This window comes from Crocodylus siamensis, chromosome 2, assembly GCF_052110815.1.
Source record: "Crocodylus siamensis isolate JL-2025a chromosome 2, ASM5211081v1, whole genome shotgun sequence".
Lineage (NCBI taxonomy): Eukaryota > Metazoa > Chordata > Crocodylia > Crocodylidae > Crocodylus > Crocodylus siamensis.
The window spans coordinates 9883914-9955536 of NC_143396.1; the positions used below are offsets into that span (position 1 = coordinate 9883914).

Below are 71623 nucleotides of genomic sequence, written 5' to 3' on the forward strand. Positions count from 1 at the left end.
CCAGTGCTTCATCACCCTCCTTCTAACAGAGTTTTTCCTAATATCCAACCTCAATTTTCCTTGCTGCAGCCTGAGCCCATTGCTCCTTCTGCCACCTGCCCCCACTGAGACCAGCCCAGCTCCATCCTCTTTGCAGCCCCCCTGCAGGGAGGTGAAGGCTGCTATTCAATCCCCCTCAGTCTTCTCTTCTGCAGACTCAATCAGCCCATTTCCCTCAGCCTCTCCTTACCAGTCCTGTCCCCCAGCCTACCCTCCACTGGACTCTCTCCAATGTGTCCACATCCCTTCTGTAGTGGGGACCGCAGCTGGACACAGGATGCCAGATGTGGCCTCACCTGTGCTGAATAGAAGGGAAGAATCACTGCCCTCCATCTGCTGGCAGCGCTCCAGCCATTTTTCTATCCACCTTCCAGTCCATTCATTCAGCCCATCCAGCCCCATGGACTTGTACACGTCCAGCTTTTCTAAGTAGTCCCTTGTGACAGGCCAGTAGGGGGCGCTTCTGTGTTGAGCCACCTTCCAGGCTCCGAGTGCCTCCTTGGGGCACCTCGCGTCCAGCTGACCCCCTTCCTGGAGCACGCTCACTAGCCTGGGGGTAACGGAGCTGCCACCACCCTGAGAAGGGACTCTTTCGGCCCTGTGTCCTCAGGGAAACACAGGCCTAATAATCCTACGGGTACTCGACCCAGTACAGGCACTTGGGGCACTTCCCCAAGACGGGGCCAAAAAGGAAAGTCTCCCTTAGTCCACAGACCTAAGGGGTCTCTTGGCATAATTTAGACCCACCCCTCAAGAAGTCTCCCACACTGATCACAAAGGAGAACTTTATTGATTACGGGGGTAGGGTGAAAATAGGGTACAAGATGGAGCAATATCCTAGAAATCCAGTTGAGCAAAACAGTCTGGCTGAGGTAGCCTTTTGATCCCGCATCTGAGTTACTGCCAGCTAGATATCTACCCAGATCTCGAGTAGCTTACTCACAAGCATCATCCCGAGGCTGTCAGAGATCCCTCTGGAGGCAGGCCATTCCTCGCTCCTGAGTTATGGGGGAGAGAGCCAGTTTCAGATGGTTGAGCTCCTCTCTAAGTCTGAGTCCCTGCATGGCTGCTGCCCCCTCCTCCTGGGCAGTCTTAACTTATATAGCCCCTGTAACCTCATTCACCTGGTCCAGTGGAGGCCAGCTCCGGCTGGCTGTCAGCCAACCAATTTGAAATACATCACTAGTTGCCGGGCAGACGCTAGCCCACCAGGTAGAAGCCCCTCACCCAGGTAGGTGATGCCAGTCCCATAGGCAGAGGGAGCAGGTTCCCCCCTCCCTCAGGACTGGAGCCAGCTCAGGTGACCTAAAGAGAGAGGGTAAAGGTGTGTCTCCTCTGCTGGGCCCATCCTCATCACATTGTCACAGTGCAGAGATTTTGGGGAGAAACAAAGGTGGCTTCCTGCCACATCCCTAACCTGTTCTTTCTCCACTGAGTGTGCCAGGTGCAGTAGCCTGGGAGCTGACCTTGCCTGTGAAGAGTTGGGGAAAAAGGCATTGAGCACTTCAGCCTTTTCTGCATCCTCTGTCACAAGGTTGCCTCCCCGATCCAGCCAGGGACCTACACTTTCCCTGATCCTCGTTCTGCTACCAACATAGTTGTAGAAACCCTTCTTGTTCCCTTTCACATCCCTTGCTAGCTGCAATTCCAGTTGTGCTTTGGCCTTCCTGACTTCATTTCTGCATGCCCGAGCACTGCTCTTTATACTCCTCCCTAGTTGTTTGTCCAAGCTTCCACTTCTTAGAAGCTTTCTTTTTGTGATTTAGTTTACTGAAGAGTTCCCTGCTAAGCCAAGCTGATCTTCTGCCATACTTGCTAGTCTTCCTGCACATTGGGATGATTTGTTCCTGCACTCTCAGTAAGGGAATGTTTTTTGGAAAGGACTTGATATGGTGCAAAGCTCACAGCACCAACCCAACCCAATCCAACCCACTTAGCTTCCCCATCACCACCTACATTTCCCCTCCTGGTTGATCACAGCTATTTCTGGAGAGCCCGCTACCTCCTGGCACCATGTTGGGGCACTGTGTTTGTCTCCATGTCAGCTGGAAAGGCATCCCCTATGGCTTTGCATGAATCAGCCCCTGCAGAAGAATCCCACCTGATACCAGGCTGCCCAGGGGTGTATGTAAGGTTGGGTGAGGAGGGCACCCACCCTGGAACCACATTTACAGCTGTGGTTCCTGGGAAACCCATGCCATGTGGGGGAGGGGGGGAGTTCTGCACTGAAGCAACAGCTGGAGCATCTGGAGCTCACTACAGCCCCTTCCCGGAAAACAAGATTGATGAGGAAAGGCTGAAAGAAGTAGGGTGATTCTGGGAGGCTTTTAAGATCCAGCTCTGGCTGCGATGATGTAGCTGGGGCTGCTCTGGCTTGGAGTAGGGGTTTGCACTAGATGCGACCTCCTGAGGGCACTTCCAGCCCTCGTTGTCTGTGATTCTGTGATTCTCTGATTCAGTCTGGAGAAGAGAAGACGGAGGGGGGATTTATCAGTCTGCAAATGCCTGAGGGGCAATAACAGAGAGCATGGAGATGGGCTTTTCGCTGTGGCTGTAGGAGACAGGACTAGCAGCAGTGCATGCAAGCAGCAGAAGGGGGAATTTACCTTATTTTCAGCAAAGCACATGCACCATTCCTCCTCAAATCAGCCCTCCAAACCTTGCAGGAGGGGGGTGGGGGGGTGGAGGGGATATATGAAGTGATTAAATGAGGAAGTTAATTTTTTGCTTTGCTTTGATCCCTGCTCCATGACTCCTTAAGCACCTGAGAGACCCATTGTTCTTCACTTTGGAGGTCTTAAAGAACATCTCTCCTTTTTAATGGTCTTGATGCTCCACTAATGAAGCTAACCTTTCAAAGCAGAGGGTGGGGGGATTTTCTAGGGCTTCTGGTCTCTTCTCTTGCTTCATGACTCATTAGCTCTTGTCAAGCTCAGATGTCTTTTCAAAAGCAGGTTAGAGAGACACTTGACTGGGATGGTGTAATTGGGGATGGTCTTGCAAGGAACTGGGCTAGATGACTTTGTGAGGTCCCTTCCAGCCCGACTTTCATAGTTTCATAGTTGGTCAGGTCGGAAGGGACCTGAGCAGATCATCGAGTCCAACCCCCTGCCACAGCAGGAAGGAGTACTGGGGTCAAACGACCCCAGCAAGGTGTACATCCAGCCTCCTCTTAAAGCCCCCCAGGGTAGGAGCCTGCACCACTTCGCTTGGAAGTTGGTCCCAGATCCTAGCCGCCCTGACTGTGAAGTCGCGCCTCCTGATGTCTAGCCTGAATCTCCCCTCTGCCAGCTTGTGACCGTTATTCCTGGTCACTCCTGGTAGTGCTCGGGGGAGCAGGGACTCCCCCAATGCCTGCTGGTCCCCTCTGACCAGTTTGTAACAGGCCACTAGATCCCCCTCAGCCTTCTCTTGTGGAGGCTGAACAGGTTCAGGTCCCGCAGTCTCTCCCCGTAGGGCCTGCCCTGCTGCCCCAGATCATGCGGGTGGCCTCCTCTGGACCCTCTCCATGCTGTCCACATCCCTCCTGAAGTGCGGCGCCCAGACCTGGACGCAGTCCTCCAGCTGCGGCCTGACCCGTGCCACATCGAGGGGGAAGATCGCCTCCCTGGACCTGCTCGAGATGCATCTGTGGATGCAAGACAAGGTGCGGTTGGCCTTCCTGACCGTGTCCCCACACTGCCGGCCCGTGTTCATCTTGGCATCAATGATGACTCCAAGATCCTTTTCTGCCTCTGCCCTGACGAGAAGGGAGTTCCCCAGCCTGTAGGTATGGTGCTGGCTCTTCCTCCCTGGGTGCAGCACCTTGCACATGTCGGTGTTGAATCCCATCCTGTTCTCGTCCGCCCACCCCTGTAACCTGTCTAGTCCGATTGCAGCCTGTTGCATCCTTCCAGTGTGCCCACGTCCCCCCACATCTTAGTGTCATCAGCAAATTTGAACAAGTGCTTTTTACCCCCTCGTCCAAGTCGCTGATGAAGATGTTGAACAGTGTGGGCCCGAGGACCGAGCCCTGGGGGACCCTCCTGCCCACGTCCTTCCAGGTCGAAAATGACCCATCCACCACCGCTCTCTGGGTGCGGCCCTCCTGCCAGTTGGTGACCCATCTGACCATGTGGGTGTCTACACCACAGCCCCCAGTTTCTTAATTAGAACGGGTTGAGAGACAGTGTCGAAGGCCTCTGAAAGTCCAGGAAGACGATGTCCACTGCTACCCTTGCGGCTAAGGATTTTGTGACCTGGTCGTAGAAGGCCACCAGGTTGGTCTGACAGGACCTGCTACTAATGAACCCGTGTTGGTTGCCCCTAAGCATAATCCCCCCCACTGGCCCCTCACAGATGTGCTCCTGGATAATTTCCTCAAAGAGCTTCTCCAGGATTGAGGTAAAGACTAACTGGCCTATAGTCCCCGGGTCCTCCTTCCTCCCCTTTTTGAAGATGGGAACCACGCTGGGCCTCTTCCAGTCCTCCGGCACCACACCAGAGCCCCACGAGCGCTCGTACAGCCGTGCTGGGGTCCCACAATGACCAGAGCTAATTCCCTCAGCACTCGGGGGTGGAGATCATCAGGACCGGCTGACTTGAACATGTCCAGTTCCTGGGCCTGGGTCTGCCTCCCCTGGGGCCTCAGGCAGACCCGGTGGGGGGGGGGGGTGCTGATCTGGTCCCCACTCAGGAAAATGGAGGCAAAGAAATCGTTAAATAGGTCAGCTTTCTCATCTGGTGTGATGATCAAATTTCCTAGCATGTCTTGGAGGGGCCCTATGTCACCCAGAACCTTCTTTTTGCCCCCTGTGTATTTAAAAAAGGACTTCTTGTTGTCCTTGATCCGGGTCGCTAGTCCCAGTCCCATCTCCTGACCCCCCCCTGCATCCCCTAGCAACCGCAGTGTAGTCCTTCCTGGGGACGGCCCCTCCCTGCCATTGGGTGTGCGCCCCCCTTTTAGCTGGGAGACATTCTCGGATGCTTTTGGTGAGCCGTGGGGGCTTTTGCGCCCTCCTGCTCCCTTTGATCCTCGTTGGGATTACCTCCCTTTGGGCTTGGAGGATCGTCTCCTTAAGGAGCGACCACTCTCCTTGGACACCCGGCTCCCCTCCCCTCCGGGACCTCAGCGCTTCTCCAGCTATCCTCTGTAGCTCATTGAAGTCCGCACTCCTGAAATCTAGGACCGCTGCCTTACTGCCGGCCTTTGCCACCTTGCGCTGGATGGTGAATCCCAGCAGGCGATGGTTGCTGTCGCCCAGGGGGTCGAGCACCCGCAGCCCCCGCACCAGGTCATCACCCGTGGCCAGCACCAGGTCCAACAAGGCGTCCCCCCTGGTGGGGCTGTGCACCCTCTGGGTTAGATGGAGGTCCTGCATTTGGGCTAGGGACCTACGTGAGCGGTCAGACCTGGCTGACTCCTCTTCCCAGCAGACGTCTGGAAAGTTCAGGTCACCATGATGACCGCATCCTTTGACCTAACGACCTCCGTGAGCTGACCTAAGAATTCCTGGTCGAGCTCTTCCTCGTGGTCGGGGGGTCTGTAGTCGACCCCACTGTTAAGCCTCTTTCCCCTCGACTGCCTTGTATCCTAACCCAAAGCACTTCCGTGTGCCCTCCTCTGACCCTGTGCTACCTGATGAGGATGGGTATTCCTCCTTGATGTAGAGCGCCACACCCCCGCCTCTCCTCCCTGTCCTGTACAGCCGATAGCCCTTGATATTCACCGCCCAGTTGTGTGTTGGGTCCCACCACGTTTCAGCGAGCCCCACTGTGTCTGGGATGGTGTCAGCTGGCAGGACTTTCCTACGATCTTATGATCATGGGAGCACTGAGGGGAAGGATGGCTTAGCAAAGAGTAATCCCTGGTGCAGCACAGCACTTCTTAGCACCAAGCTGAAGCCTGGGTTGAGTCACACTCTTCTCAGATGGAGCATTGCCAACTCTGCCATCCTGGGGTTTGCCCATACACTGTCAATGGCAGTTCCTCTAGGTGTGCTGACACATTTTTTTCCCCTCCTCCTCCCCAGGCCTTTCTTAGAGCTTATAATGAAATCTCCAAGAATCTGAATTTTCCACATTGAGGCGGAATGCGTTGGAAAGACGCCCAGTGCCAGAAATAACGCAGATTTCTTTCCTGAAGGCAAGAAAATAACATGTTTCTCACTTTTGTATTAATAATAATAACAATAATCATAATAATGAAGATAAAAATAAAATGGACCTCTCTCTTGCTCTCTTTCCCCCGCGCCCTCACTCACACACACACACACACAAGTCCTGGTGCCTTACTGTCTCATGAGCAAAACCCAGATTGGAAATCACAACCAGAACACTGTGCCACCTTGATATTTTGCACGCAAATACACACACACATACACACATGCACACTTTCTCAGCCTTCGCACTGTAAAACATCAGGGTCTTCCTTATGTCCACAAGCTTGAACGGAGACACAGAGCTATAAGAGTGAACGGTCATTTCCATTCACTGCCAATCTCTGTCTGTGTCCCCGGCCACCCTGGGCAAATGGTATTTATATTTAAAGAGCATCAGCCTGGCTCCGAAAAGATTTTCCATCTGGAAAGCAGGAGCTTTCCCACCTGTGGGCCTGGGTATTTTTGGCTGGGAAAATAGCAGAACCTCGATACACCTCTCACCGTATATTTTCCACTCCCTCGCTGCATCGAATCGATGGGTTCCTTGTCGATGCCCGTCCTGGTCCTTCTTGCAGGGAGACAGGAGTGCATGCACTTGTTAAGAGGGCAATCACTGACTTCTGAAGAGGGCAACCGGCATACCTGCAGGCCAGAGATGCTATGGAAGTAGGGAAGTATCTCCGGAGGTAGCAAGGTCATTGTGGAGTGCTTAGCACAATGGGGTCCCAATCCTGGGTTGGGCCAGGGCCTCTTATGATCCTGACTGCACCATGGGAGCAGCAGTCAGGGACTTTCTTTAAGTCCCTGAAGCAGGTAGAAGTTCACACCCTCCACACCCCCATGCTCAGAGGTACGTCTCCTCCTCTCCCCTTCTCCCTCCATCTGCCGCGGCTGATGTCCCCGCTGTCCCAGGGGCCAGGGGTCTCCTCTCCCGCTCCAGCTGGATGCTTGGCTCAGCCCAGGGTGGCAGGACTGGTAGCACACAGGTGGGTTCCCCCATCCTGCGTCTGCTCCCAACCTGCCCACTCCCATTGCTGCTGTCCTGGGCTGAGTGCAGACCCCGTGCAACCCAACTGGAGTGGGATAGGAGCTGCCCTCACCCTTGGGACAGCGGGCAACGGCAGCAGTAGGGGGGAGAGGGAATGGGAGGGGAGAGGACAGGAAGAAATGTGGGGAGGATGTGTCTCTGGGCATGGAGGGCAGGAGAGAGGATGGAGGAAATTCTTACCTTCTTCAGGGACTTGAAAAAGTTTCTGGCAGCTGCTTCTACCGTGTGGTCAGAAAGGGGAGGTATGGGCTCACCGCTATAGCCGATCTGAATCTGCTTCTCCTATTTAGAGTTGACACCTTATTGAGAGGTGTGGTGTGGTTAACCTGCCCTCACTGCTTTCGGCTCAAATCCAACTGTCCTTTAGGTGGGCAAGTGGCATCTACACAGCTAACATTAGCCACACAAGAGTCATTTAGCACTACCTGCACAGATTTCTGGGATCCCCACCGTGCTTCTCTCCTTGTCCTTGTGAACATGCTCAGGAGGGTCATGCTGTTATGCTCTGAAAGGATCCAGTCCAGCCTGGGAAGTTGTGGACAGGCCTGAAATGTTAATCATAAAATAGCCACAGCAATCTGGCTTTTGGGAGCAGAGGAGGACGGCACTGATGTTTTTCAGCCTGTCCCACTAAGGTGCAAGGGGTATCTCAGCAAAGTCCACAGAAAGTGGACTGGTGTGATCTGGGTGAGGGAAGCATGGAGGGGCTAGGTCTGAACGGCAGCTGGTGTATGCAGAGACCTTCTGAGGCCGTGCAGGACACAGGAGGCTCTGCTCAGCCTGAAGATATTTTAAGCTGGTGGGAAACTCGGCCAGGTTGCTCTGAGCCCACGTGGGGAACAGCTGGGGGCAGGGGGTGTGGGTTGGAGCAGGGGGTGTTTCCAGATATGAGAGTTAGAGGGAAAGATGCAGGTTGGGTTGGCAGGTTTGCCTGTGGGTGAGTGGACTCTGGAGTGTTTGGTGGTGGCTGTTTCACAGAGAAAGCTGCAGGAAGGAAAAACTCACATTATATAAGCAGGAGAAGTAGGGACACAAGAGCTGCACGGTAGTTTCCAAGGGTCCTAGTCCCAGTATTAGCAGGATGCTGCACAAATGCATAGCAAAGGTGGTAGCTCCCTGTCCCACCCCAGTAATAATAACCATCATCATTATCATTCCTATTATTATCATTATATCTGCCATCCTCCTGTTGATGGGCTGCCAACATGGCAATTATTATTATTAACATCATCATCACCGTTATCATTGTTAGCAGTATTTTCATACCATACTTTTGTTTCCAAATGGAATAGGGTTGGAGTGCTGCAGAGGTCCAGGGAGCATGCCAGAAGCAGGGGTGAACTGGTAATCTCTTTAACTGGACCACCCAGGCAGCTCGGAGAGGTACCTGTGCCCTTCCTGAGAGCTGGGCCTGCTTCTTTCCAAAGGCAGTCGGTATCATTGTCTCCATGTCACAGACGGGGAGACTGAGGCATGGGTGGATGAGGTGACCTACCCCAGGTCACCCAGCCATTCGGGGGCAGAGGCCAGAAAAGTTTCCCGGCATACAGAAAGCAACAGGGCGAGAGACCGTAGCCAGCCTGAGTTGCGGTGAGACGCCCAGTTGTAGTAACAATAAAGTGAACGGCATTTGATCAAAAGCAGAAGTCATCCGGGCTTTCATGCGCTGCTGGTCTCAGCAGCCTGCCAAGACTGTGCACGACTTCCTGTTGGAAAGGCCTGGGGGCGGGAGAGGGACTTGCCATTGGTGAGCTCACAGGATTGTCTTCCCCGTGCAACAGCCGGCCGGGGGGAAGCTAGAAACACGTCTGGGGGGATTCTCGGTTCCTATAGTGGTTGTTCCCAACTGGGCCAGTTATTTTGGTGCCTTGAAGTGTGCAAAGTCCCTATGGCAATAACTAAGCACCAGTAATTCGTGTGCAAAGTCCCTGCGGCAATCACTAAACACCAGCTATTTCAGTGCCTGGAAGTGTGCAAAGTCCCTGTGGCAATAACTAAGCACCAGTAATTCATGTGCAAAGTCCCTGCGGCAATCACTAAACACCAGCTATTTCAGTGCCTGCAAGCATGGTTGGTTCAATAATTCAAAATGGGGCTTGGACTAGATGTGACCTCCTGAGGTCCCTTCCAATGCTCATTTTTGGCAATTTTGTGATTTTAGTACCTCTGCCAAGATACTCCCATCCCTTACCTCTGCCCCAGGGGGAATTTACCCTCATGCTACCCTGTCCATTGGGATTTGGAGAGGTGAGCATTGCTAACCTGACTTAAGTTGGACTCTCAGGCCTGAGCATGTCACTCCCATCATCTTCCTCGATCCTTTTTGTTGTCGTTGTTCTTTTACTGCAATACATCCTCGCCTCTGCTCTGCTCATGTCTCCCCTGCGGCTACTTCACCCATCGTCCAAAGTGTCCCACCGCGCTCTGTTCCCCTCATCGTCCTTGAGACAGCAAAGCATTTGATCTGCCTCCTTTGGGAAGGCAGGGTGATAGCGCTTGGGCTCGCTGGCTCGTGTAGTGGAAAAGATCTCCCACCAGGTAATCCTATTGTTTCTCTTCCCCTCTACCTGACACGGCCACGTGGTGTTTTGCTTCGAGATCCCAGACGTTTTTCGGGGACAGGGGAAGTTCATTTTTGCACTGACGGCTCCAAACACATTAGCACTAAATTCTTAGACAATCAAACCCCCCCGGCAGGATAAAGCCAATGATCTACCTGGTTTTGACGTTCTTGGCACCAGGCATCAGGCTGCGACTCTCCAACAAAACCAGGTTGTTAGGATTTTCTTTTCTTTTCCTTCCTTCACTCTCTTTTTTTAAAGACTCACCCCTTTGCCCGCGTGCCAGATTTTGTTAGTAATACTGTGGCATCCGTCCAACTTGGGAGCACGTTCGGAGGTCATCGAAAATATTTCCAGTAAAACAAGATAGAGGTTCAGTATTTCCCTGGAAGGGTGGAAGGCTTCAAAAGGCCGGTTGTGAAACCAAAACCGGAGTCGTTTGCCCCACGATCCTCAAGCTAAACTTGCGTGAGTAAGGAAGGTGAGGCGATGGAGTAAAGGAGGCAGTGCTTGGACCCGTGATTATAGTGCCAGCAGGTATCCAGCCAAATGAACTGCTTTATCTGCTTCAACACCCACGCGTTCCTTTTAAACCACCGCTCCATAAAAATGGCAAGTTTTTCACAACTTGGTGACCCCGATAAGCTCTGTTTTTTCTATATATCCCAGGTCTCTAGATTCCACCTTATTGTTGACTCATTGCTCCTCTGGGGGATGGTTGAAATGACCTAAAATTTGATTTTGGGGGGTGATTTTCTGTCCTCCATGTTTCCAAGTGTTGACTGACAAGGGGACAGTATTTGCAGCAGATTTTCTCCATGCTATTTCTCTGTTCTCCACAACATCATTTAGAAACCTTTCAAGATTTAAAATGTCAAGGGTGCCTGTCCCAATGCCCTCCAAGTCAAAAAGTTCCCTTCACCTCCAGCATAAATTTCCTCCACTGCAGCTTGAAGCTATTGCTCCTAGTCCTGTCCTCTATGGCCTCAGAGACAAGCCCATCTCTATTCTCTTTATCATCGCCCTTCGGGTATTTGAAGACAGTTATTAAATCCCCCGCAGTCTTCTCTCCTCCTGTCTAAATGACCCCTACTTCTTTCAGCCTTTCCTCATCAATCTTGCTTCTAACCATTTCTTTTCTTGCTCTCCAATCTGCCCATAGCCTCCTAAATGCGCAAAGCCCAAAACTGGATGCGGGACTCAAGGTGAGGCCTTGCCAACACCAAAGAGAGGGGAAGAATCACTTCCCTTGATTTGCAAGAGACACGGGATAAACTTTTCATGAACTTTTCACATCCAGTTCTCAACCAGACTCTCGTTTTCTCTGTGTGTTGTCTCACAAGATCTGAAACCAGGCCCAGGGATGCCTGGTTGATAACATTATGTCCTTGCCATCAGTTTGTTGGCACTGGTGTGTCAGATTGGCCTGGGACTGGCTACTCACCAATTACCGAGTTGATGATGCAGAACGAGTAATTAACTCCAGATCCCTCTTCCATGGCTCTGTCAGCTGTGCAGTGTTGACAGGAGTCAAGAGTATTATTCATGCTGAACTGATGCAAAAACATATTGGATGTTTGTGCATCAACACGAGTATCAACCGGTCGCTCAGAGAGAGCAGTGCCCGTTTAAAGTGGGCAAATTTGTTTTGTTGTTGTTCTTTCTTTTCTTTTTCCCCCCTGTTTCTACAAATTTTTCTTAAGAAAAAAAATGGATTCCAGGTGTGCAGCCTGAACTAAGACAAAAAGTCAAAATCTTAAACCTTTTTATGTAAGAAATCTGGGGGGGGAAAGTATCTGAGGAAAAAAAATCCCAATTTTGGTCTATCCAAACATTGTCTTGTGAAGATTTCAGAATATTTCATTTTGATTGCAACCATGCTTATTTCCCTTTAACATTTTTTTAACTATTCTTAGCTTAAGATTTCAAAACGATGTCATGTCAACCCAGAAAAAAGGAATTTTACATTTTCAACTATCAAAATGAATTGTTTTGAAAATGTCACAATTGTTTTTGAATTAAAAAAAATTCACAAAAACTCTTTAGACAATTTGACATCCCTATGGGCTTTTTTTCCTTTTTTTTTACTTGGAAAAATTAATCAAGGCTGACCCTAGCCCACGAAAGTTTCAGTTTTGATGAATAGGTATTTTCAAATGAAAAAGGAAAAAATGTTTTGTCAGGCAATTCCCAGCAGCTCCAGAGCAGAGCTGATGAACGAGCAGGGGGTCTTTCTCCATAATCACTCTTCCAGGTGGAGAACTGTTGCCTTATTGAACTGCAGGATTTTTGCTTGGTAAACTCTCTGTGCGGCCGTCAGGCAAGTAGGCCTTTGCTCATCATTTATGTGACACAAGAACGTTAATTAAAAAAAAATCTTTTTATGTAGAAAGTCGTTAGTGAAGCCCCTCCATTTTCCTTGTAGCCTTGTAGATAGATAGTCTAGCGCAGTGATCAGTTATTAGACTTTAGTGCATGTACACATTCATTAATGCACTTTAAGTAATGCACATTAAATCATTGTGAGGAACGAGAAAAAAGACACTTGCGTTTGTTTTAAATGTGCATTAGCTAAACAGCACATTTTTGTCATACTTCATTGCACATTAAAATAGGCTAATGTGCATTAAGGCGCATGTGTAGATGCTCCCTAAGTTGGTAGTTCAAATCCACCTTAGATCATTGTTGCTCCCAGAAAGGCTTACATTGAATAAATCATCACATGGGCACTGGCAGACTTCTCCTTGTGATGCTACAGTAGTATCAAAGGCCCAAAATAAATTGGAAAGACTATGTTCTTCCCTCTCTCCATCAATGTGAAGACCATGACGTGGCCCTGTTGAGAGAGCTGGCTGTTGACAAATATCTGCATCATCCATCCGTCTTCATGGACTCACTGTGTTCGTGGTCACCGACTGGCTGGACAGGTAAGCTTAGTCATTCCCTCTGACCCAAAAGGTTCCCTCCAATCACAGTCTTTGTACATTGGCACAACTTTTGGGGGGGCTGGAGGGGAACTCACACTGCCATTTTCTGGACTGTGCTTCCTCTGTCTTGTGGCCAATAGAGATGGCTGATCTCCAAGCCTGGCAAACCAGCAATAAGGCATTTTTTAAGAATGAGTGCAAGTTGCAGGCCATGACGTTTTCACTCAAATGCCCTGTTATATCCTGCTCCCTTCCTTTGTCTTGTCCATTTGTCAGTTCTTTGGGGCAGAGTTTGCTCCACTCTCACTGCAGTTTCCATCATTCAGAGGCCTGGGAAGTCCTAATCTCGAGGTGGCACCAGGAATTATCATGTATGATCCCCACTGATGGCCCCACCCTGCATGCATTTGTCCCCTTTTGAACCCAGTTAATGCCAGGAAACATTATGGGCTAGAATCCAAACATCAGGTCCAAACAACTCAACGTTTCGAGGAAGTCCGTAGCTGGATTTGACTGACAAGGCTCGCTCTTAACTTTACAATGCACCAGCCATTAAAAATCAGGGCAGGTGCCTTATGAAGAAAGACGAGTTTCCATCAGAAATTCTCAGGCTTCAGACAAGAGTTCAGGGAAGAATTCAGATTTAGATCGTGGTCTTCAGATTATGGTCAGATCATGGTCTTCAAAGTCTTCAGATCGTGATCTTCAAGGACTCAAACTGTGTGAAAAACTCCAAATCAAACTAAGAAACCCTCTTAAACTTTGAAGGAGGTTGGATTTAGCTTGTGATATTTTGGTTCAGCCCTTGCCATAAGAAATACGCCCTATCGGGAATGATCCTGCAATGAACAGTAGAGACTTTCTAGGCTTGAAGAAGGGTGATTGCACCCAAAAGCTTGCAAAAAGCTTTTTTCCAACTACTCAGTTGGTCTAATAAAAGATATCACATCTACCCAAAGAACCTGGCCTGCCTATGTGGAGAGAAAGGCAGGAAACTCCAATATGCAAGTTCTCTCTCTCAAGTATGTTCTCCTATGGACTCAAAAATAGGAAGATCAAGTTTAAGGTTGTCCATTGAGCACCGGGGAAACCTGTGGTCTGAGGCTGAAGTTCAGACAAGTGACTGCCTTTAAACATTTATCGAAGCTCGGTTCACTTGTATTTAAACCTCCTGGATCAACAAATGGAGCAGGAAATAGTTGGCAGTATCCAAAACTTCCTGGATTTGAGCAGCCTAAAATTCCTTAAGACCGGTTGTTTCTCATAGGATTTTTGTTGCTTTCACTGGTCGCCCCAACTGGAACAGACATCAGGAGAGTCAAGCGGTGGAAAGAAAACAAGGGTTCAAAGTTTCCCCAGGCCTGTTTGACTCCTGTCCCTGTAATGTTTTCTGCCATGGCTGCTTGCCTATGTTTCAAGTAGCTGCAGCAGGTTCAGCAAACAGCTCTCTGTTCAAATAAAAATGCACCCCTGATTTTTTTTTCCCCACTGGAACAACAGCAGAAAATGGATCCAGTTTATCACAGGGAGACATCTCTCTTTTACCATTATGATTTGGTGTTACAATAATTTAACAAAAATAGCAGTGCAGCCTCATTGTAAGCCCTCTTCCAACCTGAGAGGCATTGTAGAGCTATTCTTCATGTTCTCCTTCTGTTTTGTTTCCTCTCTCTCTCCTTTTGCTTTCCTGTTCCTTTCTCTTGCATACCATCTAGACCTTAACTATATATCCATTGAGCTACATCTAGCCTACTTTGACAAATACCAACATAATCAAAAGCAGGTCATTCTCTTCTGCTTTCTTACCTCTCTATCAAGTCCAGTAACTCATGTACTGAGTTGACTGGTAGAGCCACATTGATTGCAGTGTTTGGCTGCCTTTAAGAGCTCCGTCTTTCTGCTGTGGCTTTTCTATAGCATTGGTCATCATGGTGTCCATACCCATGGGTGGGAGATGCTGAGGAGGGCTGGTCTTGTGATACTAGTGAGTCTTCAGACAATGGTGGGTACCACAGTGAGCCTGGGCCTTGAAACCAACAGCCAAATTGCCCTTGATTGCATTGGGCCAGGCCCGCTCTGTTTCAACTCCCTCTTTCTCAGAGGGGGATAACACTATTTCCTCTTCCTGATAGAAGTACTGTGCAGGTCAGTCAGCTGATGGCTATGAACAGATTAGGCTGATGAGCCCCTTAGAAAACTGGCTCCCCTTGTTCTGTGTTGTGGGGTCTCACTGTCATCGAGTCATAGAGAAGTGGGGCACCCTAGGGTGGCCATGAAACCCCTGGTACCTGCCTTAATCCTGGTCAGCTCTCGCTCCAGCCTCTCAGGGCCTCACCCTGATGATTCACCTGCCCTGCCTTGATGGTATTCATGAAGTGGGTAGGTTGCCCTTGGAGGCCGGTGAGCTCTTCTGGTGTTGACTCGGCCCACTTGACTTGGGGCTCTGAACCCATCAGACACAGTCTTTCTCTCTCTCAACCTGGGGCTCCTCTGACTCTAATTTCCATAAGGACCGAATTTATGCCCTGCTTCCACCCCTATAGACTTGCAGATGTCACTTTGTCCCCACTTACCTTCCTATATAGGCTTAGAACTTCTTAGTCTTAGCCTGCAGGTTACTCTGGCCATTGACTAGTAGCCTAGCCCTACTAGCTCAGGCCTGAACTTTTAGACTCAGCCTCAGGCCACCTTGGTCACCCACTTTGGGGTCAAGTTCCAGCCCTCTTGGCCTCAGGCCACCTTGGTCTTGTGCTCCTGTCCCTAGCAGGGCTCAAAGCCTGGTGTGCCCCTCAGGTACCTGGTGGTCTCCTTTGCACCTTCACAGCCACACACAGTCCTCCAGTATAAAATACAAATAAAAATGCTACTCCCTTGCAGAATAGCCCAGAATATGCTGTTGTCCCCCACCCCAGGTTATGATTTTCGAATCTTATGGGGGGGCTTTCATCTCTTATAGGGGGTGGGGGCTTAGCTCTCCTGTGTTCCCCCTTAATTCACACCCTGGTCCAAACCATCCTGTACAATCCATAACCTAAACTCATGGTAAAACCACCATCAATGCTGACACAACACAAGCAGGGCATCCCCCTGTCCAGATGGGCAGCTGAGACCCAGAGAGATTAAAGCCCACGTTCTCTAAGAAGTTTAGGCACCAAACTCCTGCCAGTCCTTTGAAGCCTGGGGTCTAAATGGCTGGCCTCTCAGGAAGACTATGGCAAACAATGAATTGAACAGGGTTTTTCCACAGCTCAGGCTAATATTCAACCCACTGGAGCATCCTTCCACTCCTTGCATCCAAGAGGAAGACACAGACAACAGCCCAGAATACATCATCCGAGGGGGCTTGGAGCTCCTCCTCCTCTCTTTCTCGGGTCAGGAAGAACTTTCCTGGGGCGCCTGTTTATACCATAACTGTCCATTGCAAGGTTTTCTCTGAAGTTAGAAGGGTTTCCCACTGTTAGAAATGGGATACTGGATGAAGCGACCCTTGTGCCTGAGCTGCATTGATGATTCCTGTTGATTGTATGAGTAGAAGTGTTGCCGGTAGACTGAGGGCAGTGATCTTTCCCCTCTATTCAGCACTGGGGAGGCCACATCTAGTGTCCTGTGTCCAGCTGTGGGCCCCCACTACAGAAAGGACGTGGACACATTGGAGAAATGTCAACAAAAATAGCTGTGGGGTTGGGAGACAAGAGTTGTGAGGAGAGGTTGATGGGAATGGGCTAATTTAGTTTGCAGAAGAGAAGACTGAGGGGGATTGAATAACAGCCTTCACTTCCCTGCAGGGGGGCTTCAAAGAGGATGGAGCTGGACTGTTCTCAGGACAAGGAGCAATGGGCTCAGGCTGCAGCAAGAAAAGTTGAGGTTGGATATTAGGAAAAACTTTTTCCCTAGGAGGGTGGTAAAGCGCTGGAACAGGATCCCCAGAGAGGTGGTGCAGTCTCCATCCTTGGAGGTGTTTAAGACCCAGGTAGACAAAGCCTTGGCTGGGATGATGTAGTTGGGGCAGGAGGTTGGATTAGATGCTACCTCCTGAGATCCCTTCACACCCTAATTTATTATGATTCTATGATTCTATAATTCCTAGGTTTTTGTAAATTATTTTGGGATTAATTTAATAGTAAAGGAAGGAAGAGACTAGGATCATTGATTGGAGCTGGGTCTGGGATATTTCAACACCGTGTGGATATCCTAATCTGCCCTGCAAATGGATTTCAATCCTGACAGCAGCACCCTGCTAGTATATGAGAGAGAGGGTCCCATTGCAACCCCGCTGGTGCCCTTCTCCCCTGCCTCTTATGCATCCTGTTCCTTTATTTTTAACCAAAGACCTTGGCCAAAACCTTGCCTTCTAACCTTGCCTTGGCCAAAACCTTGCCTTCTAACCAAAGAACTGGGCCTTTTCTGCAGTTTTGAACAGGAAGTGCCAACGTCACGCACCAGTCAGTCCCCAAAATACTGAGAGGCATGATCAGAAGTGGGAAAACCTGAAAAGTTCATGAGATAACCGGTAGCAGCTATCGAATCCTCCTAAAGTCGACAGATGGGCTCTGAACACACTTGAAGCTTCTCCCTTGCAACTGTAGCTGGAGTCTCCTGAGCAAACCTACTGCCCCATTAAGGAACTGGGAACCACTTTCAGAAGGCATGGGGCTGAGTACATCCTTGGACCCACTCCCCAACTCCTTATCCAGATTGCTGCTGGTTACCCCATGAACTCTTCAGGATCTCCCACTCCTGATCCTGCTTCTCAAGTATTTTCAGGATCGGCTGATCACACGACATTTTGGCACTTCCTGTGCAGAACTGCTGCAAAGGCCCAATTCCTTGTTGCTGGAAAAAAAGGAAAGGTGAAATCCTGGCTCCATGACTCAACTATCCACCCCTCCCTAGCTTTATTGCATTATTGGCTACACACGAACCACAGGAGAGAGAAGGAGTGGCTGGACTGATTCGCAGAACGAATCCCGTGCCTTAAGCAGAGCCCTACGAGGAATCAGTCTTCTAATGACTTGTTTCTCTTTCGGCAGCTGGCTCTAATTGCAAACAGCAGAGACATGCAGTGGGGTACCGAAAGAACAGAAGCCAGATGCAAGGCATTGTGGAAATGCTACTGGCCACCTGCTTAGGCTTGTAGTCTGCATTAAGCTGACTGCTTAACACACAGTGGGTGCTAGGAGCAGGGCCCTGACACCCAGGAGAGTTTCCAGGGCCGAGCTGAAAGGGGTGGATATAGAGAGTTTATAGTGAAATGGTTGATGGCTTTGGTCCAGACAGCAACTGTATAGCCACTCCTAAACAGCAGTGTACATAAATCCATTGGGCAAGTCTACACAAGACGCTTACTGCGCATTAGCCTAATAACACTGTGCAGTAGTGTGACATGGCAAAAAACTTGCTAATAGCCTACTGCACAGTGCTATTAGGCTAATGCACAGTAAGCATCACTAAATAACTGTGCACCAATACTACTGAGCAGTAACTCTAAGTACAGCGCATTTAGTTAGTACTTCATTAAGGAAGTACTAAATTAAATGTGCAGCATTTAGGGCACATTAAGGAACAGGTAGACCAGGAGTGGGCAAAATGTGGCCCACCAGGCCATTTTATCTGGCTTACAAGGCCCCTAAAAAATTTAGAAAATTTATATTTGGCTACCCCTGGCTGCCTGTCATATGGCCTTTTATGGCTTGCCAAAACTCAGTAAGCGGCCCTCCACCCAAAATAATTGCCTGCCCCTGATGTAGACACACCCATTGGGTCTTTTACTATTCATGTCATCAGGGCCAGCATATCACCCTGGATTTTTCTTATATCTCAAATGGTTTGGCCTACAAACTAGTCAGGGGGGACCAGCAGGCACTGGGGAAGTCCCTGTTCCCCCGAGCACCGCCAGGAGTGACCAGGAATAACGGTCACAAGCTGGCAGAGGGCAGGTTTAGGCTAGATATCAGGAGGCGCGATTTCACGGTCAGGGCGGCTAGGATCTGGAACCAACTTCCAAGAGAAGTGGTGCTGGCTCCTACCCTGGGGGACTTTAAGAGGAGGTTAGATGTACACCTTGCTGTGGTTGTTTGACCCCAGTACTCTTTTCTGCCATGGCAGGGGGTCGGACTAGATGATCTACTAAGATCCCTTCTGACCCTAGAAATTATGAAGCTATGAAACTATGACCTGTTTCCCTTCTTAGCTCTTCTCTTTTCACTTGGGTTTTATCTTTGGCAAAAGGTTTTCATATGAAATAAGGAGAGGCTGAAGGAACTGGGCTGATTTAGTCTGCAGAAGAGAAGACCAAGGGGGTTGAAGAGCAGCCTTCAATGAGGATGGAGCTGGGCTGGTCTCAGTGGGGGCAGGTGACAGGACAAGGAGCAATGGGCTCAAGCTGCGGCAACGGAAGCTGAGGTTGGATATTAGGAAAAACTTTCTCATGGGGAGGGTGGTGAAGCACTGGAACAGGCTGCCCAGAGAGGTGGTTGGATCTCCATCCTTGGAGGTGTTTAAGACTTGGTTAGACAGAGCCTTGGCTGGGATGATGTAGTTGGGGCTGGTCTTGCCTTGAGCAGGGGGCTGGACTAAATGTAGCCTCCTGAGGTCCTTTACAACTCTCATTTTCTATGATTTACTTTGATTCTATGAAGTGCTCTGGACCAGAGAGTTTTTCTAGTGCATTTCGACAAGAAAATTATCTGTGGTGCAGGGCAGGGCTGGACAAGTCAAGTTGGCTGGAAAAGATCTCAACCATTTTTGCGCCCTCCTTGTCTATTTCAAGTGAATCCATAGGCGCAGGGAATGCTCTGTCCAATCCTGACAACCTCCCTCTTCATAGAATTGATCTCCACTGCAAGAGGTCCTCTGTAGAGCTAAAGAACAGTGAGAGGATGTGATATCATGAGAGAAGGAGTCATACAGTGCATATATAGGAGTTACAGCTTCCATTTAGGCAGAAGCTGTTATCGCCTACGGGTGCCTATACACACCCCGGGTTTTAACCCTCATTAAATTAAAAAAGTTTATATTTAACTTGTTTATTTTGGAGCGTTGCATTTGTTTTTGCACGCACTAGGTTTTCCAACAAATTAAGTCCAGTGTCCAGCCAGCACCACAGGAAAGTGGGACGGTCCAGCGCTGCCTGCCCCCTCCCCTCCCCCGCTCAGGGCCCCCCACCACTTATCCTGTGCCCTGTGCCCCATGCCCATGCCTGTGCCCATTCCACAGGAAGCCAGCAAACAACACAAGAAAAAAAAAGTGGAAGCAATTCGAAGGGGTGAACTACCAAAAAGTCTTGGCCATCTGGTGGACAAAGAGGAACGCTTTAATTCCCAGAGAGCAAAACTAAACTATATCCAGGGAGTTCTACTTCAATGTGCCAGAAAGTACTTTTAAAGTGTCTGGAAATCCTGCTCATGCAGACAGATACAGATGCAGAGCAAGAAAAGGCAAAAAATGTGGTGTGTACCAAAGCCCTAGTAGTCTTCACTGGAGAGGGAAAGTATGTTTTTGACTTGTATTCATTATCCTGTTGCAAAACCCTGATGAATACAAGGCAGTTGTCAATGTAGTTGGGGTTGGTAGGTCAAGGGGCAACTATATACAATGGGCAGGGGTTTTATATGGGAGATGACAGGAGGAATTTGACATCAGTGTAACCAAACCCAAGAACTGGTGCTTCAAGTCGACCTCTCTACCATCCCTGCCCATTATGAAGGGGATGAACAGGGGCATGGCAAAGCTAAGACACCACTCCGCGAAAGCATTGAGGGAGCTAACTCCTACAGGTTTTACTTGGGCTAGGGAGAGAAAATAATGGCTGGCACCTGCCCAAGCACTGAGTGAGAGCATGACACATGTAACGTATTCACCAAGCCAAGTTCACTGGTGAAGTCAAGGGAGCCTTCTCTGATGGCAGTGGGAGGTGTTGCCTAGGGAAGTTAGGCACTCACATCTTTTGAGGAGCTGGTCCTGAGGGTTGTGTACCTGGTAGTTGTGTGTGAGGGCTTGAAGCATTGATCTGGGGGGAATCTTTGGGGCTAGGGTTGCTGGTGAATGAGTCAGGAGGTTTCTTCCAGTCCTGAGTGACTTGTCTGAAGTCACACTGGGACAGAAGACTTAGTTGATCCCTGGTCTCCACACTGACTTTCACCACTGGCCCATCCCATACCTGTTCCAATGCTTCTCTGATGAACCTCGTTTCCATGATTAGCAGGGCCCAGCAAATGGTTTTCTAAAAAAAAATAAAAAACACAAAAAACAAAATGTTACCTCTTTTCCTCATTGCAAAGCCTCAGTAAAGGGTTTCAGATTGGCTTGAATTTGTTCTTTGAAATGAATCCCAGAAGAGCCGTAACTTGTATTGGAGTTCATTTCCGAACAGTCATGTGTAAGAATTGAAAACTGCAGCTGTGTTGATTGGTTCTGCCCGGATGCAACAGCAACCTTGTTTCTCCCCAGTTAGATAAGTATGGTTCTTCAAATGAAGTTTTGGAGTTGGCAGGGGAAATGACTTAGGGTTGGGAATTCAGAGTCGCCCATTTCCATGAATACTCTTTGAAATTCTCTTAGCACCGGCAGTTTCCATGAATTTTCCTGCCAGGAAACCCATTTGTTAGAACAGTTGTCGGAATCTACTGTAAAAAGGATTGCGAGCCCATTGAGACAGAATTTATTTTTAAAAACCACACAGTGCATGTAGATCCCCTACACGTGCAGCCATAAAAATGCATGCCACTGCCAAAAAGCACGCACCACGTGCCATCACGCACAACATATGTGTAACCCCTTTTACCCCCAGAAAGGGTCTCACAGAGCATGTGAGTTCAACATGACTTGAGCTTGCCAACCTTGGTTCAAACTGTAGAAATACTTGCATTTTAAGTCTTGAGGTGTCTTATTCAATTCCTGGTGTGCTAGCTGAGATGTGGTTGCCTCATAAAGGCATTCACAAAGGTCTGTGTACCTATGATATATGCCTCTTTCTCTATGCCTGCACATGGATTCACATATGCCTAGAATGATAGGATCATACAAATTGAGGATTTGAAGGGACCTCAGGAGATCACATCTAGTCCAACTCCCTGCTCCAAGCAGGACCAGCCCCAACGACATCATCCCAGGCAAGGCTTTGTCTACCCGGGTCTTCAAAATCTGCAAGGATGGAGACTGCACCACCTCTCTGGGGACCCTGTTCCTGTGCTTCACCACCCTCCCCATGAGACGCTTCTTCCTAATATCCAACCTCAACTTCCCTTGCTGCAGCCTGAGCCCACTGCTCCTTGTCCTGTCATCTGCCCCCACTGAGACCAGCCCAGCTCCACCTTCTGTGCAGCCCCCCTGCAGGGAGGTGAAGGCTGCTATTCAATCCCCCCTCGGTCTTCTCTTCTCCAGACTAAATCAACCCAGGTCCTTCAGCCTCCCCTCACCAGTCATTCTTACCTATACATATACATGCTCTCCTATCACCATGGCTGAAGAGTTGCATATATTCAGGACATGCACTTATGACATATCAACTGCCAACACAGGGGCTTTGAAGGAAAGCCTAGGGCTTCAGGAAGTGTCTGAGGAGACAATATCCCCCCCCCGCCACTTTGACAGTCTTGAAGTAATGACCCAACACGTCATGAGACAGCCCTATGCTACTGTAGGTGCTGGCTAGGGAATGAGGTATAAAACCAGACTGGTACCTTGATTCTTTCTAACAGATAAGTCTGAAGAGCTGGATCACACTCAAGTGACAATAGAAGAAATTATAGAAGAAATCATTAAATTGAATGGATTTAAGTCATCAGGACTGGATGGCATTCGCCCATGAGATTTGAAGGTACTCAAAGGTGACGATGAAGAGCTGCTGGCAGTAGTAAGTCCCCTATCATTACAAACAGCATCTATGCCAGAAGGCCAGGGGGTGGGCCCTGATCACCCAGGCTCAAATAAACATCTTTGCGGCATTTCTCTAAAAGATGTCTGCATGTTCCCAGGCCTAGTTTCTTGATGAGCTAACGTTCTTTCTGGAGATGCTTTCTTTCTAGTCCCCCACCCCTGTGGCCTAATTCCTGTGAAAGACTAGTGATGCAAAATGGTAGGGGAGCAAACCCTGCTCTGTGCACAAGGGCAGACTCTATTTGTGCTGAAGTCAGCTTTTTCGAGGAAAGAGAAGAGAAGCCCTTTCAGTCTATAAAGGGCATTGGGAATCTTTGAGATGGAAAGGACAGGTGCTGCCCTCCCCATCTCATTCAGGAGTCACTGTACATTTAGGAGTCACTGAAGCCACGTTCGCTTGGGCAGAGATTTGAGGGTCTACAATAAGTCTTTGCCCTGCACCCCAATGCCCATTCGAAGCCAAGAAACTCCCCTGTCCCACACGACCAGTCTGCCCCACATGTTAAAGAAAGAATTCAGGACTCAGTGGGAGCATCTACACACATGCATTTGCTGCACAGTAACCAAAATTATTGTGCAGTTTGGGTGTATACCTACACATGCACACCCGTACTGCACAATAAATATGGCAACTTATACCTGATTAGTAACTGCACAGTAATGAACATGTAGATGCCATACTGCACAATAGCATTTAGTCCCAATTTAGTCCCCACACAGCGTTAATGCACTTTAACACCAGCACATTATTATGCAGTAAATTTACGCTGGCATAAATTTACTGCAGAGTAAATGTAAGCCAGTGTAAATTCACATGTAGACATACCTAGCTCTACCTAACTTCGGATTCAGGGGACTGGGTTGGGTTGCCCTGGGTTGACAAACAACTCCAAGGTACTCCAAGGTACTCCAGCTCTGGGGGAGCAAAGGGAACACAGCATGGACCCTCAGACTCTGGGTTTCATGGTCTTGATGGGGCTTGCTGTCTCAGATGTTGAAAAGCACCTGGATGGCATCACACCTGTGCATGCTACAGGGCCAAGTTCTCCATCCTTGAGCAGTGATGGAGTTTTTGGAAACACCTGAGCCGCTTCCCCAGCTGTGCCCAAATCTGGAAGTCTAAACTGCAACAGTCCAACCGAGGGAAATTATGCTTCAGTAAAGGAGCACAGGAGAACAAAGTAAAGAAGGGCCTTGAGAGTTGGGCAATAAAGGACTAGAGAAGAACAGGGCAGGCTCTGTCTGACACCTGGGGAAGCCCATGGGCTACACTGAGAGCAGGCTTAGTCTTGGGATGTGGAAGAGGCATGAAGACTAAGGTCACATGCTTCGCTTCTAGGCAGAGCAGGGCTCATCCCTGCAAGGTCAGCCCAACTGTTGCAAGAAGGGTTGTCCCTGCAGTGGCAGGACAAAATAGGGCTTCTGGATGAGGAGGGTACAGAAGACCCTTGTAGCATGAACCTTACCAGGGACTGATGCAGAGCTCAGAAAACACCCCAAACAAATGCTTATGTGCCAAGTAGGGACAAGGTGGGACAAGCAGGGTGGTTCTGTGGACACGGGGATTAGCACTCCCAGTGCTTGCAACGTTTAGCAGCAGCATTGCATTGCCAGCCTGGTGCAGCCATGTAAAATGCCTCAGCTGGAGAGCTCTGCGAAGAGCTGTTCTGCCTTAGGAGGACAGCCATGGGACAAGGCCACCGTGTCGATGTTGACCTTGTCCTCATGACCCTCCAAAGATGAGGTTCATTGTGCATGGTGCTTTCCGTCTTTGGCTATTTCTGCCATGTCGAACAAATGGGTCATCTAGTAGGTTTTGCAGTGCCTATTCCTGATCCCCGCAGGTCATGTGGGAGCCACCAGACTTGTTCTACAAGCCAACAGCTGAAATCCAGTTCCTGGAAAGTAACTTGGGTCCTTTCCATAGCCAATTCTGTAGCCCATTACAAGTTCTCAGAGCCATCCAAGTCCTTCCCATGCCCGGAGGTCAGAGACCAGATGTCAGGCAGCTGTGGGATTTCCCCTTCTCCCCCCGTCAGGGAGAATTAAAGGACCACAAGTTCACAGAAGACTTCCAAGTGTGAATGATTTCTACTAAGTTGCAACTGGGATCTTGAAAAGTCCCATCATCAAAATTGTTCCTGGGATGATGAATCCAAACGTTGCTTTCTTTTTTTTCTTCTAAGAACAAGGATTTCCAAGTAGCCTATTTGGGAGACATGATTAATTGTCCTCCTGGCAGATAAATGATGAGATGATGAACCTGGGGCACTCAAGAGGGACAGTCTTGTGCGGTGACACAGCTTCTGAATGCGAACGCACAGGAATGATTCAGGCTGCGGTGTCCTCCAAAGGGTCCATCTGTTTGCAATTTGGATGTTAGCAACAGAGCTCCATGTATAAGGCTGGGAGGCATGCGACAGAGAAGGGGGAAGTGATGTCACCGCGAATGTTCACCGCAGATGGTTATCCTGCGGCCAGCGATGCCCGATGACAGAAGCACAGCGCTCCCTGCCGGTGTGAATTCACGTGCCCAGACTCACCGCAGCAACGTCTCCCAAGGCAATGAGGCTGGGGGGGTGAGTGGGCTTTTGATGGAAAAACCAGGTCATGATCACTTGCACCCATTACAAGGCTGTTTCCTCCCCACCTGTCCAAAAGCAGAGGTATTAATTAATTAACCCCAATGTCCCAGCTAAATTAGAGAAGCTGCATGGTCATCACTCAAACAACAAGGTACAATGTAGAGACCTAGCTTGTAGTCATGGCTCAGCCTCTCTGTCTTTGGTGGATATCTGCTTCCCAGCAGATTTAGGATCATAGGGAAGCTGGGTAGGATGGGATCTCATGAGATCAGAGCAGGATCATCCCTAATTAAACCATCCCAGCCAAATGTCTCTCTGACTTGCTCTTGAAAACTTCCAGGAAGGAGATTCCCCAGTTTCTCCAGGCAGCCTCTTCCAATGCTCTTGACCAACCCTCCTTATCAGAAACTTCTTCCTCATCTCCAGCCTAAATTTCCCCAGCTACCACTGATCTTTGTCTTGCCCCCTATGGCCATAGAGAAGAGGCTATCATCACCATCATCATAGCCACCCTTCAGGGTTTTGAAGCCTGTTATCAGATCCCTCCTCAGTCTTTTCTCTAGACTAAATCATCCTAGTTCTTTCAGCCATTTCTCATGTCTTGCTTTCCAGGACTTTCATCATTTTTTGTTCTTTTCTGCTGAGCTCTGTCCGATTTGTCCACAACTTTCTTGAAGTATGTGTGTGTGGGGGGGGGGGGGGAGAAAGGGGGGGTGCAAAACTAGATGTGGGACTCCAGGTAAGGCCTCGGCAGTGCTAAATAGAGGGGGAGAATGATTTCCCTTGACTTGCACGACACTCCTGTTAATACAACGCCGTCTGCCATGGGCTTGTTCTGCAACAAGAGCATAGTGCTGGCTCAATATTCAGCCCGAAGTCCACTCCGGTTGGGATGCCAGACTAGGCGGGGTGGTGCACGAGTGCAGAGAGGTCCATAAAAGTCCTGTGCCTTTAAAGGAGCACTTAAAAGAGTATTACCCTGGCCATGGGAAAGCTTCGAAGCTTGCCTTCTCTCACATGCCCGGGTATATTATAACCCAGGAAATGCTTTCATCTCCTAAAAATCCCTGTGCTGCAGAATCTCGCAGGCCACGACCATAACGCACCAGCCACTGAGTGATACTTGCTCCACGAGTTGACTCACAGGCCTCCATTCACAAAAGGGAGAAAGGTGGTGAAGGCAGCCTGTGTGACACAAGCTCAAAGGGTCAAAAGGACATGAATCCTGTCTGAGAGCCGGCCTGGGAAGGCTTGTAAGGCCTGTCATTTCCTTTCACAGCCTTGGAGATCACTGTGAGTTATGCAAGACCAGGCTGAAGTCATGACTTATTTTTACCCATGGAGTTCATTAAAAACAGATTCCTTCCACCCAAAATAATTAAGTGTCCAAATTCAGCCTGCTGCAGCAATCGAGTCACAAGACGGGGATGAGGAGATTGGGTCAACATTTTGAAGGGTGTCCTGGCCCAATGGCAGGTTGAACTATCACTTGAAGAGTTTTCTTGGCAACCAAAGCACACTGTTGACTCATATTCAGCTTGAAGTCTGCTATACCCCAAGGTTGGGATGCTGGACTGGGTAAGGTGGTGGTGGAGTGGAGAGAGAGGTACATAACAATCCTATGCCTTTAAAAGCACATAAGGGAGTGAATATGGCCATGGGAACATCTCTTCAAAGCTTGCCCTCTCTCACCTGAATATATTATACTCGGTGCCTGAGTATATTATAACACAGAAAATGCTTTCATCCCAAGTAGAGCCCCTTAGCCAGCCAAATGAAGGTCTTGGAGTAGGTTTGCTATTGCAAGCACCCATCAAATAGTCTGGACAAGTCATATTTTGGGCAATGGAGGGGCCATGTTGACCACTCATTCCCTGTTCATTGTCCACATGGTGCAGTTGGTGTCATGCATCATGTGGAAGGGCTTCCACTTCCCTAGGGAATGACTGATGTAATCAAGTGACAGTGAATACTTAGTAATAATGGAGCTCAACTTGGTCCAGGCATTTGGAGAGCCAAACTTTTTGGGGGCTGACCCACTGAGGACATAAACACACTCAGATGTTTAATCATAATCATCTTTTGCACACCTGCACCCTTGCCCACACATATACCCGTGCATTTTGATTGATTCCAGCGCTGTTACATGTCTTTCACATGTGTAAGTGGAAGAGAAAATGGGCCTGTTCTTCCCTCCACTAAACCCACATTCTCCTTTTTTGTTAATAACATTTCTGTTCATACCCCTTTAATGTCTTGTTCACATGACTAGAGGAAGGTAAGGGGACCTTAGTGTAATAAAGAGAGGATTCAGATACGACTTCCTGAACCATCCGCTATCGACAGGTCAGATGTAGTGCTCGTTATATTCACAAAATCCCTGCAACTGTTTCCATGGCTCTAGATGCTTCTTTCTTAAGAACATAAGAAGCACCAAAGTGGGTCAGACCTACGGTCCATGTAGCCTACTATCCTGTCTCCAATGCCTGGGCATAATAAATCAGCTTGTCTCCAACAGTTGCAGGCCTGGATGTTTTAGAGGGATAATATGTGAACAGGGTATGTCGAGAGAGGGTCAACCACCCCTCCCAGTATCCACCTTCACTAGTTAGTGAGACACCTGTGACTGCTCTGTTTAGCACTTATCATCCATGAATTTGCCCAATCCCTTTTTGAACCTGGTTATCCTCAGCTTCTACAACCTCCTGTGGCGATGAGTTCCACAAGTTAATTACATGCTGTGTCAAGAAAGGTACTTTCTCTTGTTAGTTTGAAACCTCTCTCCTGCTAATTTCCTTGGGTGTGCCCTTGTTTTAGTCTTCTGAGAATAACAGTTCCCTATTCACTTTGTCTTCTTTCCTTCCTTCCACCCATCCGCCTGTGGCCCTGTTGATGTTACATATGTTCTGTCTTGGGAACTGGGTATTCCTTCTTTGCAAAAGCTCATTAGCGTGCATGTTTCGTGACTTGGGGGCTACCTCTGCCTTTTATGCCTAAGGTTTTCTTTGAGAATGTGTGCTTGTCCCTTTTTCTGCTTTACAAGCCACACTGTATTTTACTATGTATTTTACTATGATTTGTGAGCGGGGAAGTTGGTTCAGTTTGGAAAACCAAGGTCAATTTCCCACCCACCCCCCAGGTTTCTGTGTGGGAGCTTAAACCAAGACAGAAAAGGTATGTAAAACCTTACATTTTAAACCTGGCTCTTGTTACTGCCATCCAGTGCCTAGCAGAAGGGTTGCAAATATATCTGCCTACCTGTGGGCATGTCTACACTTGCATTTATGCTGGCTTACATTTATTTAATAAGTGGGAATAGGCAGGCATCTGCATGTGTAGGCATTCAAGTTGCATTATCGCTGTATGTGGACTGACTCAGGATTAAAGTTATTTCCAAGCCAGTCCACACACAGTGTTACTGTGCAGTAACTAACTGGGCATAAATTTGATACTGCATGATGCAGATATCAAATTTATGCTTAAGTCTGCATAAGTCGCCATATTTACTGCACATTACGGGGGTGCAAGTGTAGTTGCGTGCCCAAACTGCACAGTAACTTTGGTTACTGTGCAGTAAATGCACACGTGTAGATGCACCCTGTCTCTCACAAAAGTTGCACCACTTTAACTCTACCTGCCCAATGAAATCAGTTCAACAGCCCTCATATGGGCTGGGAGTAAATGCATGGATTAGAGTAAATGCAAGGATTGGCTCTATTCTTAAATCACCTTCTTTGCAAACCATTTGCAGGAGGTGCATAGAGAGGACTGGTAAGAGCTAATCTACTGAATCCAGCTGTGGGATGTTAGCTGCAGAAGGGGTGAAGTTTAATTTAAGTTCAGTTAATGTCATCCTAAATGATCGAGAAGAAAGGGGGGAAATCCTATTAGTGTAATCCACAGACAATTCAACATCTTGACAAAGCTGTGGACAGAAACATAAGGTCCGGAGAGGTAAGAGATGTAGGCAGGAAATAACTAAATGTGATCTTCCAGTGGAAAATGAAAGCTAGCACTTCTGGAGAGGGATGATCTGAAACATAGGTCACAAAATGCTTAGACGCAGGAGTCGAGGTGGATGTCATCTACCTAGACTTTAAGAAGGCCTTTGACATGGTATCTCATTCTGTTCTCATAAATATACTGGACAGCTCTGATGTAGATGCTGGCATGGTCAGGTGGGTGGTAAACTGACTTAGGGGATGCACCCGGAAAGCGGTGGTGGACGGGTCGGTATCAGTCTGGAAAGATGTGGGCAGTGGTGTCCCACAAAACCCAGTCCTTAGACTGGTGCTGTTCAGTGTCTTCATTGGTGACTTGGATGAGGGTGTGGAGAGCACCCTGTCCACATTTGCAAACGATACCAAATTATGGGGCAAAATTAACACACCAGAGGGTAGGGAATGGATCCATGTGGATCTGGACAGGTTGGAAAAATGGGCAGGACAAAATAGGATGCAATTCAGCAAAGACAAGTGCAAAGTGCTGCACCTGGGCAAAAGACCCACCAACACACTTCCAGGTGGGGGGTGACCTTCTCAGCAGCACAGCAGCAGAAAGGGATCTTGGACTCATAGTTGACTCCAAGACGAACATGAGTCGTCAGTGTGATGAAGCGATGAACGAGGCTAACCGCACTTTACCGTGCATTAGCAGGTGCGTGACGAGCAGGTCCAGGGAGGTGATGCTCCCCCTCTATGCGGCACTGGTCAGGCTGCTGTTGCAGTACTGCATCCAGCTTTGGGCGCCGCACTACAAGATGGATGTGGTCAACCTCAAGAAGGTCCAGAGGAGGCCGCTTGTCTGGTCAGAGGCCTGCAGGCAAAGCCCCTCAAGGAGAGACTGAGGGACTTGGATCTCTTCAGTCTCTGGGATCTTGTGGCTGCCTACAAATTCATCAAGGGAGGGCAGCGAGGAATAGGAGATACTCTGTTTACTGGGGCACCCCTGGAGTAGGTGGGAACAATGGCCACAAATTGACGGACAGTAGATTTAAGTCGGGCATTAGAAAGTACTTCTTCACAGTAAGGGTTGTCCAAATCTGGAACGGGCTCCAAGGGAGGTGGTGCTCTCCCCTACCCTGGGGGTCTTCAAGAGGAGACTGCACAAGCAGCTAGCTGGGGTCATTTGACCCCAGCACTCTTCCTTGCCCAGGTAAGGGGGTCCCTCCTGGCCCAAACATCTATGAACCTATAGACACAGAACAGAAAAGGAGGTTTGGAAAGAAGTAATTCTGGTGTTGATTTGGGGGGGCAACAGCAACTGAAGAATGAATTTGTAATGCGATACATTATCCAGAAAATTCAGTGCATCTTCAAAGTGCACATGCAGCAGCATCACATTACAAGCTAGGAAGGTAATAATTAGGGTTGAATGAAAATGCTCCACTGAAACTCATTTTTGCAAAGGTAAATTGGCTTTTGGGCATATTGAAAATATTGTAAAAAGTGTCTGTTTCCCTTGGACATTTTGGATAAAGAATGGGAATAAAAAACAGATTTTTTTTTTTGTCCTTGGTTTCATAGGTCAGAAGGGATCATTTGATCATCTAGTCTAGCTGCTCAGGAAAATAAGCTGTAGGTCTTTACCCTACTGCAGTTGAGCTCAGTAACTTGAATTTGCCTAGAACAAGTCTTCCAAGCAAAAAAATATATATATTTTTTGACATGGAGCAGTAATTTTATATCTCCTTCTGTGGTACTAGCAAAGCTGGGATATTGCTTTCGAGTATGAGGTGGGCATTGCAAAAAAAGAAATGAATACCTGTCTGGAGGTTGCTCAAAGAGAAACAGAAAGTAAATAGGGGGCTGGAAGACCTGACCGACGAGAAAAGGGTAGAGTGGTTAAGGTTGTCAGATTAGATTAAAGCGATGGCAAAACTCTGCTTGATTTCAATGGGCCCAACATTTCAGCCATTCATTAAAGCCTTGCCCATACCCAGAGCTGTGCTGCTTGGGCTATCCTGGCATAATTTAAGTAAGATCTCCCCAATTTGAGTGTTATACTGGCAGAAAAGTGCTTTTACTGGTATACCTTAGTCATTTCCCTTAGTGGAATAAGCTATACTGGTACAAGCTACTGTATTTTAAATCACATAACCACTGATCCGGATATTAGGAGTGGTCCTCAGTAACATCTGAACAAAATCAGTATAGGCTAGTCCTAAACGGACAGAGGCAAAGTGCACATATAAGGAGAGTATTAATATAATTGAAACCAATGGTGTTAGCTACAGAAGCGTATGAAGTCGGTCATTTTTGGAGACCAGAAACATCACTAGATGGGCCATGAGGTTTGATGCAGTCTGACAAACCCTATGGTCTCATACTGCAGTAGGGGCTAAGGCATTAATTAAATCTCTCCCCATCTCTTTCTCTCTCCCTCTCTTCATACTCCCCCATCTGTCTGCATCCTCCGGTTGTCGTTGGCCTTAGACATGAACTTGAAGCTCTTAAGACCAGGGACCATTTTTTGTGCAACACCTTGCACATGAGGGTGCTGATCCGTCGTACTAGGCTCAGTGTAGATGATAAGAATAGCAGCAACAATATTAGAACCCAACATCTCGATTGAGCCCCCAAACTCTTTGTGCTTGGTGCTGTACGATGTATGATAAATGCCCGGCCTCACACTTCTCACCATATAGGATCATAGACAACGAGGGCAGGAAGGGACCTCAGGAGGTCACATCTAGTCCAACCCCTGCTCCAAGCAGGACCAGCCCCAGCTAGAGTTATTTGATGGCATTGTGTGGCAGCAGCCAGATTGAAATTGGGTGCCTAATTGTAGAGAATTTGAAACAATGCAGGTCCATTTACAAGTAATATTTTTTTTCATCTTTATCTAATTTTTCTTTTTCATCTATATCATTTTTTCCCCCTGTCACAATAGAAAAACAGCAACAGAAAAAAAATGGTGACGATTTTTGAATTTGGGGGGGAAAATTAGCGTTTTGGCTCAGGTTCCCAGAAGCTTTTTCAGGTTTCAAGTCTCCAAATCTGTTTTTTGGTTCTTCTTTTTTGCTGCTTCTTTTTTACTGGAAGCCACAGATGGCACCCAGTCCTTTTCCAAAACTGGAAAACGAACAAACCCAAAAACAAACCGAAAAAACCCCCCAACAACAGCAAAAAACCCACCCCTTTTTTTGGGTTTCTGCTCATTAAAAAACAAGCAAAAAAGGTCATGGGAAATTAAGGGAAAGGCAATTATGGGTGTTATTCATGCCGAGCCTCCATCCAAAGTTTGAAGCCTAAAAGCATGCATCCTCAAAGACCTATGCTTAATAGGAATTAAGAGCTTCCCCTCTCAGATTAATGACAATGAAGAATTTCCCCCCACAGGCCTTCACTCCACCTTTGGCTCGGGTCCTACGTCGAGCGCAGCCTTCAGAGCGAAGCGCAGGAGTGCAAATCTGTCTTTTTTCTGCCGTCTCCTCCTGCCCCCTCCGCGAATGCAGCGGGAAAGTAAATACAATAACAACTCCGGCCACTGCCAAAAAATTCCTCCGTTTCTGAGTTGTTGCAACTGTATTCGTCAGGGGAAAAAAATGCCTTGGAAACCTCACTCAGATGGCGAGGGGAAGAGAGGCGGGCGGGAGGGAGGGAGGCAGTGCATATATGCGGTCAAGGCCGGGGCAGAAGTTCATGCAGTTGGTGGTTTGCGAAAATGTGTTTTGTTTGTTCTGGATTAGGCTGTGGATTCTTAAAAGAAAACATGTTTTAGTAAGCTAATTTCAAATCAGGAGGGGAAAGAGCAAGGTCAAGGGCAGAGCAAATTAGCATCTGCATGTCAGCGGAATGAAAGGAGGATTCAGCAACGTATGAAAGTGGGTTATTTAGTCAGGGGGAATGCTTGATTATACCCCTGGCAAAAATCAAGGGGCGGTGGGGATGGAGGGGGGGACCCACCAGCCCATGCTTACTCAAACTGGTGCCATTGCGGGCAAGGACGTGTCTTAAGGCAGGGCGGTCCGATGAGCTGTCGTTAGGAGAGCAATCCCTTCACACTCGGGCTTCAGGGGAACGTGCCTCGGGACAAGCAGGTGATGACGGCTGCCGCTGTTGGCACGAAGGAGACAGCGGCTTGGGAAACCAAGGCTGCTGGCCGTCACACGGGCTGCCGGCCTCCGAGGCGGGTGAGATCGAAGCCTGGGTGGAAGAGCATCGGCTCACATCAGACGCCTGGTTCCCTTTTGTTGCGCACGCTGTGGTTACTGGAGGGGAGACAGGGAGGAGAGGGAATCATTCTGCTGGGCTACAAGAAGCATGACACCCCCTATGGTCATCGGGGTCTTTGGGCTAGAAAAGCATAGCACCCCATATAGTCAATGGGGTCATTGGGCTAGAAGAAGCATGACACCCTGTTCAAATTTGCTGAGGACACTAAGATGTGGGGGGACGTGGGCGTGCTAGAAGGGAGAAATAGGCTGCAATCAGACCTAGACAGGCTACAAGGGTGGGCGGACGAGAACAGGATGGGATTCAACACCAGCAAGTGCAAGGTGCTGCACCTGGGGAGGAACAACTGGCACCATACCTACAGGCTGGGGGACTCCTTTCTCGTCAGGGCAGAGGCAGAAAAGGATCTTGGAGTCATCATTGATGCCAAGATGAACATGGGCCGGCAGTGTGGGGACACGGTCAGGAAGGCCAACCGCACCTTGCCCTGCATCCACAGATGCATCTCGAGCAGGTCCAGGGAGGTGATCCTCCCCCTCTATGCGGCACTGGTCAGGCCGCAGCTGGAGGACTTCATCCAGGTCTAGGTGCCACACTGCAGGAGGGATGTGGACAGCATGGAGAGGGTCCAGAGGAGGCCACTCACATGGTCAGGGGACAGCAGGGCAGACCCTACGAGGAGAGGCTACAGGACCTGAACCTGTTCAGCCTCCACAAGAGAAGGCCGAGGGGGATCTAGGGGCCTGTTACAAACTAGTCGGGGGGATCAGCAGGCACTGGGGGAGTCCCTGTTCCCCCGAGCACCGCCAGGAGTGACCAGGAATAACGGTCACGAGCTGGCAGAGGGGAGGTTTAGGTTAGATATCAGGAGGCGCGACTTCACTGTCAGGGCGGCTAGGGTCTGGAACCGGCTTCCAAGAGAAGTGGTGCTGGCTCCTACCCTGGGGGGCTTTAAGAGCAGGTTAGATGTACACCTTGCTGGGGGTGTTTGACCCCCGTACTCTTTCCTGCCATGGCAGGGGGTCGGACTCGATGATCTGCTCAGGTCCCTTCAGACCCTAGAAACTATGAAACTATGACACCCCATATGGTCATTGGGGTCACTGGGCTAGAAGAAGCAGGACACCCCAGTTCAACGTGCATGGGGCCTTATACATCCTTCCTGGCTGCTCCCCAGTTTCGGATTGAAGTATAGCCAGTGATTCAAGGCTCCAGTTTCCTTCCAAGAGGTCTCTACAGACAAATTTGGGAGGGTGGTTTGGTTCGAAAACCTCATGTTTGATTGAAATGGGCATGACCGAGAAAAGAAATGTGATGATGATGGTTCCTTAGAGGCTGATGATGTCCTCAGTGGTGCATAAGTCAAGGATGCTCGTCTTCCATGGGTGTGTTATCAGAAGGGCTGAAGACAGCTGACGAGGCCAGTCCAGGATCGACAGGCTGCTGCAGCTCGGGCACATGTTTCCATGTGCGGTGGGTGGGTGGCTCTGGGTTCAAAGCTTTGGGAACAACGAGGGGCTGGAAATTAGGATGAGGTTCCTCATTCCTGCAATAACAACTTTCTGCTCCAGTGTCCCATAGGATTTGGAGACATACAAGCAGAGTACCGTACTTTCTCACATACAACATACCCCCACTTTGTTTTCAAAAAGGAGAATGAAAAAAAGAAATAAAAAAGATTTTTCTAGAGTTTTCCAAACCACAGCATGGGCTCACCATGGCCGGGTGCAGGCAGGAGCGGTGCAACTGGGCAGCAGTTGTGACAGCTTGAGCTTTGGAGCTGGAAGGAGAGGGTGAGGGATGCTGAGGACCGGACCTTGCCCTTCAGAAATGGAGGTGGGAAGGCAGCACAGCCCCTGGCAGCCATTATGCCATCCCCATGCATCCATGCTAGGGAGGAAATTAGGGTCCAGACTTAAAATACACGTGCCCATTTGGGATGGTTCATTTTTTGGGAAAAGGGTTCTGCAGGGCACGGGACTAAATACAGTAGTTTGCAGATGGAGTTTGATTGGTTTGTCAATGAGATTATAGGATGTGGTGCAGGTGATGACCCAGAAGGTCCCTTTCGGTCCTGCGTTGTGATCTTCCTTCGAGGATGGGTCCTTAGAGACTAACGTGTCCTCAGGGGTGCATAAGCCACACATCCTGAGAAGGGACCTGGAAAGCAAGACTAATGAGGACAGGGCGAGCTATTTAGTCTGGAGGAGAGAAGGCTGAAGGGTGATTTGATAACAGGCCCTTCGCAACCTGGCCCCTCCTGACCTATTGCTGTTCTTCGTTACTGATCTGCCCTCGTTGGCTCATGGTGCGGGCCTCAGTCCCTACTAATTTATTTTGCAAGAGAGCCCCTTTGTGTTTGCTCTCGGGCTGCCTCTCACCCTTGGGGAACTCCCTATACGCAATGAAGCCCTAACTCCTCAACCTCTCCTTAACACTCACCAACAAAAAAAAATTAACATGCATTAGGCTTCTCATTCATTGTTTCAACCATCGTGACGACCAGTCTTAGTGCACGGGTTCCCCGCACTGCCCGGTCTGCCTGCATCCATCTGTAGTCCCTTGACTTTTATCCTAAGTTCACCGGGGCAAGGATCAGTTGAGTTTATACAGCTCCTGGCACGCTCAGGTGTTGCTCTAGGAACAGGACCCAGAGCCAGTAATGGCAGTGATAGGGAAAGTGAGGACAATGATGGAAGCAACAAGAACACAGTGATAAAATATGTACAGAAGACAATGATGGCAGCAGCATCCAGCAGCCCCGTATCCAAGTCCCTTTTTTTCTTGGTTCCTGGATCAGACTGCACCTTGGACGATGCTGCCTTCCCGAGGCCACACGGCTGCTGGGACAGTGCATGGGTCACCCTACTCGCGGAGGTGGAAGAACTTGTTCCCCCCCCGGTACAATGTGGGGTCAGGGGCCGCTGGGAGCAAAGGCTGCCATCCAACACCATGTCCTTGCTATTTTTAACGACCCTTCTGAGCCAGCAACGCCTCCCAAGCACTCAGGACATGGAGCAAGGGCAGGAATCCCAACCAGATGGGCAAATATAAGGCCCTGACCACCAGCGGGCATCTCTCAGCTCAGCTTCAGCAAAGTCAGCAGAAAGATCACCTGGGAGTGCGGCCCCTTGACTGCAGTGAGGCGACACTCATTCTGTCCCCGTGATTTTAAGGAAATAATAGTGATCAAAGCCCGCCGCAGACCTAGCCCGAGCACCTTACAGATGCCTGACTTTCCAATTCCACTTTTATCTTCCAAAAGCAAAGAAAGACTTGATCCAGGCTGATTTTGGGTGAAGGAACATTCAAAGTCGCTCTTCATGTATCAGAGAAGCACGGGGTTTGGGGGTGATACCTTTTATTGGTCCAACCATAACATTGGGAGAGATTTGATTCCGAATCCAAAGCACCCTTCTTTAGGTTTGTGGGGGAACTTTCCAGCCTTTATGTGCCTAAATTGGTTGCTTTTCCCATGCCCCTTCAGTCATAGACCATGCTGATGGAGTAGGCTTGGTATCCTGCTGGGCTCTGAAAGGGAGAAGAGTTTGATGCCTTGTTCTGGTCTTTCAAAGGCTGGCTCTGCTTGAATTGGGACAGATCCAGAATCCCAGACAATGAGGGTTGAAAGGGACCTCAGGGGGTCACATCCAGTCCACCCCCCTGCTCCAAGCAGGACCAGCCCCAACTCCATCATCCCAGCCAAGGCTTGGTCTACCCGGGTCTTCAACACCTCCAAGGATGGAGACTGCACCGCCTCTCCGGGTAACGTCTTGTGCTTCACCACCCTCCTCATGAGAAAGTTTTTCCCAATATCCAACCTCAGCTTCCCTTGCTGCAGCTTCAGCCCATTTCTCCTTGTCTTGTCATCTGCCCCCACTGAGGACAGTCCAGCTCATCCTCTTTGCAGGCCCCCCACAGGGAGGTGAAGGCTGCTATCAAATCCCCCCTCAGTCTTCTCTTTTGCAGGCTAAATCAGCCCATTTCCTTCAGTCTTTTCTCACCAGTCCTGTCCCCCAGCCACCAAACCATTTTCATTGCCCTCCGCTGGACTCTCTCCAATGTGTCCACATCCTTTCTGTACTGGGGGGGGCCCACAGCTGGACCCAGGACTCCAGATGTGGCCTCCCCAGTGCCAAATAGAGGGGAAGAATCACTGCCCTCCATGTGCTGGCAGCGCTCCTACCGATGCAGCCCAGGATGCCGGTCGCCTTCCTGGCACCAAGGGCACACTGCTGCTTGTCCCCTGTCACCCCCAGGTCCTTTTCTGCAGAGCTGCTGCTTACATAGTTGGTCCCAAGCCTGTAGCAGTCTCAATGCTCTTGTAGAAATGTCTGTGCATTGCTGAGTAATCCTAAATGCTTGCATCTTAGTTTTACATCTCTGCCTCCCCAGTGCTCCCCTATGTTGCCAAGGCATTTAAATGTGTGCCAGCCTCAGACAGAAAGTCAATGATTGCATCTCTTGCGTTGGCTACAGAACTGATGGGTCACAACCTGGCTACTGATGTGGACTTCTCCATATCCTTTCAGTGCCTCTCCCTTCCCACATAAAGTGATAGCCCTGTGCACACAGGGTGGCCCACCTGGAGACTTGAAGCTTGCTACGATGGGTTTGGGACCAACAGTGCATGGGGTTCTTCATGGGCTATGGTGAAAACATGGTCCCCGGTCTAGAAGAGTTTATAATCTCAGGGTTGAATCCCAGCAGGCAGCCACAGGGCTATTTCATAGAGAAGTAGGGCTGGAAGGGACGTCCATAGGTCAATCTCGTGTCTCAGGCACGATCATCCCTATCCGAGCTATTTGGGTCTGCCTAAGTCAAGTGGTCTGGGTCTTGCTGGGTTGAGAGCAGTTATTGGCATAAATAAAGGCTAAAGACAGGGTCTGAGAAAGGGAAACCTTGAAAGCAGGCCATTCAAGCCATGCGTGGTTGTATCATCCCGGCCAACTAGACAAAGCCTCGTCTGGGGTGGTATAGTTGGCGCTGGTCCCGCTTGGAGCAGGGGGTTGCACTAGATTTGGCCTCCTGAGGTCCTTTCCAACCTGAATTTCCTGTGATTCTTTGATTCTCTTTCCAAAGGACCTACACTGGTATAGACTTTATGTCACTACCATCCATTCGGGTCCAGTAGCCTTTTTTCACTTGCCTGGTTTTGCAAGGTGCAGGTCAAACGAAGAATCACGTCCACCATTATAAATGGGGCCTAAAAAAAAAGAACAGGAAAGCTATTGATTTGCATCTTTCCAGGATGCAAAGGGGTCTGGGCACAGGCAGCTTAAGTTCTTTTTTGTGTCAAAACCCTTGAAAATAAGCGCCGAGCAAAACCCACATTTAACCTTTGCAGGTGAAAGCGGAGCTCCCAGTCTGAAGCTGGGATCTCCGAAAGCTGCCGCAGGAGCGAACTACGCTGGAAATAAAATAAAGTTGTTAAACTATCCGTGAATGTGGTGACTCTAGTTCTGGATCATTACCTCCGTGGCTGGCAGCAAACTGCTCTTCAGCTTTTGAAGGAATTTCCACACAAAGACCGGTGAGAATTGAGCGACGGTAGCCAAGTCTCGGGACGCGCCTGAATTAAGAGCTGCTAGCGGCGATACCCATCGTCTTCTGCCGGGGAAGGGAATCCCAGGAGCGCCCGCCGGAGCCCACTTTATGAGGGCGCGGGCAGATTTAGTACCGACGGGGATCAGATGATGGAAAGGGCCAGGAACAGACAGGAGAAGAGGTTGAGATTCCTTCAGACATTTGCACTGGAGAAAGGAGAGGAGGGAGGTGGGGAATAACAACAAAAAGCAAACCCTGGCTGGAGCTCAGCTCTTCTGAAGGGTGCTAACAGCAAGGAGCTGAATATGCCACAGATGAATCTCAGCCTGAAATTCATTTTCCAGAGGTTTCCCAGGGTACACAGAACCGGGCCAAGACCCGGAGTACTTGACATTTGGCCATAAATCTGCATGTCAGCGGCTTGGGAAAAGGAAAAACAAACTATGTAATGAAAGAGGGATGAGCTCAGTGCCTGCAGGAGAGACGCGTGGAGCCTGAGCGCGGTGCGCGGAGGGGGCGCGGCGTATGCCGCCACGGATGCACGGGCCGCTGGACCGCGAGGTGGGAGAGCAGGCAGGATGCTGCTGGTCCCATCTGGAAGGAGCGGGGTGGTTAGTGCAAGGCGAACCCCAATGGGGGAGTAGCCCCTAGGTCACCCGGGCTTGGGTGCCTGCCACGGGTGTGTTACAAGACCGAATGTGTCTCCTGATTGAACTCTTGGAGCCACGGGATTTTGCTTTCTTTTTTTCCTTCCTTACAACAGTCTGTGCTTCTGTGGAGGGGTCGGCGGGAGAACGGATGAGCTTTGCAACAGCTGTGCTGGACGCTGCATGGATCCAGGGCAGGGGGGGATGGGGACCGTCCTGGGGAGCTGATGGATGGCCGCTGGGAGCAGACGGCACAAATCCGGGGGCTCCTCCAGCAGGCGAGGGGAGTCCAAGTCCACATCAGCGCAGGCTGCACAGGCTGATGACGGACGCCAGATCCCCGCACCCTTCGTTCACACTGGGAGACTAGGGCCTGCCAGGTGGCGGTTGCTAATGTGGTTTAGATCAGGCCTGGCGGCCGGCTCTGTCTCGCCTTGCACGCTTGGTCAGGCCGGTTAGCATGCACGTCCCATAATGCCACGCACATCTAAGTGCGGGGGAATGAGGGGACAGCACTGCAATGCCGGAGGAGAGATAGAAAGCTAAGGTCACTCCACACCAGGTGACGACAGCTGAGAGTTTGCAAGATGCTTTGAAACAGCGGGCACGTTCCACCTCAGAAGCGGCCGCATTTCCACGGTGACTTGAAGAGCTCCCTGTGCTTTGCAATGAGCCCTCAGGTTGCTGCTGGAGCCCAAATGTATTTCGGTCTGTGTTTGCAGTAGATTTCCTTGCCTCTCAGCTATTTGGAGAGCAAACATAACACACACTCCAGCTTTCTCGTGGTATTTGCACCACAAGCTGGCCCGAAGACCAAGCTCGGCTGATTTTGGTCACAAAATGAGTCCTTGAGGTATTTAAAAATATCCCGTGGAAAGCATAAAAGATGAATGGGGAATGACTGGCTAGGCTGCCATAGTGCAAAGGAGGACCTGGGGGATACACTGGACCATACGCTGAATAGGAGCCAGCTGTGAGCTCTTGCTGCAAAAAATAAAAAGCCAAGAGCCTCCTGGGTTGTATAAACAGGAGCATCACTTGCAAGTCAAGGGAAGTGATTCTGCTGCTCCAGAGGCCTCCCCGGGAGTCCTGTGTCTGGTTTTGGATCACGCACTTCAGGAAAGATGGACCCCAATTAGAAAGAGTCCAGTGGAGAGCCACACACATGATTCGAGGCCTGGGAAGCATGGCTTAGGAGAAGGGGCTGCATGACCTAGGATGATTCAGTCCAGAGAAGAGAAGACTGAGGTGGGATTTGGTCACAGGCTGCAAATCCCTGAAGGGCGATGGCAGGGAGGATGAAGATGGGCTCTTCTCTGTGACTGTAGGAGACAGGACGAGGAGCAATGGGCTCAAGCTGCAGCAGCGGACACTGAGGTTGGAGATGAGGAGGAACTCGCTGAGTCTGTGGGTGGTCAGGCATTAAAAAGGCCCCCAGAGAGTCCCCATCCCTGGAAGTTTCCAGGAGTTTAGGCAGGCCCTTGACTGGGATGGTTCAGTCAAGGATGAGCCTGTCTTGAGTAGACGTGACCTTGATACATCCATCGTCTAAACTCTTAGTAAAACTACCACACACAACCCAAACTTGCTGCTAGTAAAATAGGGGAGTGGGGCACAGTGACCAATGTCCCACTTGTGTAAAAGGTTGTTCATAGATGCTCAAGAGATCCCATGTGGAGGCTATGCCCCTGCTGCAGAGGAAGGCAACCCCCCACCCTCCCTCACCCCAGTCTGTACCAATCTGACCAAGAGGTAAAAATCCTTCTTGACCCCAAATCTGGCATTGGTCTGAGCCTGAGTGGAGGGGAAACCCCCCTAGCCAGGACCACCATGGTTTGAGTCCCAGCAGGAGCAGGAGCACAGCCTAGTCCCCATCCCCATCCTGGGCTGCAGCTGGCACCCAGCACCTCTGAAGAAGGCTTCAAAAACACACCTGGCTCACGCAGCAGAAATGGGGGAGAGACGGAAATCCCTCCCAACCCACTGTGGCAACCAGCAAAGACCCGCAAAACCCCTGTGGCCCCCAGGGGATGTAATTAAAAGTCAGTAATTATAGTCATTAACTAATTAATAGTATTAATTGTGTGAGTTCGATGCCAAATTATATAAGGACTGAATTAAGCACAGGCTCAGACCTGGATGTTCAATTTAAAACTTTTATTGTTTCACAAAGTCATAAACTAAAGGAGGTCTGTTGGTTCACAAGGTTCCCAAATCAAGCCCCTGCTCTCTAACCCGGAGGCTAGGTGCGGCTGCCTGATTCAGTAGTCTCAGAACTGGTCAACAGCTCATTTAAAAGGAGTCCCTTATCTTTTTTTAGACAAAAGATACAACACTGTCCCCATGGTGGAAGTGAGGCATCTAACATAACTTTACTATTAGTTACATATGATAACACTTATACATATGCATTTCTAATTTTTACTTCTATTGGTTATTTAGTCAACTTATAGATATTATAATATCAGGTGATACGCTTTGTATTATAATTTTTACGCTACTTATGTTAATTCTTAATGACCTTTATATTTCTTATGCTAATTCTTAATGACCTTTATGTTTCTTATGTTTTTAGCAGGGTTAAAATGTCAAGGCTTACATAATATGCGGTTTTTCGTCATTGTGGTTTAGCCATACGGTTTCCTGTTTTGACAATATAAGCTGCAATTTTTATCATTGTTCAAGGGTCAGAAGGTCAGCATTTTTATCTAAGGGTCAGAAAGTGATTACCAGAATGTCAATCGCTGACTCCTCAACCTCCTTGAAGCATTCTGGGAGTTTTAGTGCATTGTTCTTAATGCTAGGCCTTGCTTAGCATAAGCACTATCTCACATCAATAGTTAACATTTGCAGGCTTGAAAGCCAGAAAGCACTGCTTTCATAGATGTAATAGATGTCATAGGCACTAGAGGGCTGGAAGGGACCTTGGGAGATCATCAAGTCCAGCCCCCTGCCCCAAGAGCAGGAAGTCAGCTGGGGACATAGGATCCCAGCAAGATATCTTTTGTTCATCCCTTCTGTCCTCCTGCATAATACAGACTAGAGAACCCCCCTTCCTATGACTTGTGCATCAATCCTCCACTTCATAATTGAGCTAGGCCACATCAGAGCCTGCAAATCCCCTGAATCTCCATCCTTGCTGGTGTATAAGACTCAGGTAGACAAAGCCTTGGGATGATTTCGTTGGGGCTGGTCCTGCTTGGAGCAGGGGGTTGGACTAGATGTGACCTCCTGAGCTCCTTTCCCACCTGAATTTTCTATGATTCTATGAATTCCTAGGAAAATTGCTCCTATGGTTGTCCTCACTCAACAACTGGTACCTTATTTCTCATCTGAGAAGTTCTCGCTTGTAGCAGGACCTAGCTCTTAGGCGGCACAGGTATCAAACCTTTTTACAGAGCAAGACATCATCATCCTCATTTGACATAGGGGGAAACTGACAGCCAGCAGGTAGGTGGCAAAAGCCAGACCGTCCAGGTCTCCTGCATTTCAGCCCATTGCTTTGGCTCCTAGGTCACTCCTCAGCTTCTGACCATTGAATCAGCTCATACCTTCCCCTGTCTCATACCCTCCTTCCCTTTTGCCTTGTGGCTGCCTTGGCTAGGCTGCTTTTGGAAAGGAAGCTCATCTCATTCAAAGGTACCAGAGTTCTCATAATAAAAAGCCAGATCACCTGTAACCTGTACCCCACCCCACACTGTAACACGGCATCGTCAGCATCTTCTCTAGCAGGTGTCAATGTAGGTCTCATCTCTTCCAAGGCTAAGACTCACTGGGTGTGTCTACATGTGCACATTTACTGCACAGTAACTGAAATCACTGTCCAGTGTGGGCACGCTTCTACATGTGCACTCCCATACTGCGCGGTAAATATGCCAACTTATGCCAACTTGAGCATGAATGATATGTGCATCATGTAGGTATCAAATTTACACCTGCTTAGTTACTGCACAGCAATGCACATATAGATAGATACTTTACTGCGCAGTAACACTGTGTGTGTGTGGACTGATTTGGGACTAACTTTAGTCCCAAGTCAGTTCACACACAGCGTTAATGCGCTTTAATGCATGCATGTGTAGATGCTGGCCTATTCCCGCTTATTGCACAGTAATTTAGTGCACAGTAAATTTAAGCCAGTGTAAATGCTTGTGTAGACACACCCACTCAAAATCAAAGCCCATGGCACCTTGCTTTGCTCTCTGCCCCCTCTTGCTGACATCAGCAAGACCTTGGCTTGAATCATAGAGATGTGGGGCTGGAAGGGACCTTCAGAGGTCACATCTAGTTCAACCCCCTGCCTGAGGCATGATCATATTGTCCCATAGAACAATCCTGACGCAACGCAGACTGAACACCCTAGCCTGCCACAGGTAAAGCAGAGGAACCACAACAGTCAATGTCTTGCTTCTATGAAACATTGTTAATATATATTCAAGAGGTCCCAGGTAGTCACCATGCCCCCACTACAGAGGAAGACTAAAACCCACCCCAGTGGGTGCGTCTACGTGTGTGCATTTACTGCGCAGTAACAAAAATTACTGCACAGTATGGGCACACATCTGTACATGCACGCCTGTACTGCACAGTAAATATGGCAACTTACACCAACTTGAGTATAAATTTGATATCTGAATCATGCAGGTATCAAATTTACGGCCATTTATTTACTGCGCAGTAACGTACATGTACTTGTAGATGCCTTACTGCACAGTAACACCATGTGTGCAGACTGACTTGGGACTAACTGTAATGTGCTTTGAGGCCTGTGCATTTAGACGCTGGCCTATCCATAGAATCAGAGAATCATAGAAGTCAGGTCGAAGGGACCTTGTAGATCTTCAAGTCCGAAGCCCCGCCTGGGGGGGCTACGGGACCTGAACCTGTTCAGCCTCCACAAGAGAAGGCTGAGGGGGATCTTGTGGCCTGTTACAGACTAGTCAGGGGGGATCAGCAGGCATTGGGGGAGTCACTGTTCTCCCGAGCACCGCCAGGAGTGACCAGGAATAACAGTCACAAGCTGGCAGAGGGGAGATTTAGGCTAGATATCAGGAGGTGCTACTTCACAGTCAGGGTGGCTAGGATCTGGACCCAGCTTCCAAGAGAAGTGGTGCAGGCTCCTACCCTGGGGCGTTTTAAGAGGAGGTTAGATGAACATCTTGCTCTGGTCGTTTGACCCCAGTACTCTTTCCTGCCATGGCATGGGGTCGGACTAGATGATCTGCTCAGGTCCCTTCTGACCCTAGAAACTATGAAACTATGAAAAGCCTGGACTCAAATGAGTCCAGCCAGGTAGTCATCAAGCCTCTTCTTAAAGCCCCCAGGGTAGGAGCCAGCACCACTTCCCTAGGAAGTTGGTTCCAGCTCCTATCTACCCTGACTGTGAAGTAGTTCTTGCGGATGTCTAATCTAAACCTACTTTCTAATAACTTGTGTCCATTGTTCCTTGTCATGCCAGGGGGGCACTAGGGGAAACAGTGTCTCCCCCAAACCCTTCTGGTCCCCCCTAGTGAGCTTATAGATGGTCACCAGGTCTCCCCTCAGCCTTCTCTTGTGAAGGTTGAACAGGTTTAGGTCCCGCAGTCTTTCAATGTAGGGTCTGCCCTGTAGTCCCCGGATCATGCGAGTGGCCTCCTCTGCACCCTCTCCATGTTGTCCACATCCCTCCTGAAGTGCGGCGCCCAGAACTGGATGCAGTACTCCAGCTGCGGCCTGACCAGTGCCGCATAGAGGGGGAGGATCACCTCCCTGGCCCTGCTCGAGATGCATCTGTGGATGCGTGACAAGGTGCGGTTAGCCCCGCCAGCTGTGACCTCACATTGTCGGCCCACGGTCATCTTGGAGTCAATAATGACTCCAAGATCCTTTTCTGCCTCCGTGCTCTCAAGAAGGGAGTTTCCCATCTTATAAGTGTGCTGCTGGTTACTACTGCCCACGTGCAGCACCCTGCACTTGTCAGTGTTGAAACACATCCTGTTTTTGCTAGCCCACCCCTGTAACCTATCCAGGTCTTGCTGCAGTCTTTCCCTCCCCACTAGTGTGCTCACCTCATCCCAAATTTTGGGATCATCAGCGAATTTAAACAGGGTGCTTTTCACCCCGTCTTCCAAATCGCTGATAAAGAGATTGAACAGCGCGGTTCCAAGGACCGAGCCCTGGAGGACTCCGCTGCCCACTTCTCCCCAGGCTGAATATGACCTGTCCACCATCACCCTCTGAGGGCGACCCTTCAGCCAATCTGCAATCCATCTGACTATGTAGGATCAATGCCACAGTCGCCCAATTTTTTAATGAGGATGGGGTGGGAGACGGTGTCAAAGGCCTTGCTGAAGTCCAGAAAGACTACATCCACGGCGACACCTGCCTCTGCTTGGGCCTGTAGGGGGGATGTCAGGAAAGCTAAGGTGGACATAGAGCTAGGACTAGCATCCAAGATCAAGGATAATAAAAAGTCCTTTTTCAAATATATAGGGAGGATGAAGAAGGCACCGGGAAACATGGGGCCCCTGCAAAGTACACTGGGCAATCTGGTGGTTACACCAGAGGAGAAAGCAGACCTCTTTAACCAATCTCCTCAACTCGTTGAAGTTGGCCCTCTTGAAGTCTAGGGCTACCATCTTGCTGCAGGCCCTTGACACCCTGCGCTGGATGGTGAATGCCAGCAAGCGATGATGGCTATCTCCCAGGTGGTCGAGGACCTGGAGGCCCCTGACCAGGTCGTTGCCTGTGGCCAGGACCAGGTTCAACAGGGCGTTTCCTCTATTCCCGCTTACTGTGCAGTAATTTACTGAGCAGTAAATTTAAGCTGGTGTAAATGCACATGTAGACATGCCCAGTCTGCACCAATCTGACCGGGGTGGAGTGGGGGAGAGCGAATTCCCTCCTGACAGCAAGCAAATGTTTCACTGAAAGTCTGAAGTGGTGCTAGACACCTTTACTTGTCCTTGCAATGTTGCTATTGCTCTTGATTTTTTACAAGGAAGATGCCCAGATGCTACAACAAGGGGCAAGCCCCTAGAGCCCTAAGATAGATGGAGACTTATCCGTGCTCCATTTCAGCCCACCAGCCTACAGACAAAGCTAACTTCAGCTACCTCCTTCAGGCCTGGATGTCCTCCCTTTCAGGCCAGCTCCTGAAGCCCAGTGACCTGTCTACAATTCTATATAACACAACACACATTTTTCTCCAGGTATAAAGAAATGAAAAGTGTTACTAATATGCCAGGGGCCTAGTGCTGTATTATTCCATTTATGATTGAAGCAAAAAAAAAATGTACAACTTAATTGGAATGTGTGCTAATTAGCTATATCATATGTCATGTATTCAAAAACCCAACAAACCAGGCAAAAATAAATACAAGATGTTGTTTCTTTTGTCCTATAGTCATGAGAACTGAACACACAACTCCTTCAGATTCATAAAATGAAGTCCAGCCTTCCAGAGCACCTGGACAGTGCATCCAACGCTTCGCTGAACATTACGTCCACACCTGAGTTAATGTTTTCAGCTAGTTTAAAACAGCCTGCAGGGCTGTGAAATAGGAGCTACTTCACAAGGTGCAGCTAACAGACAGCAGGATTGCAGAAAAATGACTTGATCAGGTTCAGACCATTAAAAAAGGAGAGAGGACTGTTAACACCTGTGGGATGGAGAGTTTAGGAGAAGTCAAGTAGATTGTAATGAGCCACAAAGTCAGTGCTGCCTGCCTGGAAATGCTGCTGTCACTGCCCCAAAGTTTGTTTTACAGTTTGGGTAGAGCAAGACTGAAAGCAGAGGCCACTGCCCCTTGGATCTGCCCCTAGGGAGATCCAGGTTCAAGGCCTTCCTTGTGCAGCCAGTGCTTGGCACGCAACAGAAGCCCCAGATGAGCGCAGTGTATGCACTAGGAGGGATGAAAAGGGGTTGAGCACAAAGCAGCAAAGATAAGGACCTCAGTTTGCATTGGCTCTGGTGCACAAACCAGCTCCCCCCCAGCTTATGCTGCACACCCAAGGCACACAAAGCCAGACCCAAATGCTCTTCCTTGTGCCTAGCGTCACAATAGAAGCATATGTGGTGGGCTTAGCGATAGCAGTCCAGCACACCAGGCTTGTGATTGATGGAGAATTTCCACCAATCACGCGACTGCTGGGGAGGGACTTGCCTGGACCTGGTTGAAGACTGTGCCTTGCTTCAACCTGATTGGTCCAATGGCAATCTGGGGCGGAGCCACAGGAAAGAATAAAAGAGCAGCGTGCCCAGCACGTGAATGGCTGCGTTGAGGGACGAAGAAGAGGTCCAGGCAAAAGACGGGCTGGCAAGAGCTGGCCAGCAAGGACGGAGCTGTGGCCCCCCAAGTGCTTGAAGACCCTCCTCATCGGACGGGAGCAGCAAGTGGCCGCAACCTGCAGCCCCGCCGCTGAGAAGCGCGGCATCGGCACACAGATTGGTGCACGGAGCTGCGCAAGGCAGCTTGCTTCTGCATCCCCAGTCGGTGCATGGGACAGTGCGTGGAGCTGGGACTCCAGGAGCCACATGGGGCAGCTCAGGTCCCCACTCCCTGGCAAGTGAGGACTTGGCAGACAGTGCGGCACGGAGCGAACTGAGAGGGATCGGGTCCCCTGAGAGCCACTCAGGGCGACTCGGGTCTACAGCCACTGGCACTGAGTCAGCGGCTCGGTGCAGACTGCGCTGCACGGAGGGTCCGGGCCTCCAACCCCTAGCAGAAGGCAAAGCCCTCAGTGCATGCAACAGTGCCCAGGGCCGTCAGCAGCCCAAGAGGAGCCGGTGGCCTTGGGGGGCTTTGCGTGTGTGTGTGTGTATGTGTGTGCACGTGCGTGTGTGTGTGTATGTATATATATATGTATATATATGTGTGTGTGTATATGTGTATGTGTGTGTATATGTAGATAGATAGATAGATATCTTTTTAAATATATATATATTTACCTTTTAAGGAATTTGTAAATATTAATAAATTTGTATCTAGTTAATCTCTGATTGGCCTGGCCTGGCCCCCTGGGGATGGAGAGAAACTGTGCAATGCCAACAGTTTCTACCCCTAGCACACCTGCCTGCCTCCAATCCCCTTCAACTGGGGAGGGGGTACATGCCAGAGTACCCCCAGGCTACACATAGAAAAGTAGTGCTGAAAGGGATCTCCATCTAGTCCTGAGGCAGGATCAGCCCTGTCTAAGCCATCCCAGACACCTCCGTTAGCACAACGACACAGTCATCCCTGACAAACCTGCAAGACAGCATCCTAAGTGAGCACAGGTGAAGCAGGGTGACCCCAGCAGCCAACATCCTGCTGTTGCAAAGGTTGATCATATATGCTCAAGAGATCCCAGGCAGAGGCCGTGCCCCACGGCTATAAAGAGCGGCAAACCACCCTCCCCAGCCCTTACTAATGTGGCCATGGGGTAAAATTGCCTCCTGACCCCAAACCTGCCCATCCGCCTGACCCTGAGTGGGGGGCAAGACCCTCTAGCCAGGAATCCCCAGGTTTGAGCCCCAGCAGGAGCACTGGCACAGCCCGCTGGCCCCACATTGCAATCCACCCCCCCATTTCCATGCACCCTGAATAGCACAGATGCATGGGCATCCTATGAAGGCGATAAACCCACTGATCTCTCACCTTGGCATCAGGTCTTCCACATGCCACAGAGCTAGCATTGGCACTTCTCCTTGGCCCTGTTTTGCTCGCTGGACCCCGGTTCAAGGCGAGGCGAAGCTGAGATGCTGCGGGGAAGGCAAAGGGCTGTTGCATTTTTGACATACTAACAATTCCTCTCCCTGCACACTCCAGACAGCAGCGGCTCGCGCCTATCGGGCAGCGTTTACTTAGTAGCAGGAAGCCTGAAACTCGATGCCGGCTCCAGGAAAATCCTCAAGTACATTCAAACAATGCCTTTTGTTTATAGGCATCAATACGGTTGTTTCTCTCTATCATTGCCATGGCCAGTGCCAGAGCATTCGGATGGCTTCTGCTTCCAACTGCACCCGAGGTTATTGGGATTGGTAAATCTGCCCTGGATGTACAGTGGTGTAGAGGAAGACTTTATCTGTCTACCTAGGACAATCCTCTTGGCATCTAAGCACTAAACTGCATGACCAAACTAAATCTAAGCACTAAACTGCATGACCATAAATACACTTTGGTTATTTCGTTCAACTTTGGTTGCAAAAAGGATGGATCTGGGCTGTTCTCAGTGGTGGTAGATGGTAGGATGAGGAGCAATGGGCTCAAGTTGCAGCAAGGGAAGTTGAGGTTGGATATTAGGGGGAAAAAAATTTTATTAGGAGGGTGGTGAAGTATTAGAACAAGGTTAACCAGAGAGGTGGTGCAATCTCCACCCTTGGAGGTGTTGAAGACCCAGGTAGACAAAGCCTCGGCTGGGATGATGTAGTTGGGGCTGGTCCTGCTTGAAGCAGGGGGTTGGAGTAGATGTGACCTCCTGAGCTCCCTTCCACCTTCATTTGCTATGATTTAATGAGCCAGGGATACAACTAGGACATAGGTGGTTGGGGCTTGACTAGAAGATGGTAGCCAGGAGGAGGCAGAGGCCAGAATCAGGAGGCAGGGGTCACCAGCCGGGGGTCCAGACCAGGCAGCAATAGCCTGTCCCGGAGGTGGACGATCACCAGGCTAAGCCGTGAGCAGAGGCTGGGAGCTGAAGCAGAGCCAGCAAGGCAGTCTGGAAGCAAAGGGGTCCAGCCTGGGGAGTTATCCATTAGAGCCACCGTGCAGAGACCAGAAACAAGGGTGAAGCCAGGAAGCAGGACTCTGGGGACAGGAAACCCAGAGCAGACAAGAAGGACCCAGGACGCTGCGAACACACAGGCAGGAGCCAGGAGCGGGGAAAGCAGGGATAGGGATGAACAAGAAAACTCACAACCTGGAGTCAGCAACCCAAAGCCCCCCCTGCTATTGATTACTCTGCTAGGGTGCTGGTTACAGCCAGGCAGCATGGCCAAGGGGTAGTTAGACCACTGGTAGACTAACTACCCCTTTAAATATACAGGGGAGACGACCTGGATTTCATAGGGTTGCTTATTGGAGGTCAGCAAGGATTGCCATCGCCACGCAGGCATCACCCCAGCCACGGCACCTCCTGTATCGAACCTACTCGAAGAGCTGCTGCCCTCCAAGAGGTATCCAGCTTTTGGGGGTGGCTGTGGCTAGTCGATCCCAAAGCACCCGTCTTTTCACACATCTGGACCCACACCCCGGATTTGTGCTGTTGTTTGGGACTAGGCTGTCGGGTGTGATGTGCCAGGTCAGCTTCTGAGTGCTGGGGTGGCTCTTAATGAGCCTGCATCCCCCTTCAATCAGCCTTGATGCCGTGGGAGACAGTTTAGCAAATGCACCCACCCAGCAAATGCCTTTTGTTGCCTTCTGCGCAACTCTGTTCCCCGCCTGTCGGTGTGCCGGAGGTCTCCGGGGAATGGTGCCAGCCCCTGGTGATGCCAAGCGCAGCTGGGTCATGCTGGAAAGGCCAGAAACTTCCCCACCCCCTGCATGGGATTGCTCTTCCCCTGCAGCAGAAAGCACTGGCTTTTGTGCTATATGCTCAGGGGGCGAATGCTAGCCCTGGAGCAAGTGAAGCGAAGCAATCAAGGGATATGTGGCTACTCAGGCACTAGTCAGGTCACTAGCCTGCGGCTCAGAAAGGCCAGGGCTCAGGTCCTCCTTCTCCCCTTTCTGTGCTGCTGTGCAATGGGGATATTGCAAGGATGATGCATGGGAAAATGCACATTGCAGAGACCCCACACGGCCTGCGCTGAGAGAGGCAGTGTGGGCTAATGGATAAAACCCTGGGCTCGATTCCTGGTACGCCCTGTCTTGCTGGGTGACTGGGAAAGTCCTGTCCTCTGATTGCTCTTCAGTTCCCCCTTCAGAGCAAGGGGGATGACAAAACTGACCTCCATCCTGAAGCATCTCTGAGCTGGGGACAGCAAGCACTGGGTACGACCTGGGTGTTACTGTTGTTAGTTGGACCTGCAGGTATTATTCAGCCCCTTACCCCAGCTCACCATCAGGGAAATTGCATAGTAGTCCTGCACCTAGGACAGAGCAATCCCGTGCACTGGGGACAGGCTGGGGACCAACTGGCCAAGCAGCAGCTCTGCAGAAAAGGACCTGGGGGGACAGGGGACAAGAAGCTGAACAGCCAGCAGCATGCCCTTGAGCCAAGAAGGCGACCGGCATCCTGGGCTGCATGGGTAGGAGCATTGCCCACAGATGGAGGGTAGTGAGTCTTCCCCTCTATTCAGTACTGGGGAGGGCACATCTGGAGTCCTGTGTCCAGCTGTGGGCCCCCACTAGAGGAAGGGTGTGGACACATTGGAGAGAGGCCAGCAGAAGGCAATGAAAATGGTTGGGGACCTGGGGGACAGGACTGACGAGGAGACGTGGAGGGAAATGGGCTGATTGAGTTTGCAGAAGAGAAGACCGAGGGGGAATGAACAGCAGCCGTCACCTCCCTGCAGGGGGGCTGCAAAGAGGCTGGAGCTGGGCTGGTCTCAGTGGGGGCAGATGGCAGGACAAGGAGCAACGGGCTCAGGCTGCAGCCAGGGAAGTTGAGGTTGGATAGATATGACTTCCTGAGGTCCCTTCCAATCCTCCTTGTCTATGATCCTATGCTCAGTGCCTCAGTTTCCCTATTTGCAAAGAAGGATTGAGGCAATACAGCAGGTGGGTAAAGCCAGAGAGGTGGTGTAGTTTCCATCCTTGGAGGCTTTAAGACCTGGCTAAACAAAGCCGTGGCCAGGATGATGGAGTTGGGGCTGGCCCGCTTGGACCAGGGGTTGGACTAGATGCGACCCCTGAGGTCCCTTCCCGCCCTCGTTGTCTATAACTCTCATCTCCACTGTGAACCTAGCTATCCCCACAACTGTGGTGGGTCAGGAACAGGGGTCTCATCTAAAAACCCCTCAGGATCAGCCACTTGAATGCAGCTGCTTCTCGCGGTCACTGAGCCCCGCTTGCAGGACAGCAGCAGTGTCCACGTGTGTCCGGAGCCGTAGGCGTGGGATTGTTACTTTTCTCTATCTGCCCTTCAAGGCTGCAGCTGAAGTTTCCTCTTGCTCCTAGAAGCAGGTTTTGGAGGAGTCTGACAGCAGAATCGGGGAAAGAGGGAGGTACAAATCCAAAGAGGCAGCGCTGTCTCCTGGGGTCGGACGCCCAGGAACTGCTTCTGTCCTGGGCTCTCGAACTGGGGCAGAGCACTTGACACCAAGGTTGCGACCTCGGTGTCCCTGGTGCTTTGTATCTCGAAACTGTGGCTCTGTTAGGCCGGGACCGCTTCTCACGGGTCTCAGCACCAGGGGCCACGTAGCCAGCACACACCGCCACAGTGCAAACTATCCATGCTGCTAGCCACGAAAGCGATCCTCATCACAAGCCCCGGCTGCATCCCCTCCCAACACTTGCTAGCATATCCTGCAGACTCGAAGCTCAATCAGGAAAATTTTCTTGCAAAGCCTGCAATGGAGGGTCACTTCTTTTCACCTGCCGCGAGCTGTGTGATGCTCACAGCGCATGTTGTCCCCCAGACACGGTTCGGCTTCCTCCATCGTGGCACTGGCCTGCCCCTGCGCCTGATGACGGTCTGCTTTGTAGGTGTCTCCCCAGGGATGCAGCATCTTTCAGCAAAACCAAATTGCCTTCGAAGAAGGAGACAGGGTTTGGGGGGGAAGGAGCAGATCCTTCCTCCCACAGCGCAGTGAAAGGCAGCATTGTCGGGCCGCGTGGCTCTATTCCCCCCTCGTGTGCAATGCTCTAAGCTGGGGCTCATTTTGCAAAGCGAAAAACCACCGTCTCCCTGTGTACGTGGCTCCTCTCCCCGCCTGTGCCAGCTTCTGTCGACGGCCCCGACTACGCAGCACTTGTCACAGCCCTTGCCAGGCGGACAGACCCTCACTTTGCACGGCTGCGTTTCTTGGATCGGCTCCCCAGCCCCTTGTCTCCGCCGGACAATTAGGAACAGGCTTCCAGAAGTGAGCTGCCCACGGAGGAGTGCTTCAGAGGCTCTGCCAATCCTCCAGTGACCCTGCGACCTGGAGGTAACATCCATACTAAGCTGTTTTTAAGACAAACAGAAGGAAATACTTAGGTGTAAAATTACTTGGCAGGGGCCAGCCCGTTTCCTCTTTGACAGGGGCAAAATAAATACAATAATCGCCCGTGATCCTGCAAAATGCAGCCACCCACTAAGAGAAAAGGGGGATGTGCTCTCCCTTTGGATGCAGCTTGGTGACCCCAAGAGCCAACGAGGCAGAACAGCGCCGAGCTCTCTTCTGCCGCGTGGCTGAACAGGGTCGAGGAGGAGATCAAGATGCACACCTGGTTCCCGACGTGCTCCCCCCAAAGGCCTTTGCTGCAATAAAAATAGATGGTCTTTATCTGAAGCAGAGGTTGTTGACCTTTTAGGCCCAAAGTACCCCTCATTAGACTCAAGGCACCCCTAGGAAAATGCCAGCTCTTTGCTTTCACTCATTTTACGACTGTGGAAAAAATACCAGAGCAATTCTTCTGTTGCAGGAGGTTTAGGCTGCAGATTGTGGTTGGAAATCTCAGGGTCTGGCATGGAAGTGCTTGCACACCTACCAGTGCTAGTCGTGTGTGGGACCCTTAAGAGGATCTCATCCCACTGCGGTGCCCTATCTCTGCCCTAAGGATGTGATAACGAGAGTGCAATAGGGCCTCACAACCCAGGGAGAAAGGCAGAGCCCCTCTCTGTGTCACCCTTGACCATCTTGCTTCTGCTTTGAGGGTCATCGTGGGAATTTCTAAGTGGCTTATTCCCCTCTCCCTGGCCTTGATGTAGGGAGTGAAAAAGCAGAGGTAGCCCATGTAAGTCAGAGAGGTCTCATATTCTCAGAGAGGTTGTAGATAATGAGGGCTGGAGGGGAGCTCAGGAGGTCACGTCTAGTCCAACCCCCTGCTCCAAGCAGGACCAGCCCCAGCTACATCATCCCAGCCAAGGCTTTGTCTAGCCGGGTCTTCAATACCTCTGAGGATGGAGACTGCACCACCTCCCTGGGGAGCCCGTTCCAGTGCGTCACCACCCTCCTTGGGAGAAAATGCTTCCTAATATCCAACCTCAATTTCCCTTGCTGCAGCTTGAGCCCATTGCTTCTTCTGTCATCTGCCTCCACTGAGACCAGCCCAGCTCCAGCCTCCTTGCAGCCCCCCTGGAGGGAGGTGAGGGCTGCTATCCAATCCCCCTCGGTCTTCCCTTCTGCAGACTCAATCAGCCCATTTCCCTCAGCCTCTCCTCACCAGGCCCGTCCCCCAGCCCCACAACTATTTTCACTGACAATTCTCCCAAGTGTCAACATATTTTCTGCAGTGGGGGGCCCACAGCTGGACACAGGACTCCAGATGTGGCCGCGCCAGTGCTGAATAGAGGGGAAGAATCGCTGCCCTCTGTCTGATCCCCTTCCCTTCTTAATCTGCTACTCTGCTTTGTGCTCTCTGCCCCATCCAGCACTGTGTTGCCCTCTCTGATCAGCTGCATCCCACACACACACAGGCTGCTCTTGCTGCCTGTGGCTCACCTGCTGCAGGTAGGCCACCCATGTCCTATGGGATGGTTCGCAGGCTCTCTGAAGTCCTGCAGCCCAGACCCTGCAGCCTTTAGGCCTGAGCATATTTCTCTTGGTTGAAATAGGATGTGGTCGTGCAGGTGTGTGGTAGGTAGGGTCAGACGCAAAGGATCTCGCAGTCCAGCTGGCCTTACAATCTATTCATTGAGGAGTGTAGCCCTACTGATTTCAGTAGAGTAGCATTGGAGGGAAACCAGGGTAGTGCCTTGGTGAAGCAGACTTTAAACAAATCCTGACGTAGGGCGCTGATGACATTCATGACTTTTAAGGCGGAAACCTAGCCTCAGGAAAGTCCGCAGATGTTGACTTCAATGGGAACAAGACTTCATCCCAAATTTTAATCGGTTTTTTTTTTTTCTCACTCCTCCCTATGTTAGTCTGTTTTGAGTCCGCTTGAGCAAGGAAAAGTAGGCACGGTCCCCCCTGTCCCTTCTAATCGATGCCGCTTTTGTGTTTCTTTAAGAGCACAATGTTAAAACACGCAGGGCCAGATGCTATTCACCTACTGGGCACTGAAATGGGTTTAGATGCCTATTCACCTCTGCTCAAGACCCTAAAAAGCAGCTAATGAAGAAAGTGGCTACTCCTGGCTGCTTTTTATAACTTAGCTTTAAGCTAAAGTGAGGACAGGTGACAAAAGCAGGTATGTGGATGTTTCTTCAGGGGCTTGAGTCGGGTGGCATAGGATCACACTTAGGCAGCTAGGATGTGCCCTCGGTTTGCCAGAATAAAACCTGGTGTAAGCTGTGCCATGCTGCTCTTCTAATAAACGCTCCGTGGAGAGGATAACAACCTACTGCTGCTGCTACCAAATGCTCAAGCAGTCAAGTTTCAGTTCCTGCTGACAGTAACATTTCTCGGTGGCACTAAAATGTGTTACTGATAGCAATTAATGTAATTTTCACCATCTTTGTATTTGAGATGCTACTTGGCCTGGGTTCAGTTGAAGAATAATACTAGCGGGGTCAATTTTAGTAGAATAGGATTGAATTATTTGGTGGGGGTGGGGGTGGTGATGGTGATGATGACGGAGCTCAGACCCAATGGTTGAGCTGTTATGCAGCCTTAGTATTTAGGAAGAGACTATTTGCTTCAACACAAGACGTAATATGGGACCTAAATACCTTCACATCTCATGACGCCACTCCCAGAAGCAATGTGCTATTCGCTTTGCCACCCATCCATCTTACCATAGACCATGGTCTCTCGACAGGTCTCCAAGCCTCAGGACTATCCTGAGCCTAGGCAGCTCATCAGACCAGCAGGGTGAAGGCATGCTAGCATCCATTGCCAAAAGTGCCCAGGGGAGTGACCTCTTCTCCCCAGCCCGATGACTCTGGACCTTCTCACTGCAAGCCCAGGTCCTCCAAGTCTGGAACAAAACTCAGACTCCTGATGGAGGATGTAGCCAATGCCTTACCCACTCTGCCATTGGGACCTTATGGTGGCAGGGCTTTGGCAGGGCCCCCACCCCCTTGCTTTCCCCATGGCAAGTTAAAGGGTGTTTGCGATGTTCCAGGCAGTGGGACTTGTCATTTTGTGTGAAGTTTTGAGAACAGATTACACAAATACTTATCTAGCTGAGCCTGCCAGAAGTAGGGGGTTGGACTAGATGTGATCTCCTGAGGTCCCTCCCTAGGCTGCTAGGATCCTATGGTCAACTATACCGAGTCAAATCAGAAATAACTCCCTAAAAGTGGAATGTCAAAAAAGCTGAGAGTAAAACTGAATAAAACCTTCCCTACCAAATCCAAAGACCTTCCTGTAAGACATGCAAATGTATTCAATGTGCTTATTGAATGTGCCTATTACAGCCTAAGTTAGCTTTTTTTTTTGTTGAATCTACAGCTGGCAACTAACACATAGCTTTACTTTATTTTTTCCACATATATTCAGTGCTGGGCCAGTATGGCAACATACCTGTGGCTTAAGTCACTTAATTTATGCCTGGACTTAGACTATAGCAATCTGTTGTTATTCCATTTGGAATAGGGGTTTCCTGAAAACAATACTTTATAAGGCTGCATCAGATGAGTCAGATTGGAGTGGGACAAGCAAGGAATGGAAGATGGTGATTCCTAGATTTACTGGAGGCAACTGTGGTGCCTTAGGAAGAGCTGAACCACTGGGGGACTTATGACCCGGGGTGCAAACATCCTGGCTTCCTCAAGTGCAAGGAATGCTACAGAGCAAAGTCACACGGGCAAAAAATATTGGGGAAGTGCCCAGACATTCCCCATGGTGTGGCAACCCAGAGTGCAGCGATGGCTGCAAGTCTGGGATCAGTTTTGCCTCTGTTGCCTCAAGGTTATGGGTCTTGTCCTTGCTGCCTCTGAAACTTGCTGCACATCAGTACGTTTGGTGAAGAACACACCGAAGCTCCAGGGGTCACGGACATCAGGGGAGAGATGGATGAGAGCACATGAGACCGGCACTGGCTCTCCATGCATTTCTGGACTTCTCTCCAGTCTTTATAGGGATGGATGGCTTTTGCAAGCTGCTTCTCCAGCTAGGTTTCTTGCAGACCCTGGGCATCTTCCCCAAAACTATCCTATACTTAGACCTGTTGGCAAACATCTTTAAGGCTCAGAGTAAGATCTATCTTGGAAAATCCCGGGGGGCATGGGAGTGTATGTAGGCAATGAATGGGTCATTGGAGAAGAGAGACGGCACACGGTTGTTTTGTGATGCTTACCGCACATTAGCCTAATAACACTGTGCAAAAGGCTATTAGCGTGGTTTTTGACCACCACGCTACTTCTCGGTGTTATTAGGCTAATGCGCAGTAAGCGTCTTGTGTAGACACGCCCAGTGAAGCAATCAGTTGACTTCATGGCTCATCATAATCTACCTGACCCCTTCTAAACACTACATCCCACAGTTGTGAACGACCCTCTCTCCTTTTTGATGGTCTTGATGCTACACCAATCAAGCTACCCTTTGTTCTGCAATCTCACTGTCCATGAGCTGCTCCTGGTCATGAAGCTCCTATTTCACAGCCCTGCAGATTGCTTTTTCTTATTCTATTTGTTTTTGCTTCAATCTTATACTGAATAATATAGCCCTAGTCCCCTAGCATATTAGTAAAGCTTCTAGTTTATTTTTAACTGGAGAAAAATATGCGTTGTGTCATATGTGATGATGCACTTCAACATCTGACACTCCCCCTTCCAAAATTTTAGATCCACCCATGCATTCAGCCCTGAGGGAAATGCTTCCTTGGCCAGTTATCAATCACCTTACTAAATTTCCTATGGTGCCATTCAACTGTATTAATGAGGAAACACTCTTTCCTTTTCCTGTCATCCCCTCATATTCACAGCCCAGCTTCTCACTCCTATAGTTGAGGGAGGCTTCTTCAGACAAGTGCTCCTGATTACACCACCTTGATACACCTCCATCCTGGGCACAGTATGAGATAAAGGCACAACAGGAAAAAAGCCAGGCCTGAAATTAAAAACTATCATCATATATATGCATAAGAGGGCTGAATTGAGGTTGCACATTGTCAACATTTCTTGACTTCTGAGTGAATGAATTTGCAACCTTACAATAAAGACAGGGACTCATATTGACATCACATCATTCATTAGGGTTGGGGCCTTTGGATCTATTGCACAGACCTGTTAGGAACCGGACGCTTTGGCCCTAAACACATCGTAGGTAAGTGCAGGGGAGATGAGGCTGTTTCCACTCACTGCCCTTCCAAAGATGGTGAAGGAGTTGGTTATTACGTGCTCAAGGTATCCTAGGAAGAGGATTATGCCTCATGCTACAAAGGAATGCAGAAACCCCATAATCTGGTCTGACCCCATAATCCAATTCAACAAAGCCCTGGCTGGGATGATGTAGTTGGGGCTGGTCCTGCTTGGAGCAGGGAGTTGAACTAGATGCTTCACCATTCCAGAAGCCAGCTTTTTCCCTTGGACGGTTATTCCAGTGCATTTGCTTTAAGGTTTCCAATGAACGCAAACCCCAGATAATGATCTGATGACGGAGAAAGCACCAGCTGGGAAATCTGCAAATTCCTAAAGGAGGAAACGGACTGAAAAGCCCTAGATGGGGTTCATCTAAAGTGCCCTGACATTTTCATGACAGATATTTGAGATGGGCCTCACTCATAGACGGCAGATCTCAACTCAGGCTCTTTTAAGGCAGCTTTGCTGGTTAGGTTTCCTGGCATTAAAAGTCCCTGTTTTTCATTGCTTATAACTACCAAATATTAACTGTTCAGGCTGGATGTCTGCCTGGGATCCGGTTTTCTCAGGAAATGTTAGCCAGCATAGTCCAGCTGCTTGTGAGAACAAAGCAATGGGGGAATATACCTAGTTTTGCCCATGTTAAAAACATTTCGATCAGCCTTCTCCGGGCAACTGGGGCACCTCCATCATTCACGCAAGGCACTTAACATTTCGTAGGATGCTTTGTGTCAGCGTTGTACCTTTTGCCAATCCTGAGGCAGCCTGCCAAAGTTTAGGGAGGTTATAAACCATTGAAAAATCCCTCTTTGCACATGCTCAGTAGCCAAGTTATGCAAAGTTTCCATCCTCAATGAGCTCAGTGAGGTAAGGGACTTCCCCTGTATTTGAGGTAGCAGCCTTTGTCCTTTATTACCTGTAGGGAACCATCATTTATTGTTCTTCAGCTGCATCCTCTAGCTCTTCCCTGGGCTCTGATGGAAGTCTGGAGAGGAGCAGGGTGACTTTTTCCTCCCTCGAGAAGCTGTATTTCACCAACAGCAGACTCTTGATATGCCTGAAGAAGGGTGTTTGTGCTCAAAAGCTTGCAAAGAACAATTTTTCCAACTATTTAGTTGGTCTGGGGGAAATACCATGACCACTAAAGCGGTTTTCCTAGTCATTGGGGATAACCGCTTTTCTGGCACGGGTAGAGGTAATGTATAGCCAACCTCCCACTTTCATTTCCAATGGGAAGATCTTGGCTTTATGCCCACTTTACTGAAATGGGAGACTCCTCCCTAGCTTGCTCCTGCAGCCATATGGCTGAGGACAAGTGAAACTCAGGGGGGCGTCTGAACCCCAAGGCTTGGGCCTGCATGGAGGACGCCCGCCAAAGGATTTGAAAGCATCTGAAGCCCCAGGCAGAGGTGGAGGATGTTTGCCAGTAGTAGGGCCACATATGGTTTTTGAACGACTCACAGCTTTGGAATTGATTTGGCTTGAAACACGAAAAATTTTCCTCAAAAAAAAAATTAAAAAATGAATTGGTCTAATAAAAGATATCACATTTACCCAAAGAATTTGGTCTACCAACAGGCTTGGTGATTCACATCCTTGAACTATAGAAGATACAAAGAGCAAGACTTTCACCCAAAGAAAACCAACTTTTCTTTGAAGTTTACTGTCATTCTTGACTTCTGGGATGTTGAGGTGGCGTGAGATCCAGGAGCAGAATAAGTGTAGAAATGCTCAAAGACTTGGGGTGAAACTTTCCCTCCCACTAAGCTATTGGGGTAAGCAAGGTCACGATGGGCAAGGACACCGTCTTTCTTGTCTTCTCGGTGGTAACTGTGTTGAACCTAGGCAGAGTGAGGGAAAAAGCTGTTTGGTTGGCATGGGAAGAGGACAGGTTTTGAACCAGGTGGGGGCAGATAGTGGGTGCAGATTGGGGCAGAGAGCTTGGGTAGAGGTAGGGGGAGCTGAGATTGGGAATTGGAGAGGGAAAATCGGACTGTGAGGAAGGTTGAAGCCTGGACAGTCAAACCAGGAGCCAATGGGGCAGAGATAAGAAAGAGTGAAAGATGTGAATACCAATTCCAGAGGAGACGTATTGGGTCTAGCTGGTAAAGAGATCAGCTGGGGAGAAGAAATATGGAAAGAGGGTGATGGGGGCGTGGGGGCTTGGGGAGATTGAACAAGGTATTGGGAGGAAGGACAGGGGAACTAACTGAGCAAGAAAGGTGAGAACAAGGAGCCAAGGCATGAGTTGTCATCCTGAAATGTGAAGGCAAGGCGACCAGGAGGGGGTAAGGGCTCTTCTGTCTAGGTTATTACACACAAGACACAATGCACCTGTGAGTGCCGCACTTTGCACTGGACCTAAGGCTGTTGCTCTGTGGCCAGTGCCCTCTGCAAGTCCTGGAGAGATAAAACTTATGATTTAGAGACACTCCCTGGTTTAGAAGTTATAATTTGGAGATGGTGCCTCAGTTAGGGAGTAGCCAGCTAGAGAGAAGGACTAAAGGACTGCAGAGGCTTGCTACAGCTCCACAATAAAACCACCCCTTTAGTTCTTCTCATTCATGTATGCCTGTGTTTAGTGAACATTTTGATCACTGTAGGTCCCTAATGTGTTGTGCCAGGAAAATAGGGAACAGGTCTGACTTGTTCTGATAGTGGGCAAAAGAACAGGTCCCCTCTGCATTCCCTGGACATGTTCACACATGCATTAATGTGCTGTATTTATAGCACATTAAGTTTAGTACCTGTTGTAATAGATACTAACTCAATGCACTGTAATTGGTGCTACTGAACAGTGGTGCCAGTACACGTCTTTTATGCAGTGCTAATGTGGAGTAGACTAATTCTACTGTGCATTAGCACATTAGCATGGCTTTCACCATGGTACACTAATGCTCAGTAGGATTAGTCTACTGCACTTCTAGTGTCTTGTGTAGACGCGCCCATTGGGTGCATCTACACATGTGCATTTACTGCATGGTAACCAAAATTACTGTGCAATACGGGTGTGCATCTACACATGCATGCTTGTACTGTACAATAAATAAGGTGACTGACTCCAGCTTGGATGTAAACTCGATACCTTACATCATGCAGGTATCAAATTTACACCCAATTAGTTACTGCGTAGTAACACAGGTGTAGATGCCTTACTGCTCAGTAACACTGTGTGTGTGGACTGATTTGGGACTACTTTAGTCCGAAGTCAGTCCAGACACAGTGGTAATGCCCTTTAACACCTGCACATTTAGACACTGGCCTAGTCCTGCTTACTAAGAAGTAACTTACTGCACAGTAAATTTAAGCCAGCATAAATGCATGTGTAGACACGCCCACTGTGTTAGAAACACCTCCTCTAAACCAAGCTCGCTGAGGGAGCAGGGGAGCTGTGCAAGGAGCCATGAGGAGCCATCTCCATGGGTGGGTTTGCATGCATCAGACTGCAAGGCAGGACACATAATATTGGCCCTGTCTGGGTACGACTTGGAGGCGGGTTAGGTTTTGGGCTCCTGCGTCTCAGTTCCCTGTCTGTATATTGAAGGTAACAGCATTGCCCTCTCTCTCAGGGGTGTACATGGTTAAATATAATCATGTGCTGAAGGTGTCTGGTGACAGGAGGCTGCTGAAGTGCCTCTGACGCCAGATCTCCCTGCCCCTGCCAGTGTGGATCCAGGAGTGTTGTTTCAGCACTGTAACCCCGGCCTGAAGGAGTTTGGCACGTGTCCCCTGTTGAACTCTGTTGAATGTCTCTCTCGCGGGCTCCTACGGAAAATCCCAATGTCCAATAAAGGAAGAAAGAATGAGAGGGAAACCCATCTTTTCCAGGGTTTCCTGAGCTTCCTTGCTGCTCGGGGGAAGCCTTTGGAGATGCTACCAAGAGCCAGGACACCACAGCCCACAGCCAAGCTCTTCAGCCGCTCTGCTTTCAGACTCCATCCTGCTGACCTTTAAACGGAGCAGCGAGCCAGCAAGAGCGCGGCCAAGCGGCGTGCGTTTCCAAGTGCCTGAGCACCCCTCTTTCTGCCTCTGTCGATCAGACCCAATAAGCGTAAGCCTCAAACACCAGTCCCATCGGCCGCTGCCAGGAGAGATTTCCAAGTTTTTTATGGGCTTCATAAAGTTGGGATCAGGGGGATTTTTCCACGAGGCTCGAGAAGAAAGGGAGAGGGAGAGAAAGAGAGAGGGAGGAAGGAAGAAAGAAAAAAAAACAGACAGAAAGAAAGAAAAAAAGACCTGCGCCCACGGGTTTAATACTAAGGAAATAGCTGCACAGAGCTGCAGTGGGAAAATGAAATATATATTTGAGAACGTTGGATGGAGTTTAGTGAAGGAGCCGGTCAAAGAAGAAAGAAAGAAAGAAACGAAACAAATGAGAAGGGAAAAAAGTAGGCAAAAAAAGTCTTGCATTTGGGAAACGAACTCATTTGGAGAATAAAAATAACCTCTCGATTAGTGCATTTCTGCCTTAAATTCCCTTCAAACAACGCAGGACTTACCAGTGCTTCTAACAGAGTTTCTTTCTCGTGTGCGCACTCTGCAAGGCTGTAATTTTATCCAGATGCTCGGGCTACTAATTGCCTGCGACTTCTTGTTTTTGTGTTTAACGTGCACATCTGCCCAGCCATCACTTTTGCCTGTCTCTCCTCTTCCTCAGGTTCCCTCTTTCAGATCCGACGCATCAAATGAGGCCTTTGCCAGCTTTCCCCTCCAGCCTGGTAGCCCTGCACCTCGGCGGTGAGAATTTTGAAGCAGCTTTTACAACGCCGCCTCATTTTATTTGTCCAACACATTCGCGAGGCGCCGGGCGACAGACACCTCCACGCCATGCAGGAAGACCAGAGCAAACGGTTCAAGGAAGAAGCCCATCCGAAGGCAGCTAGCAAGTGGGTTGAATGCGTTGCCCGCTCCCGGGCCCAGCTGGGGAAAGAGATCCACTCCCAGTGATTACAAAGGGGAATGTGGTAACGAGCCAAGGGAAGAGAAAAGGGGAAGGACAAAGAGACCAGAATAAATTGTAGCCCCCAAAGTAGGCAGTGCGGGGGTCCGGTGAACTTCCCACAGGAGAGGGTTTGGCAGGAGGTTGGAGTAAAGGACCTCTTCTCTATGGGATGGTGATCCCCCCCACCAAGAAGGTCTCACTCCCGACCTTCTCCCCACTGGAAGCTCTTTGGGGCAGGGACTTTTGTTGCATGTACAGTGCCCAACACAATGAGGCCTCGGCCCCAAGCTGGGGCTTTCAGGTGCTGTCCGGCTGTGATGGACCGGCATGCCCACCAAGCAGCACTAAGACCTGGTGATGGGGCCCAGCTGGGACTCACCTGGGCTTCCAGGGAGGGGGGTTCCTGTCCTGTCCCTGCTTCAGGCTTCCTGAGTGGCTTTGCATGAAACATCAGATCCTCCTGCGCCTCCCTTTCACCTCTGCAGAAAGAGTATGAATATATCCTTGCTCTGCCTTCCTTGCTATCCATGCTTAGCGCATGGGCGGCTGCTTTCTTCGTGCCCAGGGACAACGCGTGATGACGTCGGGGTCTTGATGTCACTTGGGGTCTCGAGGCGCTATCATTGTAATGGTCAGGAGGACCAAGTTGGAGGTGCCAGTGCTTATACCACAAAATGGTTGCTTTTGTGCAGCCAGGGCATCGCCTAGAGGCCTGCAGTGCTGGGGAAGTTGCCCCCCTGCACTATGGTGGAAGGTTTCTGCCCGAGCAGGGTTTTGCACAGGGCACGTCTGCCTTCGGGTCCTCGGTCCTCCCACCAGAAACAGTGCAAGGTATAGCCTTGCATTTGGGCCCCAAAATGTCAGCTGGCTGTAACCGAGTCCAGCCTGCACCACGAGAGAGTGTTTGCACTGCAAACCTCATCGGTCAGCCAGGAACGGAGGCTGCGAGAGGGGCGCCACAACTCAGTCCTTCTAGCTGCTATCCAGGGACTGTTCCTCTAGGTCACTGGGGCATCTTCGCTGCCCAGGTAGATTCAGTTGCTTTGGGTGAGTCCAAAAAGACTGCACTGCTAAGGTACCTGAATCCCAGTCACGCCAGTTATCCCCTCAAGATCAAGATCTTCCACTGGTCCTCTTTGTTTTTAGAGTTTGCAAGCCTTACCCCATCGCTTTCCTCCCCTTCGGACTTAAATCCTCCTTCCTGGCTCTGTTTGCCATGAAAACTGGGGCTTCACATCCGCGTTTGATTTGGCCTGTGTTGCACTGATACGAATGACATTCATGCTCTTTCTGGCTGGACCACGGGGCACTGAAAGGTGCTTTTTTGCCATGGAGACCAAGGACATGAAAGGGGTGTCAGGCTCGGGGCTCTTCTCCACCCCACATTTGCACAGAAGTGGGAGAGTGCGTGAAGCCAGCGACCCAACCATCAGGAAAGCCTGGTTACTGGTGGATGGCCGACCCAAAATCCTGGTGTCACAATGGAGGGCCAAATGCCGGGATGCGTCCAAGCCAGTCAAAAGGGGTGTAACTCCTGACTAAGGATGCTCGGGCTGCTGCTTTTTGGCCAGAAGTAGCTTTTCAACTTCAGCTCTTTGCAGACCATGCCATAGAAAGGTATTCAATTTTTCCCTGCTGCCAGCACTCGTGAAGTGCACACGCTATCTAGATCTGTCGCGACGCCTGTCGTGAACACTGTATGTAGGGTTTTCTTTTGAGCAGGAGCGTGTCTGCCAGAGACCACTCAGGGTGCCGACCCTGACATGGCTCTCTGGTTAGCACCGAGTGCTCAGGCAGCTAGCTGAGCCAGTTCAGGTGGGGGGACACTGTCCCTGCATGCATTTCGATGCCCTCGGACTTCACGTGCGGCTGCCAACACCTGGCTTTCAGCTCCTCCCCACCTGTACTGGGAAATCTGAGCAAAAGTCCCATTTGGTGCCACCCCACATGCAGTGAGAAAGCCATTCTCCTCCAGCATGGGAAGGAGAGACATCCCCAGTGCTGGAATAGGGCCTGCCCAGTGCTCTGGTCTCCTTAGGCAGCATGCACACATATGGTACAAAGTCCTCTTGGCTGCTTAAGAAAGGGCTGCCAGGGTCTCTATTGATCCTCTGTGCCCCCTCACTTCTGCCCACCCCCTTCCTTTTGTCCCTGCCGCTTAGGAAAACCATTCCCCAGCTTACGTCGTGGCAGTCCAGTGTTATTTGCTGCCTTCTTGTTGGAGCGACCACTCTCCCAACACTCACTGGGGTAAGGACAACTTCCTCCACTGCATTTGCACCATGCCTGGTGCACCCGGCTGATCTCTCACAGTTACAGCTGGTTAGACAGATGGGCAGCAAGAGAATGGAGATGTGGCATCATTCCCTTTTTACAGGTGGAAAACTGAGGCACGTAACTATTAAGAGATCTGAACAAGGTCACGCATGGAATCTGTAGCAGTGCCAGGAAATGCCAATCTATGCATCTCCCTGCTCCTATTACCACTAATGATCATGATAATACTAGCAATAATAATAATGATATTATTATGCAATCATGGATTCACAGAGGAACGGGGGGGGGACCTCCAGAGGTCATATTTAGTCCAACCCCCTGCCTGAGGCAGGATCAGCCCTGTCCAAACCACCCCTGTACAAATCACTGCCATTACTGTAAACATTAGCACCAGCAAAAACAATAATTAATAGTGTTATTTTTATTATCATTGCTTCTGTAGATGATAATGGTCTAATATGATTAGGTTGCTGATGTAATTATACAGTTACATTACAAAATAGGGCAGTGTATCATATGTACACTGTGGCTGCTATAATGGTGCGAGGCTGTTTGCCTGCCTTACCCAACAGTAAAGAGACATGATTGAACCCTAGATATGCATCACCGTGCACAGCATCCATGAATTTAACCCAGGGTTATACCCAGTGGTTTAAGGCCAAATTGTGGCAGCCTCTGAGGAGGAGGTGAATGTGAGGAGCTGCCCCCGTTCCCATCAGGGAGCTGCAGTCCTAGCGCTGGGTCCAAGGGAAGGATGATGCATGGCCTGATCAGTGGAGTTAGACACAGAGGTTAGTCCTGGCAGACAGTAACCGGTGTCATGGGAAATGCTTGCTGAGCCCTCCCTAATGCACTGTGCCCAGGACACGACGGTATCACCTCTGTGCTTTGCAAAATGCCTCTGCTGCTGAGGGAGCCCTGAGACACGAAGTTGATCACATGCCGTTGAAGTGACATGGCAAAGGTCGTGCGGTCAGTCGTGCAGTGGCAGAGCCAGAACGAGTGTCCAGGAGTGCCTGACTTCTCCCAGCTGGACCAACTGACTCTTCAGTCAGCTCGCAAAGGAGCTCTCCTCACATATAGCCCTAGAGACATGAAGATGACCACAGGCTGTAGAAGTGATGTGGCAAAGGTCATGCAGGAGGTCAGTGGCAGAGCCAGGGTGAGCAGCCAGGGGAACATGCTCTTTCTCCTGGCCTTCGCCTCAGGCTCTCTCTCCAAGAGGCAGCAAGCTCACGGCATGCAGCGCCCGTCTAGCCACCGAAGGAAAGGCCCCAGCTCTGTTCTGCTGTCTTGGGTTGTAAACTGGCCGCCTCCTAAAAGCAACACGAGGCGGCGATCGGGCCAGCGCGTACAAGTGCGAGTACATTGTGTCCAAGCCCCGGGGAGGTAGGAGGTGCGGGGAGGAGGAGGAGGCTTGCAGGGGAGCCTGGCTCCTCTCTGCGGCGTGGAGACTACGCAAGCGTCCTCCCCACCACGGTCAAGCGGGGCGTGTGCATCGGAGACGGGGGGACACCGGCTGCCGCGGGGATCCCGTGGCAGGGCCGAGGTGTTAATTGACTGGCCTGCCACTCTCGACGAAGGCAGAGCGGTGCTGACTGGCCTCCCGGCGGCCGGAGGGAGCCTGGATCTTATATTTAGCAACACCGCCAAGCTCTGCTAAATCGATGCATTCCTGAGAAGAGCTGGGCCGTTTATGTTGCATATTTTTGGTTTACCACATGGCTTCTGGAGGCAATCGCCAATGAGTAATCTACTGAGGCTTCCACTTCAATCACCTTCAGTCACTTTGACTTAAACGTGAGGCATCCTGACCCCATAAAATCTGCCAGTCAACCCTTTCTCGCGGGGGGAAGACGTCAACGGCAACCCAAAGCGCCTGGGATTCATTTGGCCTTCGGATCAGGCAGGACTGGGGTTAGGTTTTGAGGCAAGGAAGCGCTTTTCCAGTCCCTTGTGCCCCTGACAGCACTTGCCCTGGGTTGCCATTGAAGTGCCAGCCAGCAAGAAGCAGCCGTCAAGCCTGGGTGGATGGAGGTTATGCCAAGCAGTGCCATTCATACCATCCTTGCCAGATGAGGCAGAGAAGGGGAATGCCAGCAGCACAAATGATAGACATTTAATAGTTCGATTCCCAAGGAGAAGAAATTTAATTTTCCTCCACAGCCTTGGGGGAAAGCTGGGAAGGGTTTTCTGATCTTTTCCTTATGTTCATAGTCCCAGGCTTCCTCTTAACCCATATCAAAAAGGCTACCAACAGCTTGAGCATGTGAGGACTTGGTGGCCAGGATTTCTTATTATAGCTATGGAAGCTATATATGTGTAGCTATAGCTATATATGTATAGCTATAGTGTATAGTTATATATGTATAGCTATATATGTGTAGCTATGTTGTATAGGTATGTATGTATAGCTATGTTGTATAGCTATATATGTATAGCTATGGTGTATAGCTATATATGTATAGCTATAGTGTATAGTTATATATGTATAGCTATATATGTGTAGCTATGTTGTATAGCTATATATGTATAGCTATGGTGTATAGCTATAGTGTATAGTTATATATGTATAGCTATATATGTATAGCTATGGTGTATAGCTATGTTATATAGCTATATATGTATAGCTATATATGTATAGCTATGTTGACCCAGTTTCAAATGAAGACCTGGCCATATAGGCTGCAGAGTCAAAGTTGACTGCTTATGATGGTGGCCATATCACTTCTTTACATGCTAATGGCTAAGAAATGTCTGTGCCTTCACCCCACTAGCCCATGGTCAGGATGGCATTTCTCTGGCAGGAGCAGTGTTTTGTATTTGGAGAGAGTCTCTGAAGGAGTCCAAGTCTTGTAGGCTAACCAGGATATGGTGTCACGGCACTAAAGCCATCAGGATCAGCCTTTGAGCCATTACTATAGGGTCGCAAGGATAAATCTGCCCAACTTCACTTTGCTTTGGAAAACTGCTTCCAAAACTGAGCTGTGGAAAGCTATTGCTGAACAAAGTGACTGCAGAAGTGGGGGATCTCCAGGGAATGATGCAGAGCTGTGCTCTCCCATAGAGGGCATATGGATGAGATGGAGACCTCAGGTTACTCTTGGTGGTAAGAGCCATGCAGATGACTGACCCTGACAGCCATGAGGATGCATGAATGGATAAAGAGGAGGCTGGTGCTGAGCGGACACAGTAGGGTGGAAAGCAGATTATAATGAGTCAGGATGAGCAGATGGTTTAAAAAAAGGTTGGCAGCAAGCTATGGAGATCTTGTCCTCTAGCTCAGAGCCGGGTGCCTGCTCATACCACATTCACAGCATGTTGCTGCTTGAAGGCACGTCTCTAGCAGGGAGAGCTTGGGTGACAAATGGATCAAACCCACCTTGGCAATGACCCTTCAAGGGCAGGCTGGAGACAGGAGGTGGGGAGGTTGCGTGGTTCACCTGCACCGATTGACCACGAGCAACATCGGGAAGCAGAGACGCAGCCCCCAGATGCATTCCTGCCTTTGGACCTTGCACGCTGAACCAACAAGGAAGGAAGTGGTGTCACCTCCATGTTAGACAAGGCACAACTGAGCCAGGGAGAGATCCAATGGCCACACGAGGTGTTTGTAATAAGAGGGGTGCCGCTGCCAGAGTCAGGATTTCTACAAGCCCGATAGCGCTCCTTCCACCCAGCTGGACTTGGTGAAAAGCCTGGGTCTCTTTTCTGATCCATCCAGGTGTACTGGATCTCAGACCATCCAGGTCTGTCGTGTTTGGGTCGGGCTCCTTCTTCCCAGTTGCATCCTTAGTCCCGGCAAGGGACTTTTACACTCAAAGGTGTCAGTCCTCGCTCTGTTGGAGCAAAGACCCTTCCTCCACCCATGCTCACAAGGCACAAACACACAAGGCATGCCCCCAGCCCGCTCTCTTGTGTTGCCATCCCATGGCTTTCAGAGAGGGGCTGCCTGTAGCTGCTGTGGTTACAAACGCATCCTGTCCCATGGACTACTGTGAGCATCACTTCGAGCGAGGCTTCAGGCAGCAGCCCGTATGGAATAGCTGGGAATCCCAAATATAAGGAGATTGTGCCCTCGTATGGTCAAACAAGTGAGGTTTCTCTCTGAAAGGGACGGAGGCTTTCAGGTCAAGAGTACTATTAACACTTGAGCATTGATTGTTGTCCAGAGTGGCCCACAGCGCTGCCTAAATGTAGTCCTTTCTTCCTCCCGGGACTTTACCCTCCTTTGATTTCTGTTGCAAAATCTCTGGGAGACGGTAACTTTAATTAAAAAAACCCAAAAAACCATGCAAACATAAGCAAAAGTGGTGGGATTTTGCAAACTAATATGATTTGGGTAAGGCCTGTAGCTCTTCTGCATTAGTTTGCTGTGTGGGGCAGACACTTAGGGTGGTTCAATATGTGCAGAAGAAACCAGCGTGCTAGCAAGAGGCCTGCCTGTCACGTAGCGGTGTAGGAGCATGGTTTCTCCTTGTTGAGACACAGAAAAATAAAATGCCTGGTGTAGAAAGTCCTATAGACCGTCTCGGGGCATTAATTTCTAGCATAGACGCTTCCCTTTCTGTCCTAGGCTGCTATATGGTGTTTCTGCATGGCTGTTAGCTCCATCCCCAGAGACAGCTGCATTTTGGTCTTGGAGAAAGCGATTCTCATGTATAAGCCTTTGGAAGACTTTGGGGTGGCAGGAAAGAAATGCAAAAGTCCAGAAACAGAGGCTGTTCATCTGTGGGAATGGGGGGGCTGCATGAACTTGGCTGCTAGTAGACCAGCCCCCTCACTTCTGCAGCTGAAGACACCTCAGACAGACAGTCAATCCGGAGAGGAGCGATGGATCGTCATGTCCAACCATCCTTCAGAAAAGTCCCACAAGTCACTACTAAGTCAGCCTAAAACCTCTGGGCCGTCGGCACGAGGGTCACTGCAAAGGGCTGAAAACAAGCTGAGGCCAGAGTTGGCTGGAAAATAGAGGAAAAAACATCACCAATAAGTTCACCCCTGCTTTATTGTTTTAACCCAGCGTGGTTGAAATCCAAGGCAGTTGCATACAGCCCGCATCCGCAGTGCCACAGAAGACAAGTTCCCAGGCGCGGGATCGAGAAGGTGTTAAGCAGCTAATCAGAAAATGTGCAATTAAAAATGGAAGGGCAGGATCCAGGGATTTCATGAAATCAAAACACCCAGATTTTAAGTTAAGTGAAAAACATCTGTCTCGTGAAAGCATTTACTAGTTGAAAAGACCGCACTCTCAGCCGAGGTAACGCTGGCATAGGAAGCCATTAGAGCTGAGCTAATTTATACTAGCAGAGGTTTTCTTCTAAGGCCCTTCCAGCTTGCAGAGGTCTGGCTGGTCCTTCTCATGCTCCCTGAGGCTTTCCTTGTCATCTGATAGATATTTGAGGGAAGAAAGAGCCTCTTTTGTGACTCAAATCGCGGTAGGAGGGAAACTGATTTGGATCCGCGACATTTACGGAGGGTCTTAAATGAAAACACGCCGGGCTGCCTGTGACAAATGTCTTTCCTAAATGCAAAGCAAGCTCCCAAGCATCTAAAAAGCTTTTTTG

At 49.7% G+C, this 71623-nt stretch overlaps 1 long non-coding RNA gene across 2 annotated transcripts; it reads right to left on the minus strand.

Moving 5' to 3' along the window:
* Nucleotides 1-3557: 3557 nt before the first annotated feature.
* LOC149869861 (uncharacterized) lies at nucleotides 3558-49811 on the minus strand. 2 transcript variants are annotated; one of them, XR_016440641.1, is made up of 3 exons: nucleotides 49165-49811; nucleotides 20874-20936; nucleotides 3558-6821 (listed from the first exon to the last, which is right to left on the minus strand). It is a non-coding gene; the product is annotated as an uncharacterized LOC149869861 (long non-coding RNA). The 2 variants fall into 2 exon arrangements; XR_016440642.1 differs by lacking the exon at nucleotides 49165-49811 and adding an exon at nucleotides 32530-32630.
* Between the last annotated feature and the right edge of the window lie 21812 nt (nucleotides 49812-71623).